At 39.0% G+C, this 72,089-nt stretch overlaps 3 protein-coding genes across 3 annotated transcripts; all 3 read right to left on the bottom strand.

The window, feature by feature from the left end:
- Positions 1 to 13,523: 13,523 nt before the first annotated feature.
- On the bottom strand, positions 13,524 to 25,412 carry MS4A2 (membrane spanning 4-domains A2; the record flags this gene model as incomplete). Its single annotated transcript, XM_080691774.1, is given in 7 exon segments — positions 13,524 to 13,568; positions 13,574 to 13,621; positions 14,485 to 14,583; positions 15,679 to 15,735; positions 19,225 to 19,359; positions 19,880 to 20,003; positions 25,291 to 25,412. Coding segments are annotated over 7 exon segments (630 nt in total).
- A 3,686-nt stretch (positions 25,413 to 29,098) lies between these two features.
- On the bottom strand, positions 29,099 to 38,745 carry LOC308260445 (membrane-spanning 4-domains subfamily A member 3-like; the record flags this gene model as incomplete). Its single annotated transcript, XM_080691758.1, has 7 exons — positions 29,099 to 29,182; positions 30,123 to 30,224; positions 31,508 to 31,666; positions 36,118 to 36,174; positions 37,039 to 37,176; positions 38,100 to 38,256; positions 38,675 to 38,745. The coding sequence occupies 7 exons, from the start codon at positions 38,743 to 38,745 to the stop codon at positions 29,099 to 29,101; spliced, it is 768 nt and encodes a 255-aa protein (XP_080547884.1).
- Positions 38,746 to 55,214: 16,469 nt separating this feature from the next.
- Positions 55,215 to 61,609, bottom strand: OOSP4B (oocyte secreted protein family member 4B; the record flags this gene model as incomplete). Its single annotated transcript, XM_080691743.1, has 4 exons — positions 55,215 to 55,274; positions 57,193 to 57,337; positions 60,780 to 60,877; positions 61,439 to 61,609. The coding sequence occupies 4 exons, from the start codon at positions 61,607 to 61,609 to the stop codon at positions 55,215 to 55,217; spliced, it is 474 nt and encodes a 157-aa protein (XP_080547869.1).
- Between the last annotated feature and the right edge of the window lie 10,480 nt (positions 61,610 to 72,089).

Here is a 72,089-nt window from a genome sequence, read left to right as displayed (position 1 = left end):
CTGGCCTTTAACATAAACGTTTTTTTTGGTACTGGGGATGGAACCCAGGGGCCTTCTACCTCCAGGTAATACTTTCAGACCTATTTTATCTTTTATTTGGAAATAGGGTCTTTTAAGCCAGCTGAGGCTGGCTTCGAACCTGAGCGATCCTCCTGTTTCAGCCTCCCAAGCATGGGGATTACAAGCATGCACCACCATGCCCGGCCTTTAACATAAATTTAAAAGGAGCAATTCAGAAAAATGAAAAGCAGTTCAAAAACACTTACAAAAATCACATGTTTTGTTTCAGTTTTAGGATTCTCAATCACTTCGACAATTATTATAATGGTTCCAATTCCTGCCATAATAATGCTGAGCACGTTCATGGCCAAGCTGCCTCTGATCTGGAAGAGAAGAGTAAGCATTTTCAGTCCTCTTCCTCCTGTCTTTCCTTCCTTTAGAGAATCCAAGAACATTTACTTTTTTTGTAGAGATTGAAGATATCTTTTTATTAATGATAATGGGGATTGCGCCTATAGGCATTCTATCTCCAAGCTTCACCCAAAACCCATTTTATTTTTTTACTTTTAAGCAGGACCTCTCTAAGTTGCTGAAGGTATTGGCAATTTGCTCAGACTGGTTTTGAACCTGTGATCCTCCTGTCTCAGCCTCCAAAGTACTGGGATTATAGGCATGTGCCACTACACCTGGCTGAGATTGAAGACACCTGTTTAAATAATTTTCTCAACTCTAAGAAGGGGTGTATTGCTGAAGCACTGAATTCTCTACTTACAAAGTAAAACTGGGGATAAGATTTTAAATATTTGGGGTAGGAAAAATAGATGTAGTCTCAGGTTCCTGATAGAAGTATTTTCAGTGACTCCCCTGATAGTCCAGGTGATTCAGAAAACCAGAGGTCATTTCATATCTTTTGCCTTGAGACAGAACCCTTCTGTAAATGAGTATTGTTTCTGGGCTTAGGGAAGACTCACCAGGCCCAATGTCATTTTTCTTTCTGCAGCAATAGACACAGCTCCTGAGATGAAGAACTGAAAACAGAAGGGTCCACTCAGCCCTGGGCTTCTACACTTGTATTTCTAGCAATGGTCCCCACAATCCCAAAGATACTAGGTCAAACAGGCTCTCAAAACAAAACCCCAGGTGAAGGAACTGGTGTTTAAAAGAGAAGTTCAGAAGGGATGGTTGCAGAATTTTATCACTGAGAAAAATTAAGACATTCCAATATACTCACAAATAACGATCCCCATAGAGGATATCCTGTGAAAATGAGTTGATAGGAATACTCGTAAGATTCACCCATAAATAAACAGAAGCCTATACCCCATAGGCACACTTTCATCAGGCCAATCAGGATCTGGGCTACCTGGAGAATAAACAGAGAAGATGCTCTGAGGGCAAAGCTCAAGGGTAACTAGGAAGATAACTACATTATCTTCACACACAAATGCTGGTTACCTCCTGGTTTAAAGAGTCACCAAGATGAAGCCCTAGGAATTCATCCCCTCTTCTCAAGGTTCCGCCTGTCTATACCGTTCTTATAACACTTTTTTTTTCTACTCCCTAGAGAAATGTATTTTCCTTTCATATTAAGTCACCTCTGATTTTCATTAAAAATTAAAAAATGATTTTGTGACATGATGATATTTATAGAGGTCTGTTTGCTACACAGGTGGCCACATCTCAGAATCCATGGGTGGCATCTGTTCTTCTTTGTGAACATGATAATCTCTTGAAATATTAAAGTGCTACACTTGTTACATGAAGTTCACTTACCCCTAGAATCTGGGGCTCCCCCTTCAGGAAGATCTTCAGGTTGTCCTTCTGGTCTACCTGGATGATGGCATCTTTTTGGAGATGATCCATGGCCAAAAATAAGCACTGGAAGCTTCTCCTTCTGACTTCTCAGTGCAGCCTTTAATGGCAATATATATATGTATGCACACACACACACACACACACACACACACACACACACACGAGGACAGACCTACTCTTCAACCCTTTCAACCAGGAAGAAAGATCCTTTAGAGAATGAGTATCTTGGAAAAGCTTGGTGTCATGGTAGATTAAGCTGCCTAAGTTTTATCTACATCCAGGTGCTGTGTAGCCTTGGCCTAAGTCTTTTTGTAACATCTCCTTGTCTCAGTTTTTAAAAGTTGTAAAAAGGGGGATGTTAATGGTTGCTTATAATATGTCTACATGCTTTAAACAAATTGTACATAAAAAATTTAAGAGAATGCCTGACATATCAAAATAAGAAATATTTATTAGCGGATTTATTTATTTATTTATTTATTTGCAGTACTAGGGATGAAACCCAGGGGCATTCTACCTCCAAGCTACACCCCTAGCCCTATATTTATTCTTTATTTTTTGAAACCGGGTCTCACTGAGTTGCAAAAGGCCTCACTAAGTAGCTGAGGCTATTCACAAACTGCGATCCTCCTGTCTCAGCCTCCCAAACACTGGGATTACAAGCATGCGCCACCATCCCCGGTGTATCTTTTATTTTTAATTGACAATTGTGTCTATAAATGGGACACAATGTGAGGTTTTGATTATGAATACATTGGAATTATTATATAGATCTAGTTAATATGACCATAATCTCACATACTAAACATTTCTTTGTAGTGAAAACATTAAAAAACCTACTCCTTTACCAATTTTAAAAAGTATAAAACAATGTTAGTAACTATGATTACTATACTATACAGCAGATCTCAAAAACACACACCTGTAACCCTAGTACTTGGGAAGCTAAGGCAAGAAGATTGCAGGTTCTGGACCAGCCACAGCAACTGAAATAGAAAACTTCAACAACTGAGCAAGACCCCCAGGAATGGGGTGTAGCCTGGAGGAAGAATAGCCCTGGATTCAATCCCCAGTACTACATCATCATCATTAACAACAACAACAACTTCCTCATCATCATTGGACAGGCAATAGAGATCAGCCAGAAAAGTTCCCTCAGGAGATAAAGTCTCATCCTTTCTTTCTCAAACATTATCAGTGAGACCACAGTGTGTTGAAGCTGCCAGCCCAACATGAACATACACGATAACAGGATCCTGAGGATGTGCCATGCTGCAGCCATGCATCTACCTTCCACACAGATGGAAGTACATTCACCTGGAAGCCCTGTCAGGAGCAGGCTGCTCGTCCCACCCTCCATTCCTCTCAACACACACTAGACACTGCAACCAACTTCCTGCATATCATCCATGCATGGAGAGTGCCCAGGTGAGCTACCCATACCCCTACCTTGAGGCGAGGGATTCCTACCTTCCCATTACTCTAGAACGGCACCAGGTGACAGGCCAGGCTCTTCCTTTCAGTGTCCTCCTAGCCATTTCCACTGGTGTCTGGTCTGATCTGAAGAAGGGGCAGTTCCATTCAGCCCTGACTTGTCACCACTGTTTCCTGTGAGTCACAGGACCCAGCCCACCAGAGCGCAGCAGTAATGAGACTTTCACAAACAAACTAGAGCCTTTGTGAGACAATCATGAACCATCACTGAGGCCAGGGGCTAATGGACCGCAGCTTCCTTTGAGATCTTTGCCCAACTTTCTACAGATTAATACTTGTTAGCAAACATCTCCCCCCCAAAAAAAAATCATACATCAATGTCACTGAATATAGTAACCATGTTAATCTTAGTACCCAAACTCTTTCAATAGCCTTTCTCCTCTGATTACTTTCTGCGATTCACCTATGACTTTTTTTTTTTTTTTTTTTTTACTGGAAACAGAACACATGATGTTCTATCATAGCTTTTTTACTAACTTTTCAGATCCATTCTATTTCTGTTTTTAGGTCCCATCAGTTGGTTTGTGAACCCTTCCTAAAATCAAAGGAGATTTACTTTATGGATTTCTGATTAATTAATTTTTAAGTCAAAGAACCAACTGAGTCAGGAGAGTACAAATAAATCAGGACTTTAGAATTTGTTTTGCTTGTTTGTGTGTGGTGGCTTTTTGTTTTTACTGATTCTTAATTTCTTGTTTTTACCAAAGATTATGCTAAGTAAAAACCAGATTTTCCACAATGGTTTTCAATGCTCTGTTTTCTACATTTTTATTTATTTTAAAAGTTTGTTAATTGGAGGACTTTCTTTTAAAACCTGGAGGCAAGATGGACATAATGGCGCATGCCTGTCATGCCAGTACTTGGGAGTTTGAGACAGAAGGTTGGCCAGTTCAAGATCAGCCTCGGCAACTTGGCGAGATCCTATTTCAAAAATTTTAAAAGGGGTTGGGGGTATAGCTCAGAGATAGAATGACCCTGGGTTTCATCCCCTGTACCCCCTCAAAACTGAATACTAAGTGGAAGTCTCAAAATGAAGGTGATCTTTGGATAAATTTGAGAGACTTACATCGACTGAAAAATTCTGAGGAGAATAGAGAAAAAGTAGTATCCTCTCTCATACCACCACTTAAAATTTTTTTTCTGGGAACAGGAATGATCCTTCTCTCTGGCCCAGACTTAGGCTCTGGAATTTAACTCCACTACCCTCCATTTCTCTGATAGAGATCCCAAAAACGTGGGCAGTGGGTAGGTTGGATTCTAATCTGATACTACTGTATATTGTTTCTCAAGAGGCTCCAGCTTTGCACATCATGGGTTCTTTTACTGGACTTCTCTACCCCTCGGCTCACTCTGTCACTATATGTCTTTTGATCACTATCTTCCTGACACAACAAGATACTACTGTCAATACTACCCAAAGCAATCTCCGGATTCCTTGCAATCCATCTTGGATTTAACACTTGCCATATCAAAATCCCAACAGTATGTGTTGTAGAAATGCATCTTAAAATTCACATGAAATCTCAACAGACCTTAAATAGCAAGGTCAATTTTGAAAAAGAAGAAAGGATATCCCCCTTCCATGCTTCTCAACTCCGAATGCTCCTCTGTGAAAAATAGCACAGCTGCTTTAAACCTTTGCCCTTTAACGTGAATAGGATGTGCCATTTCTAATAGAGGAGCCCTGCAGTTCCTGGCATGGGGCACAGGCTAGAACATGGTCCGTTGCAACCTTGCCTCTTCTGTCTGGCCTGCTGCCTGCTAATATCATTGATATTCTGTCTGATAAGCTGCCCACAACTCCTGTGCCTGGGGGCTTCATGCACTCTACAGACCCTCTGTCCCAGACTACACCCAAACACTCACTACACACCCAAGGCACTGGGTGCTGACCACCTGTTCCATCTACACTCTGGAAGATTCTGCATGTTTTGTCCAGCAACTACTGATTTCATCATCACTAAACCAACAAGTTTTTCTTCGGTCAGGTAGTTAAACCATGCTTTCTCCAGGGAAGTCAGCTTATGAAAGGACAGACTCAGCCCCAGGGTGCTATGTGGATTTTCTTTATGTATTAAAACTACTCTTCTACTATTGTTGACGACTCATGTTAAATGTACCCAAGTTAGCCTACTGTTTTTTCTGATCAGACTCAGATTTCTACAGATAGTACCTTGATGAAGTACTTTAAATGGAATCGCCAAGCCAAGTTCCTTCTGCGTAGAGAAAGTAGAAAAAGACACTGATTTCATCTTAACACATCAGTGATTAAATTTCAAATATTTTCAGAATGTGAGCAGAAATACTCACATCCCACACTAAGAATGGAAATGAGAATAAGCAAAAGACTAAATAAGAAATGTAAGATTATGTGTCTTTATCACATTATAACTCAAAAAGGAAGAGAGGCGAGAGAGATAATGTTGTTTATCAGAGTTGTTCCTCTTTTGAAATAATCTGCAAAGCCAATTTTATCATTAGCAACACTATCATCAAGGAACATATGGAATCAATGTTTAAGAAGAATAATGATCTTATGTCTAGTAAGCATGTCTATTTTCCAAGAATGAAAAGTTAGACCAGTAATTATTATGCATAAGACTATAAATGCACAAATATAGTTGGACATTTTCACAAAACATGGAAGAAAGACTATCTTGGAATTACAGCTTCTGGTGTTTTCTTCCACACATACTGTCCCCTCAATGCCAGTGAGGAAAAGCCATCTCCAAGGACAGGCTACTGTTTCCATCCTATTGCATTCTAAATTTCCCTCCTCTGGGTAAAAGGGAATATAATTTAACCCATGGAGAGATAGAAGGGAATGGATATATGTTAACCCCAGGCATTAAACAAGGTCATCTTAAATTTATATGCTGGATTTTTTTTCTTGAAACTAGGTAGAGACTTATCATTTCATACTCTACCTTGAGTTAAAGGGAATAGAAATATTTACATCCTACACTAAGAATGGAAATGGAAATAAGCAAAAGACTAAATAAACAACATAAGATTTTGTGCCTTTATCACATTATAACTCAAAAAAGAAGAGAGGCAAAAAAGAGACTTGGTCAGTATTTCCCAGACTTGTTTTTACTAGGGTTTGGGATGCAATTTATATTTTGCAATGATATGAACTAGAATAAGGTTTGGCCGAAGAAAGAAAAGCAAAACTACATATATACAAATATGTATTCCTGGAAAGTCAGAAGTGTATGTGAATTTCAGCAAGTGTAAAGTTTTACTGAAAGCTCCTTTTTTTTCTATTGGTCATTTGTCTTAGTGTTTAAAAGCAGCTAAGGCCACTAGTGGTGATTTCTGCAATTTTTGGTCATGGGCAGGAACAACAACAAACTGTATTTTTTATTTTTTAATTACTTTTGATTTTAAAGTCACTGTTTTTTCCTTGATGCTATCTTCTTTCCATATATGAGATTTAGGTGTGAGTTTCCTTTAACTTCATGTATTACTATTTATTATTATTATTATTATTATTATTACTGTTGTTATTTATTTTTGTGTGAATTTTTTGTTTTTACCCTGATATATTTTATAATTCTGGTACATTCTTGGCTTATCCCTTCAAATATCATCTTTGTGATATTCTTTTCTCATTTTTTAGTTAGAATTAAAAGCATGCTAAACCTACCCACTAAAACTTCTATATCTCTTTTATACTCTGTCTCTCCTCCATATTCTCTTATGGTGGTGGTTATTATTGTGGTTAATTCTCTGTATTTTCCTCTGACCTATCTTTCAGTTCACTGATTTTTAATCTTTAACATGTTTACACTGCTATTAAGCACTTTCATTAAATTCTTAACATATTTAAATTAGGATAAGCTGTAATAGGCTTAAAAACATACCATATATTATTTACCATGAGCAATATAATATATCATATATTGTGAGAGGTCATCTAATTTCTGCCATATGAAAATGTGGAAACTACATGATTTAATCAATAAGATGCAATAATCTGTATTGTATTTTTAATTCCCAAATTCCTTTTTTGTTCCGCTCTATATCATCCAACATGAGTTTGAGTTCTATCTCTGAAAATATATAAGCATAGTTATTTAATTGAATACCTGATAATCAATATGTAAACTTATTTTTCTTGTTACTGAAGGTTGAACCCAGAGGCATTCTACCTCTGAGCCACACATCCTGAGCCCTGTTTTTGTTGCTGCTGTTTTGTTTTTAATTTTGAAAAAGGGTCTCGCTAAGTTGCTGAGTAATCTTTATGGATCTGTTTCATTTGTCTGTTTTTCTGCTGAAAGAATCTTGTATACTTAATGGGAGTACTTTTTGTGGTGTTTAATACTATATTAAAAAAAAAAAAACAGACTTAGTCGGGCGTGGTGGCGCACGCTTGTAATCCCCGCACTTGGGAGATAGGAGACAGGGGGATCGCGCAGGTTCGAAGTCAGGTGCGCTGGCTTAAGAGACCCTGTTTCCAAATAAAAAAGCATAAAATAGGGCTGGGAGTGTATCCCGGAGGTAGAAGGGCTTCCAGGAACCCCAGTACCACCAAAACAAAAAACAAAACAAAACAAAACAAAAGACTTATAGGGACAGTAGATGTTATCTCAATGATGTTACCTTATGTTATCTCAATGATGTTATCTTCTTCATAAATAATTTATTTTCCCATGTTTGTTACATTAATTTATTGTTATCTTTCATACGATAGCCATTTTACCTAAGTTCATATAAAGGGCTTACCCCCAAATGAATAAGACTTATCCCAAAATTAGTTTACTTCGGATTAAATTTGACTTTTTGTTTATATGTCTAGTCCAAAGCAGATGGTCTGTTTTCAAGTTTCCACCTTTGAAAGTGCCTAACATAACACTGTTCTCTTTATATCATACTGAAAATTTTAAAATAGCAACTATTCCAGGAGCCTGCTTTCACTCAAGTTTCATAAATCTTCCAAATAATGACATTGGCATTTATAGTTCCAAGAATCAATAAAACATTATTTGAGTTACTATTTCCTATCACGTAACAGTATTACCTGTCTTCCGTTCATGTTTGGAGAAAACCTCACTGTTCACTTTGACACCACAAAGGCTGCCTCTCAGGGTCTGTGTTTTAAAATCCAATTCTTCATATTGGCTTTTGTATCAATCAAAAGTCAAATTCTTGAGAGTGACGCATTTCCAACTTGAACCAGTTTAACAAAAGTGAGACATATTGGTTCCTCTGTTTGAGAAGCCACATGAAATAGATAAATAGATGTAGGAGATGACTAGATGGAAAACCTTCAGTACAGCCAACAGGAATCTCTTTCATCTTCTTTCCTGTTACTAATTAAACAATAACCACCACACACACACACACACACACACACACACACACACACACATATATATATATATATATATATATATATATATATAGAGAGAGAGAGAGAGAGAGAGAGAGAGAGAGAGTTCCCAAGGAAAAACAATAATGCCAATCATAGTATACACAAAAAAAGTTAACTGAGTGTTTCTTTCTATTTTGAAATTACACAAACAGAAATCTGGGGAACATGTGCAGAAATGGATATTTAGAGTGTGAGATAATGCTGAAAGGAACATATATTTGGATCAGGTTGAGTGTGTGTGTGTGTGTGTGTGTGTGTGTGTGTGTGTAATACTAGGGATTGAACCCAAAGTCATTCTACCTCTGAGCTACACCCCAAGCCCTATTTTATTTTTATTTTTAAACAGAGTCTCACTAAGTTGCTGAGGGCCTCACTAAGTTAAGGCTGACCTCAAACCTGAAATTCTCCTGTCTCAACCTCTCAAGTCCTTGGATTACAGGTATGTGCCACTATGCCTGGAAGATCAGGCTGGATGTATTGATGCAGGCCCTCCAAACAGAAATTATTCATTAAAGGTTGCATCTTGGAGAGTGTGGATGAAGAGATGGTCCACCATGAGCAAGTCAAAGATGCATGATCCTGCTTTGGTTAACATAAAGGAAGGGATTTAAGAGCTTAGGGGTTCCAAGTCTTACACCAAACCCCTACCTCAGGATATCAGGTCTTTGGCCTCAAACAAAATTGCACCTCAGCTTCCTTGGATCTGGGGATTTATTTTTATTTTTATTTTTTTATTTTTTGGTGGTACTGGGGTTTCTGGGAACCTTTCTACCTCCGGGCTACACTCCCAGACACCTATTTTTTATATTTTTATTTGGAAACAGGGTCTCCTAAGCCAGAGAGGCTGGCTTCGAACTTGCGCTATCCTCCTGTCTCCGCCTCCCAAGCGCGGGGATTACAAGCGTGCGCCACCACGCCCAGCTGATCTGGGGATTTAGAACTTGAATGGAACTACACTGCTGGCAGTCCAGAGTCTCTGTTTGTAGACAGCTTTCCGTGGGATTCTTCAGCTTCTTAATCATGTGAGTAAATTCCCCCTGATTATTATTTAATCCCCTCTTATCTATTATTTATCTATCATCTATCTATCATCCATCTGTCTATCATCTATCATCTACCTATCATCTTCTACTGTTTTCTTTCTCTCTGGAGAACACTGACTAATTCAAGTCTACAAAGAGAAAATACTTTCCCAAGTTCACATAGCACAGCAAATAAATTAGCATAGAACTAACTAGTAAACTGTGACATATGTTCCAGTGAAAGGCTCCATTTAAAAGAAAAAGCCCTAGCAGCCAGCTAATAGTTAAAGCAGGCAGCTAATAGTTAAATAGAAAAGTATATTTTACTGCAGCTCACAGCTTAGAAATGTAAAATGTGCGATAAGCCCACCCCATCTTATCTATACTGTCTGGGCCAGAGCGCCTTGACCTGGGAACTTACTGACTGCACCTGATCTTATCTAATTCTTGATTACAAAATGTAATTTTCAAATGATTCTGTAATTTTCTGTAAACGCATGCAATTTGGCCCAAACCCCTTTTCCCCCCCTTAACTAGTGGTTTTTCTCTATAAATACCCTCAATTTCAGTTGCTCGGGGCCGAACTCCTATACGAGTCGGCCCCAGTGCACTGGCTCCTTAATAAATCCTTATCTTTTGCTCATTACATCAAGGACGTAGTCTCTCGTGGTTCTTGGCGTCGCTTATCCCGAGGTTGATTGAGGGTCTCCCCTCGGCGGGGGTCTTACACCAGTTTTTTTTTTCAACTTTATCCCACCATCTGTTAATAAGAGATGGCTGGTGATAGTTCCTACAGTCTGTTTTCTGTCTCTGAAGTTGTTTATAGATTGTCTTATTTGAAGGAGCATTGATAAAGAGGACTCCAGAAACTCTTCCTTGTCCTTGGCATCATTAAAATGATGCTGAATTCTTCATAATCCTTAATCAATCTCTCAACTTCATATGCAAACACAGACACAATACATCAAGGTAGATAGTTCCAATTTATTTCCCAAGTGGTAGTTGTTGAGGATATGTAAGGAGATAACAAGTACACTAATAATTAATTATACTTCGTTGCATCAGGAGAGAGTGATAGAACTGAGCCACACTGCTGGAAGTTCAGGGTCTCCAGTGGAGCAAGAAATTAAGGCAGATAAACAGATATTTCAGGTGGTCTTGGTGGAGAAGATGACCTTTACAATGAATTTTAGGAAAATAACTTGGGGCGATGAACATGTCAAGAGCATGCCAGCTGTGTGCCCTGTGTATGCCCAAGGTAGATGTGTAATAAAAGATAGAAAGGGATGATTAACTTCCCCAAACCAATTTTTCAGTCTCCCCCAGACTCTTTCTACTTAGGCCTAAGACATGAACTACTTTTTCTTTTTTAAATTAATGAAATTTTATTTATTTTTTAATTGGTGCATTGTAGTCATACATCTTAATGGGATAAAAGACTTGTGGAGACATACATGCACACATCAACCAATTATCCCTTAACCGGTCCCCACCACATTCCCTCCCCATCCCTCCTACCCATGCTTGGCTTAGTGATTGACTTTGATATGTTTATTTAAGTACATCATGTGCTTTAGAGAGTTTCCCTCTTCCCCTCCCATCCCCTCAGTTAGGTCACCTTATTTGCTCCTCTACTTTTTCCTTCCTTTAAAAATAACAACCACAAAATTATTTTTCTTTGTTTCATTTTTCATTGTTTTTTCTGTTTATAATCTCTTATTGCTCACATAGATCTTTTCTCTTTCTCGCTCTCTCTCTTTCTCTCTCTGAATTTCTTTGCAAGTGTTTTAGTCATCCATCATCACAGTAGCCCTGCATGAATGTGTCTGTATCTTTTGCATTCCACCACTATTATTATTTTCTCTTCCCAAATCCATGCATTACCTGGAGTCTGTTTATCACCATAAATTTTCCTTTGGCCCAAGATAGCATGTATTGTTTCTGATTATTTCCTCTGATTATGCAGATTATTTCTGTATTGTCTCTAGTTATTTCCTCCTTGTTTAACCTGTCTCTACTTTAGGCTACCTGCTGTCCATGGTTTTGTAATGCTCTTTTCTTTCTTTCTTCCTTTCTTTTCCTTTCTTTCTTTCTTTCTTCCTTTCTTTCTTTCTCTCTTTCTTTTTCTTTTCTTTTCTACTAATTCTTTTCCTCTAAATGTTATCCTCACTTTTCCCTCCCTTGCAACCTTCTATGTCAAAATCATTTTCTTAGAAAGTTAACCTGAATTGTATAATAATGATCTCTTTTTACAATTTTATTGGTGCATTATAATTGTACGTGACAATGAGACTGTGACACGTTCGTATATGCACATTTCATTACTCTCTGTTTCTCTCCTTGAGTCTCCCCTTTCCCTCCTCTCTCTCTCTTCCCTCCCCAACCTTCTCCACTACTCTACTGATTTATTTGCTATTTTCATAACGTCCCTCTGATTTTCTATTTTCTCTCTAGCTTCCACATATGAGAGAAAAGACGTGGCCCTTGATTTTCAGAGTCCGGCTGATCTCACTTAGCACGAAGCTCTCCATTTCCACTCACTATTCACACTAAACCCCCACCAGCCAGTTGCATTTTTTCTAAAACTGTACTGGAAGCCATCAGAGTTCTCCAATTGCATTTCCCTTTGCCTCTTCAAAAAAAATAAATAAATAAAATAGAGCTTAATTTAGGTCTGTTTGTATTCCTCCTCCTCCATCATTCACATTCCTGATTTTTGGCTCATATAATGTATTATCCAAATGACCTCTTATTTAACTTTTAACTTCATCCTTTAATTTGACTTGTTTACAAGAAATATATGTTTTTATTTTTTTGGTACTGATGATAGAAACCCAGGGGCATTCTACTTCTGAGCTATATATACCTCTGCTCTTTTTATTTTTTATTTTGAAACAGCGTCTCCCTAAGTTGCTGAGAATTTAAGTTGCTGAGGCTGGCCTTAAACCTGTGACCCTCCTGTCTCAGCCTCTAAAGTACTTGGACCACAGGTGTGTACCACCATGTCTAGCTTCTACCTATTTTTCTTGGTAGGCTTTTTCAACTCAAGTCTTAGTTGTTTACCGTTTTATAAAAAAATATTATATTAAATGGTTTCTATACTTATAGTTTCTCTGTTTTTTATTTTTTATTTTTATGTGAATCATATTGAAAATGGCTATTTTTGCCTGTTTATCTCACCAGATACTGGGTAATTTAATAAAACTCCCCACTACTTGTTCACCAATCTTCAAACATTATTGAACAATACGGTGTCAGTGAATATACTGGTGATTCGGGCAATATAGCGATTTTTATAAAATTGTGTGTCTTAGCAAAAGTATATTATCATTGAGGAAGTCTAATATATTTATATATAGAAAATTATATATCATGTAATGTTATGTCTGTGGTAGTGAGAGTATGGGTGAGTGGGTGCATATCCTGCACCACTGTGGCTATTGGGAACCATAAAATAACTAAGTATTACCAAACTGTCAGGTTAGCTCCACTCTCAGCCAGTCTCCACCTTGCTTTGTCTATTTGCACAGTTACAGACATATAGTAAAAGCTCACTTATTCCATTTTGGATTTTCAGAGGGATAGCTTTGAGATCATAACACAAAACAAAAAAAATAGGAGCCTATTATAATTAAGAATAGAGGCTGTGTTTAGGGATCATAAATAATTAAAACAAATACTGCCATCTGGAGAATAAATCCAAAGTAAAAATAACAGACTATGGATAAAACAGAAAGGTTGCTTATAGCCTCTTACACAAAGATTTTGGCTTTTTGTACTCTACTGTAAATAAAAATGCTCTGTACATGTGAATTTTAGGAATCAACAGGAGAAGTCATTTCTCTCTTGTCTTCCAACTCTTGTAAATTGGTGAATAAATGTTTAATTCTTCATAAAGATGATCATCTGGAACCTGAAAAGGAAAAAATCATTTTTGTATCAATCACCAAGAATTTCCCATTTCTAGGAGGCTTGTTCAAGAGGCTAATCTCCTCTCCTTTTGGTATTTCTGAATCTTACTCTGTCTCGTTACACTCTAGTTATTTTCTCCATCTCCAGAAAAGTAAACCAGATCCATTGGCCATAGGGGCCCATAAGAAATCCTGTTAGTCGGTGACAAGGTGGGAGAGTATTGTGTGTCTGAATATTCTGGTACATCTGCTATCATATTTATTTTTGGAGGAAAGTAGTCAAATAAGGTGTCCAGACTGGAATGCATCATGAAAGTGGACATGCAGAGAAAGAGTGTTTCATCTCTCAGATCTGATCACTTGGGCCTCTAGTACAGATGATTCTCACTGATGATGTAATGGCCAGATGAGTTGTGAAAATGAGGTTGTATCCATGAACTACAAAGTAAAGAAACTGTGAAGCTTTGCAGCAGCACAAAGGGAAAAGTCAAAACAAAAAGAAAAAGAGTTTAGGTGAGCAGAAGGAAGGATGTACTTCTGAGTCAAAAAATAAAGCCAAATACCCAGGTGGTTCCATCACCCACTGCCTGATGTTCCATCACACACACTCACGTGCAACACACTTCAAAGCATCCACAATTTAAAATTATAAGGATCCTCGTTTTCTAATCCTCAAAGGAATATAAGCTTTTTTATTTCTGAGTATAAAATGAGATTTAAAACAGGAGATTTGGAAGCCAAATTCATGAAACTTGGAGAAATAATTCAGAGGGGAAACGTTCCAGATATTCTAGGCCGTATTTTGAAGGACTAAAGCTCAAATCCTTTAGCCTACCCTTTAGGATTTCATTGGGCTTCGTCCTACCTTATTTCTCTTGTACTCTTCTCCAAGCCTGTAAACCATGAGTGTCACAGCACTACAAAACCCCAACATGGTGAGAAGCAGCATCACTGATACAATTTCCTGTGGAACAAAAAGTAGGAAGACAGACACGGGACAGGTGACTCAAGTCTGCACTCCCTTGTACCATCCCCTCTTTTTCCTCTTCCTCCACATGATCAATCCATATAAAGTAGCACATACATGGGGAAAACAGGGGATGGTTGGTTACATGGGACAGATAAGTTTAATCTTGAGAAATTTGGCCAGGAGTGTAGCATGAGGTGTGGGCAGTCAGTATCTCCTTTGACTGCAGGAACACTCTATTATGATATGGGACTCCCCCCAAGAAGAATTATGTTCATGGAAAAGGAAAAGAGGGCTTTGTACTTAGACCAGGACCCAGAATTATAGTCTTTTCACAATAAACACATACAGTGCTAAGATGAATGGATTACAAAGCTGTGGGATATGTACACAGTGGAATTTTACTCAGCCATAAAAAGGCACAATTGCAGCATCTACAGGGAAATGGATGGATCTTGAGGACAGTTTGCTAAGTGAGATTAGTCAGTCACAAAAATTAAAGAATCGGATGCTTTCCCTAATATGCGAAAGCTAAGGTAAAAGGGGTCATAGGAGGAACTCCAGGTGAAAAAGGAGATCCTATAGAGGAGCAAATAAGGCAACCTAACTGTGGGGATGGGAGGTGGGGAGAGGGAAACTCTTTAAAGCACACAATGTACTTATTTATATCGAAGTCAACCACTAAGCCAAGCATGGGAAGAAGGGATGGGGAGGGAGTGGGGTGGGGACTGGGTGGGGGCTGGCTGGATGATGTGTGCATTTATGACTACACAAGTTTTTCCCCATTATGATGTATAAATACAATGCACCAACAAAAAATTGTAAAAAAAATTTAAAACTACTAAAAAAATCATAAAAATTATAAAGAGGATTAAAGTGTGTAGCTTGAAGGTAGAATGTCCCTAGATTAAATTTTCTACACCACAAAATAATAATAATAATATAATAATAATAATAATAATAATAATAATAATAGTATAAAATCACATCCCACACTCGCTAAAATACGGCAATAAAGAGATGTTCCACTCAAAGCTCCTAAATTTTTTTCTTTCCTTTTCAAGGATTAACAAAGACAGAACCACAACTCACCAGATACATTGCATTTTTCCTTTCAGATATAATTGACAAAAATCCAGAAACAGCAAACTGTCCAAAAGGGAAGGAAAAAATAGTGAGTTTCTAATCCCTTTCCCCCGTTCTCCAAATATAAAGTATATTTTTGTACTCAATAAAACTATCTATTAATGTCCCACATGAGACCAGTATTTCTTGATTCCTATAAAGTACACTTCAAAATTAAATGCATAGCCAGCTGTGGCAGTACACGCCTATAATCCCAGTACTTGGGGGGCTGAGACAGGAGGATTGCAGGTGCCAGACCAGCCTCAGAAATCTAGCAAGACTCTCAATAACCTAGCAAAACCCTGTTCCAGAATAAAAATAGAAAGGCTGGAGGTTTAACTCAGTAGTAGGATGCCCCTGAGTTCAATATCCAGTACCACAAAAAAATGAAAATTAAATGTGTATATGAGTCCTGTTAGAGTCTTGATAAAATGTAGATTCTTATTCATTAAACCCTAGATGGGACAATGCTGCTCACAGTTTAATGTTATTATTGGTTTATGTGTATGTGTCCTCTGTGTTACCCTGCAAATTCCCTGAGGCAAGAAACATGTGCCCATGGCATGTATATCTACAGACAAAGACACATCATAGAGTCAAAGAGTGATTATGAAAATGTACATGAGGAAGCCCGGTGTGGTGGCACATGCTTGTAACCCTGATACGTGGGAGACTGAGATAGAAAGATTGCAGGCTTGAGGCCAGTCTCAGCAACTTTGCGAGGCCCTCTGCAACTTAGTGAGACTCTGCTTCAAACTAAAAAAATAAAATAGGGCTAGAACACCCTTGGGCTCAACCCCCAGCACCAAAATAATAATAATAATAATAATAATAATAATAATAATAATAACAACAACAACAACAACAACAATAATAATAAAGTAAAATAAGGCTGGGGATATATTTTGGAGGTAGAATGCCCTGGGTTCAATCCCCAATGGTGGAAAGAAGGAAGGAAGGAAGGAAGGAAGGAAGGAAGGAAGGAGGAAGGAATTAGTAAAAATATAAATCGATTAAACAAATTCAAAACAATCTCTCAAAAATTCAGATTGATATTGAAAGATGATTCATATTTTTACTTTTTATTTTATTTATTTATTTATTTATTTATTTATTTATTTATTTATTTTGGTGGTACTGGGGTTCCTGGAAGCCCTTCTACCTCCGGGCTACACTCCCAGACCTATTTTTACATTTTTATTTGGAAACAGGGTCTCCTAAGCCAACGCGCACGGCTGGCTTCGAACCTGCGCGATCCTCCTGTCTCTGCCTCCCAAGCGCGGGGATTACAAGCGTGCGCCACCACGCCCGGCTTATTTTTTATTTTAATTTTGTTTCTTATGTAAGGCTTTACATGGAAATGTTTTGTAGTTTGGTTTCATCATTAAGATCTAGTACTTGGCAGCCATTGTTTCGATAATATTGTTTAGTACTATCTGCTTACATATTAACAACAAAACCTTTTGGAAGACCTAAAAGCTGTAATATTGAATACATTTCGGAGGCATTTTGAGCATCAAGGTAAGTGCTGTGGCAAGATCTGTGTAGACTTAGATGCCCCCGGCTTATTTCAAGAAGAAAAATTGTAAGTGCCAGTTCTATACACTCTCAAAGTATGAATTCACATGTTTTCCTAGCCCTTTGGGTCACTGACTGGGACATTGGTTGTGACAGTAATAACTGGCAGCATGGCATAGTTGCAGTACACCTTACAATAATTAAGCAAACTTTTTATTCTAAAAGGGAATAATAAAAATTCAGACTGTATATGGATTGAGAGACAATAAGCTAAATGTTTCAAATGAAAACATAGTAGAGAGAAAACATGGTGGAGGTTTAATGAGATTTTTGAACAAGGGGTATGAGATTCTTGAACAAGTACAACACATTTAGCAGGTGTCTAGTCAAGAGGATAACTTTTAGTGATCGCATATATCTTTGTGAATAAAGCGCTAATAGATAATTGCACAGTGGTTATGTGGAATGAAGGAAGATGGATGTTAAAGAAAACACAATGAATGGTTTCATTTATGTAAAGCTTTAGAAAATTAGATCCATTTACAGTGATCGAAAGGAGATCCATAGTTGCTTAGAGATAGGACAGCAAACCCGGGGAGGCAAGAAGGGGCTTCAGCAAAGCAGAAGAAAACTTTTTGAGATGATAAATACACTCAGTATACTGATGTATTGCCATTTTTATGTGTGGGCACATATGAGTCAAAACTCATCAAATTTTATACCTTAAATATGTGTGATATTCTGCATGCCAGTTATACCTCAGTTGGGCTGTGTGTCCTGTGATCTCACCCTGTCACCTGTTTTCTAGAGAGTACAGTATTAAAAAGGTGGTGTACACTTAAATATCAGTGTTTGGGAAGCTGAGAAGGAAGGATCTCACATTTGATGCCAGCCTCAAATTATGTTCAGAAGTAGAACATCACCAGCAGGAAAAGGGATGAATCTGGAAGACATTATGTTAAGTGAGATTAGCCAGTCTCGGAAAGTCAAGAGTCATATATGTTTTCCGTCATATATGGACGCTAGGGAGAAATTGGGATGTAAGAGGGATTCCAGATAAAGGAGGAGAAATTCCAGTGGAATGAGAGAGGGAATCTTGGGCAGGGAGGTGGGGGTGGAGAGAGATGTGATGAAGGGAACACTTTAACTGATGCCATGTAAATATATTAAATTGCCAATGCCAATCTCAATATCATGTACGGGGAGGGAGAGGAAGCGGGACAGGAGCCAGGGGGGAAGCACACCAAGAGCTGTGTGTGTATACGTCCTCATCACTCTGAACCTCATTGTGATTATAGTGCATCAATAAAGGTATTTAAAAAAAAAAGAATACCATAAGAAAGCACCCCAAAGTGTTTCTTGAGCATGGTATAATTTCACTAAATTCCCTCTAACCTTGTTCTCCTCAACTCAGTTTCTTTTCCCTTTCTCCATAAAGATAACTTTTTAAATGACAGGTTTTTATCATATACCCTTACTGATGAATAGCACTAGGGATATTTTCCTGAAATTGAATTCTGGAAGTTCAGATTCAATTTCTATAAGCTAAAAGTCTCTTGAGAGTCATTTGGTTTGTATTAGTCTCAAGTTTCTCATCCGATGAAAGCATGTGAAATGCTTAACTCACAGTTGACCGTGGTAAGAATGTTGTAAGAGTCATTTATTGTTACTAATGAGCACAAATACAAAAATGCTTTATATGTAAGTAATCATGTTATTTTAATTTTATAGATACACAATTGGTCAGACATAATAAGTAAAAGGAAAATCTATCCCAGTACTTGAGGAAGCTGAGACAGGAGAATCACAGAACCAAAGCCAGTCTCGGCAATTTAGTAAGACTCTCAGCAACCTAGCAAAATCCATTTCAAAATATAATAGGGCTGGGGGTAGAACTAGGGGGTAGAATGTCCCTGGGTTCAATCTCAGTATCACACACACAAAGAAAAGCCATATTCAATGTTATTTCAAAAATAATTATAGAGATATACTCACAAATATTGCTCCCCAGAATGGGTAGCCTACTTTAAATGATGAAAATATGTCTTCATCAAAGTCTGAAATATCAAATACAGAGCAGACAACTGTCCCAAAACAAAGGCACATCAAACCAATCAGAATTTGTGTTACCTATAAAAAAACATGAATTTCATGAAGTTAGAAGATTTTTTTCCAGTTGTCTCGATTTCCTTCTAATTGAGACCAACTATGAGAAATTGCTTTAGTACCTTAGATCATTCTAAGAAATAACTCAAAGGCAAGGTTTTTCAGTAACCCCATGGCCACTATAAGAACTGAGTTGATACAAGCATGACCTAATACAGGAATGGCCAACACAGATCTCATATTTATGGTCATTTATTTATGTAGTCATGGTGGACATCACAATTGTTTTTTTTTCTGCCTAAGACAGATGTTATAAATCTTTAACTCTTATAGGTCATGCCTGTCCTGGTGATTTAAATTCTCCACAAGAAAATGCTTCTCTCTTCCCCAAAGGGCCCAACTACTACCAGCCCTTCATCTAACCAGGATTTTTAGGAGACCTTTTACATCTCATGAACCCAAGTGCAGAAAGAGTGGCTGTAACCAAATACCCTTTCCTAGAGCCAACCTTCAGTCTAGTGAAGGCTGAAGGAGAGTCACTTACCCCCAGGAATTCCAGCTCTTTTTCAAAAAATGTCAGCCATGTCTGTGGTGCTGGGGGTGAGGCAGACTTCGCCAGCAGAGCGCCGTCCAGAGGAGACACTTCCAAGAGCTCAATTTCAGGTGCACTATAAAATTTAACCAAAATTCAGTCATAAGGAAATTCTCTCTCTGTGCAAAGTTTCTGACAGAAAGGAAAATTTTGTTTGTTTAGTTTCCAAAACAATTGTATAGTTAAAATCTTCATTGTAATGATTAAGAGAGTAAGGCTCAGAGAATGAAGTCACTGGCAAAGAAAATCTGAACGCTGTCCAAGTGATCCGATGGAAAAAATTAGAAGAAAAACCCTGCCAGAGTGTTCTTATCTTTAATCCACAGTTACCATCGAGTTTTTTCCTGTTATTTTGATTGGTAAAACACAAAATAAATAATTATTTTTACTTTGCATTTCACAGTCTTTTTAACATAGAAATGATTCTGAATATATTTTCTCAATGGCACATGACTTCATGTGCACAGAGGACAGTAAAGAACTGGCTTTAAGGGGCTGCTTGGATCTCAATGCCTTTATTAATCTTCAGAATAGAGACAAGTGTGGTGGCTCACGCCTATCACTCTAGTACTTGGGAGGCTGAGACAGAAGGATCTCAGGCTCAAGGCCAGGTTCAGAAACTTAGCTTCTGCTCCAGAATATGTCAGATACAGAGGCAAGAGGTCTGTATGATTAGTACATATTCTCCCATCTCACACCCCAAACACCAGCTATTAGAAAACGTATTAGTCCCAATTTATAAGGCAAGTGAAACTCTCCTTCTCCACTAGTGAAAGAGATTGTTGCAAAAGTACAACTAATAGCTTCTTCATACTCAATATGTTATTTAAACTACATGAGCGATGAGCCCACACACAAATCCATGTATTGGTGTCTATCCACCCAGCACTGTGATTTCTTTCCCTGAGCAGTGATAAGAAATAGAAAAGAAAATAGCCTCTGCTTACCCAGGGGGCCCTTGCAGGTTTGGGAGAGCAAGCTCAGCTCTGCTTATATTTTCTGAGTCCATTTTTTTCCTGAACGAGGCTACCCAGGAATGAAGAATACCGTTACGTTGAGACTTGGTGGACTGCCTGTCGCAATGCTCTCTCAGTAGCCAGTTGCAATGGCTTGACTCAACACACAGCTATTTATTTTCAGACTTGAACCATTTGTCAAACAGATAAGATTCCCAGCTGATAAAAAAAAAAAACAACCAGGTTGTTCCTGTCAGAATGAACAGCAAAATTGACAACACTACAAAATAGGGAGTAGTGTAAAAGGAGGGATTGAGGTGATACCGGCCTGTAGAATGAGTGTGGTAGTATTCCCTTTGTTAAGTGGAATTCTACCCAGCCATGAAGAACAAATTACATCATTTGAAGGAAGATGGGTAGAACTACAGAATGTCATACTAAGTGAGATTAGAATAGAATCTTGCTCCTACAAGATGATCGTTCAAAAAATGAATGCATAGTTTCTAATTTAGAAAAAAAAATACGACAGCAGGAATCTGACATTGAAGAAATATGGGCCCATTTAAAAAGAGCTAACCTAAGAATAATTGGAATAGAGGAGGGAAAAGAAGGTGAAACCAAAGGGATCAACAATCTCTTCAAAGAAGTAATAGCAGAAAATTTTCCAAACATAGAGCAAGAGGTCGATACACAGGTCCAGGAAACTTTAGAACTCCCTTTAGACAGGATCAGAGAAGAGAATCCCCACGCCGCATAATTGTCAAAATGACCAATGTGGAAGCCAAGCAGAGAATCTTAAAGGCAACAAAAACAAAGGGCCAACTGACATTCAGAGGCAAACCAATTAGAATCACCCCAGACTTCCCAAACCAAGTCATGAAAGCCAGAAGGACTTGGAGTAACATATTCCAAACTCTGAAAGAAAACAACTTCCAGCCAAAAATTTCCTACCCAGCAAAACTTTCTACCAAATTAGATGGGGAAATAAGAAGCTTCCATGACAAACAGAAACTGAAGGAATTTATGTCTTCAAAACCAGCACTAGAGAAAATACTCAAAGAGATTAACTACAAAGAAGAAATAGGTAACACACACCAGAACCAGAGAAACAAGATTTTCCATCCAACAGACAAATGAGATTGGCTATCTTTGGAGATTCATTATTTATGTTAGTCTTTTACCTATTTCTAAAGGGTATTGTTTGCTTTTATTGTTAATTTTGGGGATTTCTAGTTGGAATATTAATATACCTTCAGATATAGCATTTGGAAATATTTTATCCCATTCTATCAGTAACTTTTAACTCTGTCTACATTGTCTTTGGATATACAATATTTTTTTTTTATTTTCTAGGGAGTTTGTTTACCCTTCTGTTGCCTGTGCCATTGAAATCATATCCAAGAAATCACTACCAATTTCAATGTTATGAGGTTTTATGACCCAGATTTTCTTCTAAAAGTTTATAGTCTTAAGATTTATATTTAGGTCTTTTATCTATTTTGAGTTAATATTTGTATATATTATTAGGTAAGGGTCCAATTTATTCTTCTTCATGTAATTATTATTTTTCAACAATATTTAGTTAAAAGATTATTATTTCCTCCACCAAATGTTCATGGAAACCTTGTCAAAAATAACTTGACAATATATGGAAGAATTTATCTCTAGGCTTTTATTTAACTCCAATGGTTTATATATCTGCCTTTAGAACAGTACTACACTGTTTCAATTATTGTAGCTTTATAAGGTTTGAAATCAGAAAATATACATCTTCTAGCTTTGTTCTTTTTCGAGGTTGTTTTCTGTATCTAGAGTCCATATTCCATATTAGGATAGATTTTCTCTGAAAAATAAATAAATAAATGTATGATAGTTTCACCTAAAAAAAAGAAAAAGAAAAAAATATTCTCTGGTAAGAAAGAAAGCAAAAAGAAATATTGAAATGTTATCGTTAGGTCATAAAAAGCTTGGTATCAGACAAATGAAACTGTTATGTGAGATTATCATTGTTAATTTTAGATAAATTGCTATAATACTAGATGTCAACCACTAAGCCAAGCATGGGAAGGAGGGATGGGGAGAGAACGGGGTGGGGATCGGGTAGGGGCTAACTGGGCGATGTGTGCATGTATGTCTACAAAAGTTTTTTTTAATACCATTATGATGTATGAATACAGTGCACCAATATAAAAATAAATAAAAATAAAAAACTTAGCTACAAAAAAAATGCTTGCCAAAACCAAAAGTAGAGAGAGCAAAAATCAAAAATCAAAAGAGCAGCTTCACCCTCCATTGAGTCTGTGTGCTATTTCTCCGCAGTACTTCGCTGACTCCTCACCCCACCGCTTGCGGATCCCCGACTCCTGCTAGGGCTGGACCCCAGCAGGGTACCATCTTTCCCCTGTGTCTTCAGGAACCAGTGGACCTAACAACTCTATTACTTGAATTAAGAAATAAACCTTACCCACTTCATCCACAAAATGACTTAGTGCTGCATGTCAGGCACTGTCCCTCTCGCTGAGCGGGCACAAAGGGGCCCTGATCCCAGCCCACAATGTGACAGAGAAGAACAAAGATAAATTATATGATACTACCCAATATGTCAGAGGCTAGAGGCTGTCAGAACACAGAGGGGAGTCTAACAGCTTTGCCTGATAAGGGGGCTGTAGAGTTCAGGGAAGAAATAACCAGAGAATGTCACATCTGAGCCCAGGCTTACAACGATGGCCTCAGGAATTTCATGTGTTTGCCTCACCTCAGTGAAACTACCCACTTCTTCTGGGAAAGGCCCCACAATTATGGTTGTCTTTGATGTTTTCTAGGAGTACCTGATATTTCATTATGTGTAGCAAATCACCCAAAATCAGGTTCTATGTGTGGCCACAAACAAATTTAGGATGGCCCTTGATATTTGGACATGATGCTACTTTGGGGGTTCTCAGGAGAACCTTGCAAAATGCAAGTGTGAAGCTGACGGGCCCCTTATGCCCTCCCAGATGCTCTCATCCGCCCCTTCATCTCGCCCCTTTCTGAGAGGCTTGTCACCTTCTGTGCCTACACCTTGGTTTTCTGGACCCATGTTCTTTCACTTTTCCCCACAGTGAATATTGAAACATCTGACAAAATACCTTTGGGGGAGAGAGTGGGTGTCAGTGTCTAGTGCACTGGAGACCTAAGGGTAAAGCCGATTCACGGGACACAGGGGATGCAGGTTTCATGTACACTGCATGTTTTATTGAGAGAGCAATCAGACTTTTATAGAGGAAACTTCTATGGGATCCATAGACAAATTAACTATTTTAGACATTACAAGGTTATCTTAAAGCAACAATGGATGTGTGTGAGTAAAGCCAAAGGACGAGTCTCAGAGCAACTTTTGTTTTACAATTAGAAGCAAAGAACACCTGTGACTGCTCAGAACATCTCAAGCTGTTTATCATACCAATAAGTTTTCTGAGAGATGTCTATGCTGGGAAGGACATTCAGAGAGAGGGCCGGAGCTGCTTCCGACCTTGAAGGCAACTTGGCAAGACTCATGGCTCACTGATTAGAGGGAGTGTGCTCGCCTCCCAGCCTGGCATTCCAAGCTGCTTCTCAGGAGCCAGAGTTGCTTTATTAACCCTTCAGGCAGGAGCCTGCATCTCAGTACTCTCACAAGTGGGGACAAGGTAGGATTATCAAGATGAGATTTAACCATACCTCTGCCTGGAAGGAAGCGATAATAGAGCTGCCATTCCTCACCACTGCAGTGTCTTCCTCCTCTGGCCCAGCCTTGCACTGCCTTTCCACACACTCTTTCTCTGCTTCCTCTTTTGGCAAGCAAAACTTCTTCTTCCCTCAGTTAGGTAGAGCCTAGATTTATTTCCCCAAACTCCAATGGAATTTGCTTCCAGATCCCACAGGAACTATTGTCTCCAGTTAGAGGTTCAATTTGCTTAAAATAAATATGCACTAATTTGCATGTTGCAAATTGTAAGTTATGCTATCTAAATATTTGGCAAAACCCATTTTGACTATCTTCGATGTAATTCCAAGACTTTTGACAACTTACTGCCTGGTTTTTGAAAGCATCATTTTACCTTACTAAACCTTTGACTGTATTAATTTTTTTTTAACCAATACTTTATTTCACATGGCTAATCCTGGGGAATAACGGGTCACCTATTTTTCTCCTAGAGTCACCTGTCTCCATTCAAGTATGTCTCTGGACAATTCCCTAAGCATCCCACACAGCAATCAAAATAGGATTTCCCATTGTCCTGTCTTGTGTTGGATTCTCCATCCCCTTGTTTCTACTTTTTCTCTATTTTTCAAAATATACTCTTATTGGTACATTCTAATTATACATCGTAGTGAGAATCAGTGTGGTACAAATCAGTGTGATATGCATATCCCTCCAGATTTCACCAAACCCCTCGGCCCTGCCCTTCCTTCTCACACATGTTAGTATGGTTGGCGGCAACACCATCATATATGGACCCAACATTATTGGAACTGTTTCTTTCCTTGTCCTCCTTTTCCCCTCCCATCTCGCTCCCCAGTCCTTCTGCTGTTCTACTGGTTTTTCTCCTCATTTATCTGAAGTCCCTTTTGCTGCCTATGTTTTCTCTAGCTTCCACATATGAGAGAAAACATATAACCCTTAACTTTTTTTTTTTTTGCAGTACTAGAGATGGAACCCAGGGGCATTCTACCTTGAGCTACACCCCCAACCCTATTTTTAATTCTTTATTTGGAAACAGGGTCTCACTGAGTTGCAGAGGGCCTCACTAAGTAGCTGAGGCTGTCCATGAACCGCGATCCTCCTGTCTCAGCCTCCCACATGCTGGGATTACAAGTGTGCACCACCTCGACCGGCTAATCCTTAACTTTCTGAAACTGACAGATCTTACTTGGCATAATATTATCTACTTCCATCCATTTTCCTGCGAATGAGATAATTCTATTCTTTTTTTATGGCTGGGTAACACTCCACTGTGTGTCTATACCACATTGTCTCTGGACAATGATAAATACTCTTTGATTAGTTGAAAAGGGGCAACAAGACATGGCTTTATTCTCCACCATGGACTAGTCTGCCTGTGTCTTGATGGGAAGCCGCTGAGCTGGTTCATGTTTGCATGACAGAAGTGAGCTTTGCAGCCACTTCCTGCAGCTTTGGGAAGAACATTCTGGTACTTTAGTAATGCCTTTGTAATGAATACCTTGAAGACTAGATTGAAATATTGCCTATAAGATTGTTCTTAAAAGACTCGCTCCACTTTTGTGTGCTGAAAATTGATGCTGGGTGGTGTGTAGGATACTGTAAGGCCATGAGTTAGCTGTCATGTGATTAGATTAATAAATGTATACTGGTAGTTGAATTGAGGAAAGAAATAGAGATCATCATAATTATACCTTTATTTTCAAAACAGAACCCTTCTTGATTCAAACTTCATTTGCCCACCAATTCTGTACAACCCCATCTTGTCCCTTAGACCTCCCATGAACAAGAGCCCTCAATGCCTGTTTTTCCTAGAATACATTCAGTTGCTTTATCAGAAAGGTTAATTACACACTAGGGAAAAGAAAAACTTAACAGTGCACATGGAAAACATAATTTGCTCATAATATAAAAAGATCTGGAAATGAATAGAAAATGAACAAAATCTTGCAGAAAGCAGAAGACATATGAGATGTTAATCAACAGAAAAAGGAAATTAAATACTCAATAAATAGCCGGGCGTGGTGGCGCACGCTTGTAATCCGTTCGAAGCCAGCCGCGCTGGCTTAAGAGACCCTGTTTCCAAAAATAAAAAAATAAAAAAAATAGGTCTGGGAGTGTGGCCCGGAGGTAGGAGGGCTTCCAGTACCACACACACAAAAAAAATACTCAATAAATGAGGAAGAACATGTTCAGTCTTAATACTTTTCAGGGAATACACGTTAATGTAAAATTATACATCATTTTACTCTGATCTATGCAGAAATCTATGAGAAAAATCAAATCCAGTGCTAGAAAAAAACTAGAAATATTTCACATCTTACTAGTGAAAAGATTTGCTTCAATATTTTAAAAAATCTATTTTATAAGCTGGGCGTGGTGGCGCACGCTTGTAATCCCTGCGCTTGGGAGGCTGAGACAGGAGGATCGCACAGGTTCGAAGCCAGCCTCAGCTACTTAGTGAGGCTCTCGGCAACTTAGTGAGGCCCTGTTTCCTAATAAAATATAAAATAGGTCTGGGAGTATAGCCCGGAGGTAGAAAAGCCTCTGGGTTCCACCCCCAGTACCACCAAAAATATCTATCTTATAATAATAAATTAAAATATAAATATATGTTTGTTGAACATTTGCATGTCAAAAATTTTATTTCAGAAATTTTATCTCAGAAATAAAGCATTAACTGTGGAGTTTATAAGCATATAATTCAGCATTGCTTATTTTACAAAGCAACCGTAATAAAACAAAAAATAAACAATATAATCATATGTGATTAATACATATAATGAGCTTGGCACATGACACCCAGCACGTACTCCTCAAATGGGCTTGGGATGAATTAAAATTCACTAAATATATATTATAGGACTAGACAAGCAAAATTAGCAGAGGAGAGTACAGATGAATTAATGCTCATATAATTATCAAGGATCCAATAGTAGTTCATGGGAATTAACTTATGGACATTTGTAGATGACTCAATTTGATATCAAAACATAGAAGATTAATTTCTAAACTGAAAATATTTAAACACTTCAGCACCAGGGTAACAAATAATAAGTTATATCTTATACTGCCACCTCAAAAATAAATTATCATCGAGATTGTCAGAGCGTCTAGGAGGATTCACATTGGGCATGTGAGCGTTTCTGTCTTGTGTCTCTTTGACCACAGTCCCACTAGCTTTAACATTAGCAGCAAGGTCAACAAGAGCAGCATTTTCAAGGAGTGGTAAGGTTATTTTATATTTGTTTCGTTTTTACTTAATTTGCATAACAACTGATAAGACAGTTGATACTATCACATCACCTATTTACAGCTGAAGGAAAATAGGTCAGAGAGATTAATCAACTTGCCCAGATTCAGAGAGGTAACAGGTGACAGTGCCAGAATTTGAAATCCACATCTGTCAGGGTCCAAAGCCTTTATTCTCTACTTCTCTGCTTTACAGTTTCTCCTGGTCCTTTGGAGAATAAACATTGACCTTGCTCTCAAAGTCACTAACCTAAACCACCATTTGCATATATGGGCATAGGAGAATCCCAGAACTGATAAAAGAAAAGTCTCTTCTGAGACTTAAGTCCCCCATCTCAAATATTGTTAAGAATGTATCTTAATAATGATGATTTTTAACTCCATAGTTTTTTTTAATACTGATGTCAGCTAAAGATAAAAGACATTTTTATGTTGGAAAAAATCTAACTCATCTTCTTTCCCACCAGGTTGTTGAAATTTGATTTTAGGTATAACATATAAGATAGACATTATACTACCTTCCTTCCTTAAATTTCATAAAGAAATGGTTTGGAAAAAAAAGAAGAGAGAAAACTAATTTCTAAGAACCATTTTGGAATAGTTGTGGGGAGCCATTAAGGCTTTCCCCTAAATTAAAATCTCTGACTCAGCTGACTGTCCTTTGCCCAGAGTCAACAAGGTTTGGGAAGAAGATCAGATGGTGATGGCGTGAGGGTACTGATTGGCCTATCTGTAGGGTGTGTGCTTTGGATTGGTCTTTATGGTATTCTGGTGGTGGTAGAACGAGGATATTGATTGACCTGTGACTGTATAAATACCTCTGGAAAAACAAACCCAGTGTCGGCGCAATAGAGAATACTGACCCAGGCGTCATCGACCAGTAGGAAATACTGACCCAAGAACAGGGGTCGGCCAGTAGAGATAGTAAGCTGGTGGCTCCCCCACGTTAAAATCAATTAAATATTTTGAGAATCAAATTCTTAGAGATAAATTCTTCATCCTCACGCCTCTCTTCAGAACCTGTACTTTTGCTGGCTGGCTGCGGCCAATAGTGATCATAGAATTTACAAATCCAAGAATGCCATGAAGAAATATATTTACTTATCCATAACCAGAACACACTGTTGGTATTTATAGTTAGGACAGAAAGGATTGGGTCAAATGTGAAGTTTCTCACGATTGCTGCCATGATTGAAGGGCTGAGTTTTATCGGCTCACGTGCACCAGAGTTCTTGGACGAAGCTCTGACTCCTTGCAGAGTCAATGCTGAGCACTGATGCTCTCCTCATCACCTTCATCAGGAGGCATTCCTGACTCCACTAAATTGGGAGATGAAATAATTGCCTGGAAAACAAAATGACATTAATCTCCAACAACAGAATCATCATTTCCTTCCCTTCCCATAAAGTAGTAGCAAGACTAGTTCACGCTTGCTTGATTTTCACTTAACCAACCTCATATCAACTAATAAGATCGTTGATACTGTTGTGTCTATTTTATAGTTGAGGGGACAGGGATCAGAGCGAGGAATCATGACCATCATGACCATCCCCAATATTGCCATTTGCTAATTACTACTGTGCTACGCACTGTGTCAGGATTTACGGTGTATTTGCTGTAGGCAGAGTCCTCACAGCAAACTTAGAAGAGAATGAGGCGGGCGTGGTGGCACATGCTTGTAATCCCAGCATTCGGGAGGCTGAGAGAGGAGGATCCAGGTTTGTGGCCAGCCTCAGCTACTTAGTGAGGCCCTCTGCAACTCAGTGAGACCCTGTTTCAAAATAAATAATAAAAAAATTGGGCTAGGGGTGTAGCTCAGAGGTAGAATGACTTTGGTTCCATTCCCAGTATTGCAAGAGAGAGAGAGAGAGAGAGAGAGGGAGAGAGGGAGAGGGAGAGAGAGAGGAGAGAAGAGAGAGGAGAGAATGGAAACATTGTTTTTATTTTAGAGTTAGGATACCTAAAATCTAGAATAAAGGCATAATTTTCCTGGGTAATACAACTAGAAAATGACAAGTTACAAGAAAATCATTAAAATTAATTCCAGCTGCATAAAAAAGCATTCTTGTGTATGTTAAATCAACTATTTCCTCTTGCATCTTCACATTTGAATTCATATCTAGCCTTCATTCCATCTCAAGCCATTGATGTGATCTCTAACCCAGGGACTTTATGAATCATTGACACTTTCAAATTTCTTTCCAATTCTGAGAGTCAGGAAAACTTTAACCCAAGAAAGCAGTTCATAGACCAGGTGAGTCATTAGTCATTTAAAGAAACCCACCTCTCTTGGATCAGTGACGGTTGCTCTGCACCACATGATTGAGATAGAGATAGTTATGCCCAGGTCCAGCAAAGTAAGGATCAGCATGAGAGACACCAGGCCCTAGGGAGGTGGAAACATCCAAAGGAATGGAATGTCATCAGCAAACCGGACTACAGCCTCTCCCTCCCCCAAATGGAGCAAAGGGGGCCTCAGTGGGATTGAAGACACAGATGTACAAACTCTGTGGATGGGATACAACCTCAGTTCAACAGGATGGGAACATTTTTTTTTAATCATACACAAGTAAGTGATTCTAAATCAAACCATGTGAACTATTCCTGGGGGAGAGAAACCACAGAGGCAAAATTCTGGCACTAGCACTTGTCAATTTGAGTAGTAAACTAAGTGAGTAGATAGTTTAAGAAAATGGGTAAAAGTGATTCCTCCTCCAATTGGTCAATAGTACCTCATAGTGGTTTGGGCATTTGCATTATTCCTAGAAACTAACACATGAGGCTGGCATAAACACACAGTGAGACTGCTGATGTGCTGGCGATCCTTTTACTCTCACCGGGACACTGAGAGGAGGGACACACGCCAGGTCTGTGTGACATATGTCTACACTACTCTGAATCTCATTAGGATGTATAATTATAATATGTATAAAAGCATATTTTAAAAAATTCTCTAGAGTTAAAATACCACTAAATGCACAAAAAGATCAAACTTGTGTGTATATATATATATATATATATGCACTTAGATAATTAAAAATTTAATAAAAGAGATGAAGACATAGTCCTCTGTGAGATTATCAGAAAACAGGAGAATCAGAAATGAGTAAATAATAATTCATATATCATTTGGCTCAAATTGATGAATTTGAAAGAAAATATTAATTTCTAAGCTGACCTCAAAAGAGGTAGAATACCTAAACACAAGCAAAAATAATTTTAAAGGCTATTCAAGAGCTTCCCTTTCAAAGTACCATACTCAAATAAGCTCAAAAAGGAATTCACTCAATACTCCAAGTCATATTTTGAACAATCCAAAGTGCAGAAAAAGTTGTGAGTCCCCCAAGTTTTTTACCAAAGATATATGGGATAAATATTTTAAGAATTTCATTTCTGTGGGGAATGTAATAGTAGTAGTAACCATCATATAATACCATGTTTTGTGTACTGTTTTCACTATCTATCAAGTATTAACTTGTTTAATTCTTCTAACTCTATGAGATGAATACTATTTATTATTATCCTCATCTCAAAGATGAGAAAATTAAAACACTGAGAGCTAATAGGTAACAAAGAAAAAAAATCAACATAGCATGATATATTATTTTTCAATACATTTTAAGTTATTTGAAGTATTTTATAACTAAGCATATTTTAAATAAAACATACATTTGAGGAGGAACCCAGATAAGTGCATAAATCCGGTGCCTGTGATGACCCACAGCTCTTGAGGGACTGGCTGTTAACTGCCAGATGTGTTGAGAGAAAAGCAATCCCAACAAAAGAAACTGTAGTGCTAGCAATGTTCATCCCAAGACTGTTTTGCATCTAAAATGGAAGAAGAATTTGCCAGTGATCGGTGTGACATATTGTTTATCTCCTGCGGCAATTCATTTAAGCAAATATTGATTGAATGATGTTTACACACACAACAATATTCTTTTTTTAACTGGAGTTCCTGGAAGCCCTTCTACCTCCAGGCTACACTCCCAGACCTATTTTATATTTTTATTTGGAAACAGGGTCTCTTAAGCCAGCGCGGCTGGCTTCGAACCTGCGCGATCCTCTTGTCTCCGCCTCCCAAGCGCGGGGATTACAATCGTGCGCCACCACGCCCGGCCACACACAACAATATTCTAAGTGCGGGGCAAACTTGAATGAACATCACCTCCCCCAACACTCATTGAGCTTCTAAGGATGAAGACAAATAAAGCAATGAGCATACCAATATGTAAATAATGAGTACTTTGAAATAATTAAGTGTTTTCTTTGTTCCAACACGATGGTATAAGAAGAACCTGAAACTCGAGAGAAAGGAGTAAAGTTTGTGATATTAAAATAGGAATAGCACGTGGAGAGAGGAATAAATAATTTAGTGTTTCCCCCTGATAGCCCAGAGCATCTCTGGGGAAATGTCCCTGCAGTGGAAAAAGTCAGTATAATGTCCTGAGTACCGAGTGTTCTGTGGAAACAAAGGTGCCATGGTAGTTGAAGGCAAAGAGAAAAGATGAGGAAGTGAGTTGGATTTGGTGGTGCACACTTGTACGTACAGTTCTTAAGAGGCTGAGACAGGAGGATCATGGTTCGAGGCAAGCCACAGTGGCTGAGCAAAACCCTAAGCAACTTAGCAAGATACTGTTTCAAAATATAAAATAAAATATGGCTGAGGATGTAACCCAGAGATGGAATGACTCTAAGTTCAATCCCCAATACCACACATACACACAAAAAAAATTAGGAAATAAACACAGAAGATTAACAGAGAGACAAATATGTCAGGCTCTGTAGGTCATGAAATAATCTATCTCTGAAAAAAATACAAAGTGAATGGAGAATTCTGAGCAAAGGGATGATATGCTTATATTTATAATTGATCATTCTGTCTTGATTGAGTATGGTAAAAAGATATTCAAGAATAGAAGAAGGGAATGCAATTAGGAGAGCAGATTAGGTGTATTTTTATCACTAGAAAGATCAGAAAGCATCAAACATGGATATACTTGTTGATGGAGCCAACAGGACTTGCCAACAAATTGGGTCCAGGATTGTGAAAGAAAAATCATGGATATTGCCAGGTTTGAGATCTGGTAGTCTGGAAGGATGGAGTTCCCATCAGCTGAAAGGAGAAAGATTGTATGTAGAGAAGTTTTGAGGAGGAAGATTAGGAGTCGAGTTTTGGACCTTTTATACATCTAAGTAGAAGCCAGTAGACATGCCAATCTTGTACTCAGGAGAAAGATGTAGAGTGGAAATATTTGTTTGAGGGTTGTGGGCACAGAGATGTTATTTGAAGCCACGAGAATGGAGGAGGTCATCAGAGGAGTAGTATAGACTGAGAAGAGCAGGTGGCAAGGAATTGATCGTGGGGCACCCCAGCATTAGAAGGTCAGAGGCATGACAAGGACCAGGGAAGGAGACTGAGAAGGAGAAAGCAAGAGATGGGAGGAAATGAGCGAGTCAAGGTGTGCAGGAGTCCAAGTGAGGAGATAACTGAAAGGAAGAGTGCGTGAGCAGCTGGGCTACATGCTACATAGGTTAAGTCAGATGAGGACCAAGGCTGACTCTTGTTTTAGCAAGGTGGGAGCTTCCAATAATCTTAAGGACAGCGGTTTACAGAGGTGTGGTGGGGAAGAAATATACAGTCCTATTAAGGTGTTTAATTGAAACTGGTCAGATAAGAACTGGAGACAGATAAGTCCTTCAAAGGAGTTTAGCTACAAAAGAATATATATGTAATATAATTAATATGTATCCATTTTCTCTGATAGCTATAGATATATATTAATTATATAGTATATTAATATATATTAATTGTATATATATTGTATGGATATATATCTCCATAGCTATCAGAGAAAATTAATGCCAAGATGATGATAATAGATGATGATAGATAAATGATAAAGGAAGAACAGATGAAGCATTCCTGGTTGCTTATATGCTGATTAAATAGCCAAATTATAAAACCAACCTAGGCACCCATCAACAGAAGAATGGATAAAGAAAATTTTGTATATATACCCAATAAATGTTACTCAGCCATAAAGAAAAAATTATGTCATTTGCAGAAAAAATAGATGAAGCTAGAAAATATTATAGCTAAGTGAGATCACCCAGTCTCAGAAAGTCAAGGGTCATGTGTTTTCTCTCACAGGTCAAAGCTAAAGAGAAAACAGGAATCAAAAGGGACTTCAGATAAATGAGGAGAGAAATCAATAGGATAATGGAAGGGGAAGAGAGAAGGGAGGTGGAGAGAAGAAAGGATTGAGAAAAAAAGGGTTCAAATAATGCTATGTTCATACATGAAGATACCACTACCATCTTGTTAAAATGGATGGGAAAGGAAGAAAGAGTGGGGCAGAGGGTTTAGGGGGAAAATATACCAGGTGCTGTGTGCATGTTTATAAGCACCACTTTGAACCTTACTCCGATGTATACTTGCACTGCACCTATAAAAGTATTTAAAATGGTAGAAAAAAATTGGATTGATACATATGTTTGAGAGGAAAAAAAGGAACAGAATCATATACTCAGGTGCGGGTATCAGCTTTAAGGAAAATCACAGAGCTCATGTAGGATTAGAGTTTCTAGAATGAAAAATTTATTGGTACAGATGGTCCAAGAAGTGGATGTTGTAGTGAGGGTTTGGAAACTCCAGATGTCTTCAGTTTTCTCAGAATGGGAACAAGTTCATCAACAGAGATTAAGGTTGGGAGAAAAGGGATTGGTGCTTAAAGATTGAATATATTGGTGAAATGGCCATCTAAGGAGGAGGGAAAGTGAACGAGTGGGATAGAAACTGGAGTATAAATTGCCGGGTGACTCAGTGAGGACACATAATAGGGGAGAGAGTAGCACTAGTCATGGAATAGAGTCGTAGTAGTTTAATCAGTGACTAAATGGAATAGAATTTTCCTCTTTCAGTTGTAGACCTCATGGCAGGCGGTCCTACGCTCAAAATAATTAGAACAGGTCAAATTAGATAATGCGTAGAAATCAAGAAGCCTTTTTATAAGCTTCACATTCACCAAATATTCAGAGTAACCATCCCAGCTGTGCAAAATCCACCACCTATTTGATTTTCTGCTAACCTACCATCTGAATGCTTTAGGAAATTAATGTTCTCTAGGTTCTCTGGGGTTAGGAGGAAACCATACCAAGAGACGTTGTGTGCATATATGAACGTATCACTTTGAACCTTACTATGATGCATAATTACATTTCATCAAAAATTATTTTAGTATACTTTTATTGGTGCATTGTAACTATCCATCATAGTGAAGGTAAATGGGATACAAATACACAGACATGCACACAACGCTTGGTGGGATTCCCTCTGGATTCCATCTCAATCCACCACTCATAAAATCCTTTAAGAGGAAAAAATAATCTTTCTGCACAGTGAATGATTCAGTGTCTCAGTTGATTGACCAACTTCAACTCTACTACTGTTAGGGGATCATTTTTTTTCTACTCCTATAGCATAGAAAAGAGGAAGAAGCCCGGCGTGGTGGCGCACGCCTGTAATCCCCACGCTTGGGAGGCGGAGACAGGAGGATCCGCAGGTTCGAAGCCAGCCTCCCTGGCTTAAGAGACCCTGTTTCCAAAAAATAAAGTATCAAATAGGTCTGGGAGTGTAGCCCGGAAGCAGAAGGGCTTCTAGGAACCCCAGTACCACCAGAAGAAGAAGAAGAAGAAGAAGAAGAAGAAGAAGAAGAAGAAGAAGAAGAAGAAGAAGAAGGAGGAGGAGGAGGAGGAGGAGGAGGAGGAGGAGGAGGAGGAGGGAGGGGAGGGGAAGAAGAAGAAGGAGAAGGAGAAGGAGAAGGAGAAGGAGAAGGAGAAGGAGAAGGAGAAGGAGAAGGAGAAGAAGGAGAGAAGGCAGCGGGGGCAGGCTCAGGGGACACTGGCACTGAAGGACGGCCAGAGGCCCTGGGGCCGCAGCAGAGGTTGAGAAGGCAAGTCAGGGAGGTCAGAGGAAACGAAGAAGGAGGAGGAGGAGGAGGAGGAGGAGGAGGAGGAGGTGGTGGTGGTGGTCAGGGAGGTCAGAGGAAACCAAGAAGAAGAAGAAGGAGGAGGAGGAGGAGAAGGAGGAGGAGGAGGAGGAGGAGGAGGAGGGGAAGGGGAAGGGGAAGGGGAAGAAGGAGAAGGAGAAGGGGAAGAGGAAGAGGAAGAGGAAGAGGAAGAGGAAGAGGAAGAGGAAGAAGAAGAAGAAGAAGAAGAAGAAGAAGAAGAAGAAGAGGAAGAAGAAGAAGAAGAAAGAAAGGAGGAAGTGCACTTACCAGCATTCTTGTGGGTTTTCTTCCTGCTGCAACTGACAAGGATCCTGAACTAATAAACTTTTTGAAAAAAAAAGGAAGTAAAACAAATAAATATTAAGTCTCAACCGTTTTCTTCTTGGGACTCCCTGGATTAGCAAATATCTAGCGATAGTTATACAAACCTAAGAGCCATGCTCCAGAACACAAATTTACACGTGATATTGCTCATTATTTTATATGACTAAAATTTCAAAGTAGTTCAAGTTTTATGAAAATTTGTAATCTTTGCATTTTGTTTAATGTCCAGCTCTTAACAAGTTTATGTATGTGTGGATACTTTTAAAACATATATACATACAGTTAACAAAATATTATTATAGTTATTTTTCTATTAAATATAATATGGATTTATATGTGCGTGTCTATATATTATAGTTCTTCTTCTTCTTCTTCTCCTTCTTCTTCTTCTTCTTCTTCTTCTTCTTCTTCTTCTTCTTCTTCTTCTTCTTCTCTCTCTCTCTCTCTCTCTCTCTCTCTCTCTCTCTCTCTCTCTCTCTCTCTCTCTCTCTCTCTCGTGGTACTGGGGTTTCTGGAAACCCTTCTACCTCCGGGCTACACTCCCAGGCCTATTTTATACTTTTTATTTGGAAACAGAGTCTCTCGTGGCTGGCTTCAAACCTGCGCGATCCTCCTGTCTCCGCCTCCCAAGCGCGGGGATTTTACAAGAGTGCGCCATCACGCCTGGCGCAGTTCTCATATTTCTGTTCAAGATTCAGATAAATGTTTGATTTATTGAACAAGAAATTCCAAAATATTGCTTTACAAATCTAAGTATCTTTATCTATGTACTCTCTAATATTTATATTCTTTTTCTAGCCAATACATTTCTAACAATAGGTTATCTAAGGAATGCGTTATGACCAGGGGAACACGAATACTCACAAACACAGCGCCCCATAGCGGATACCCTGTGTATAGCGTGAAGAAAAAGAAGAGCCTGAAGAGGCGGAATGAGTATAGTAATGAACCCAGGAAAACACCCAATGCCAGCATCATTGCTCCATTGAGGATCTGGAGAGCCTGTGAGAAGGAGAAAAAGAAAAGAAAAGCATCATACCATTTAACTTCCTGTCATTACATTGCTTGAAATGGCTGAAATGTGCAGCATACATTAACTGGGCAGGAACTCATCCTAGTAAGTTTTTGTTCCTCTCTATTGGTATCAATTCCAGTGTCAAGCCTTCATCTCCAGCCCTCCTCCATCTTCCAGTCATTCTCATAAAATTTTTTCAAACAAAGAAGCAGCGGTGCAAAGAAAAAATGCTTGATAAGATGGAATCCATTTGCATTCCCGGTATGCTTTGGAGTTATAAGGAAGATAAATGTTAAGCAGTATTATATTCTACTCAGTCTTTTTCTCAATGCAGTATTTTAATTTAAAATATAGAATGTGACCAAGCATGGCCACACACTCATAATGGTGCTGCACACTTGTAACCCCAATTCTTGGGAAGCTGAGGCAGGAGGATCATGGGTTCAAGGACAACTTCAGCAATTTATCAGACTCTCAGCAACCTAGGGAGAGCCTGTTTCAAAACAAAACATTAAAAAGAGTCTGGGATGTAACTTAGAGGTAAAATGCCCCTGAGCGGTTCAATCCTAGTATCACATACTATGTATATATGTATGTGTATATATATATATATATATATATATATATATATATATATGTGTGTATTGTATGTACATATATATTTATACATACTTCACAAAGCTCAGCCTCCTCATAAGGGTAATCAGAAGTCACAAAGAAAAAATGACGGGCTTTGGAATCCATCTGTCATGAGACTTGTCTATGATATGTCCCAATCTTTTCTTTAAATAATTACTGACTTGGTGATGAATAACTCAGAAATTCCTTCTTCTGGGCAGACACAAATTTTCCTGCATGATATTTATTTTTTCTTCCCCTTTAAACTAATTTTAAGTGAAGAGTGACTTACCCCAAGGGCATAGAGTACTCCCTTCTGATAATCTTGTAATCCATCCATGGGCTGGTACACAGAATTATCCATCCCCTCTGGCTTCTTCTGGCTCTCCGGGGCGCTAATTCCTGAGGCCTTCAACAGCTCTGGATTCTCAACTTCTTGGGAGAGCTGTCTTTGGTAATAAATTCAAAGGCTTGGCATTTTCCCTTTTGCCAGTAGCTAAAAAATATTTTTCAGTGTAATAAAAGAGCTCATTTCTGTCTATGCCTTAAATGCCTTTCCACCAATGGGGCTTGAAAGCGGACTAATAGAATTTATACAACTTTATTCTACTTTACCCTGCTCAGGACCATTCCTCTTCTCTGGAAACACATTTCCCTTTGTTCTACCTACATAATTTCTGTTTTACTACCACACTGAATCTCAGCCCTCATTCTTTAGGATGTCTTTTTTTTGTGTGTGTGTCCTGACCAAGTCTGACTAAGGCATTCAGATATCCTCATTTAGTGACTCTCAGAATTCCTGCAACTTCCTTCTCAGATATTGATCAGTTTGGGCTTCAGTTTCCAGAATACCTGCCTGTACCTCACTGCTTTCTGGTCACCGAGACTCCGGTGTCCCGCTCAGTGGCTTTCACGTCGTTGGCACTCAGATAATACATACTTCATAAATAAATAAGCTTCCCTTCTATCCTGATGTAGCCATGATATTAGAAATACGTTTGCAAACACTGGATCTTGCATCCTAAGAAACCCCAGAGCAGCTCTGGACAAAACAAATCTATTCTAACCACATCATCCCATTTGACTTTTCCTAAAAAATGAGGAAGAAATTTTGGCCTCCAGGTAAAAGAAGTCACATTCTGTAACTTTTGGTTAATTTATTATTTAAAAAAAAAACCAGAGCAATGTAAGTTCACCTATCTAGCTCTTAGTATGTAGCAGAAGTTGTTGCAAGTACTTTGTTCAAGTTAACTAATTTAGTTTTCATGCCATCTGTATAAATGGGCCCTACTATTATGACCCGTTCCATTTTAAACAGGGGAAGAAGTTGAGGAACAGAGAGGCTAATTTAGTTCCCCAACACCACCAGGCAGAAATTGGAGGGTCTGGGGATCAGAACCTGGTCATCTGGCTCTCGTTTTCATTATATTCTTACTGTACCTCTGAGTATATATATATATGCTACCACCCACTCACCAGCACCTGAACACACCTCTGCAGTGTCCACCCCTTACTGTCAGAGCTAGCAGCTGAGCTCAGGGGTGGCTGCTTGGGCTTAATATACCTAAGGAGTGTGTGTGTGTGTGTGTGTGTGTGTGTGTGTGTGTCCAGGTCTATTTTTCCTAGGACATAGCTTCTGTACATGTAACTTTCTGTATGTGTCAGTAATGGTGGAGATGGGACCTTGGGAGCATTCTACCTCTGAGCAACATCCTCAGCCCTATTTTACTTTTCCTTTTGAAAGTGTCTCACTAAGTCTCTGAAGCTGGCCTTGAACCTGAGGTCCTCCTGTCTCAGCCTTCCAAGTATTGGGATTATAGACACGTACCGTCACGCCTGGCTCTAACTTTGTTGTTGTTGTTCTTATCAGGACATGACACCAGGGCAATATTTACATTCCAAGAAGATGAATCCACCCGAGAGCTAACTGTTTCCTAATCTCTATGAAACAATCAAATAAAACCGTTCACAGACATCCCTAAAGGACTCACTGGGGGACACCAAAAGGAAAACAGAGTATCTACACAGAAGGAACCCTTCGGCTTACCTCGGGGGCTTCAGGCTTCGCTCACTTTCTTTCCCCCCACATCCATCTTGCAGCAGAGCGGGAGAGGGGCAGTAATGACCCCAGCAGTGCCTGCTCAGGAGCGAGGTACCTCTGCTTCCTCTGGCTTGAAGACCTCCCCCACTGGAAGTGTGTGGCTGGCTGCCTGTGTGGTGTGCTAATCACACGGGCCCTAGAGGCCTCTCTGACCATCCTCTTCCCGGGGCTCAGCGATCAGTAGGAAACTGGTCTCTGGAGTAACTGTCCCCAGGCTTCAGGATGTTGCCTAACACATTGTTGGGACAAGAAACACGAGCAGAAGTTACAAGTAAGTCAGTGGGAAGGAGTTGAGGACTAAAGAAAGAGCAGAGCAGGCTGTGTAGTAAGAAACGATAAATCCAGACTGTAAGAGTGGTGTTGGGAGGAGGGACAGTGGTCACCAAGGCACTCAATTTCTATACTGTGCCCACAAAGGTGCAGTGTACTCTACATGCCCGATCACATTCAGGTTTCACAGGCATCAAGAGGTTAATTGCTTTGTCTGATATCAGATTAATAAAGCTAATTGTAGTTTAATGCATCAAATGGTGATGATATATAAGGCACCGTTTAAATGCTTTACATTTATTATTAATTCCTGCCCTCCTCGCACGAACCCAAGACCTAGGTACTACTATGAACTCAATGTGATGGAAGATAAAACTATGGCATAGAAGTGTTAGCCATCCTTCTTCACATTTAACAAGCTATCTGAGTAAATGTTCTGCTGCTATAACAGAATACCATTGACTGGGTAACTTATAAATAGTTGGGTTTCTTTGGCTCCCAGCTCTAGAGGCTAGGAAGTCTGAGGCCATGGCACAGTGTCTGGCAAAGATCATAGGGCGGTGGCTAGGCCCTTGCTTGGCTGTGAACATTTCCTCTCTTGTTGACTTACTCAGCTCGGGAGCTGTTCCAAGGCCTCCCTTTCAGCTACTGCCCTCTGATCGTTGGTAAGAACTGTCATTTGAAATCTTTGCACAGTACCTACCTCCTTACCTCCCTGTGGTCACTTGGCTCTGCTTTTTCTACCACATATCTCAGGACATTTATTCATTTATAATGATTGCATAATTTGCCATCTTAGGCCACTTTTGAAACTAGGCTAGATTGTTAGAGTCTCACTGGGATGAAGGCACAGTCCACAGGAAAGAGAAAGAGGTCCAGGTACTATGACTGAAGGACAGCCGGTGATGGGGTTATGAATATGAGGTGGCCAGGAGTCCAACAGCACAGGAGCTCCACAGCCAGGCCGGCCCTTGAACCTGGAGCGAAGGACAGGGACAGACAGATGACACAGAAAGTCCAAGCCGAATTCATAAGATAACAGTACACAGGATGGTAGGAAAAGGCACGACACTCCCCCTTCCACCCCATGGTAGCCAGAGTCATCGCAAATGGATTCCTGAAGAGGAAAGTCAAGGCAAGAAACTGCCCCAAAGGAAAGAAAGGAAGAAACACAAGAAAAGAAAGTCCTGGATCTCTCCTGCAAGCACGCCCTAAATTTAGAGCTGTAGAAGAGAAAGCTTGAGGCAGAAGCTTAAGACTCTAATTATCTCCTTGGTAAATTTAGGATTATAGTATCCTCCTCCACCTTAGGAAAGGGGAGACAGTGGGCTGGGGTCGGGGAAGCTGGATGGGGCCCTGGGCATGCATGAGTGATCACTCTAAACTTCATTATGGTGTTGGGTTGCAGTAAACCAATAAAAATATTTTAAAAAAGAAAACATCATGAGAATATTTAGGAGAAACAGGCTTCAAGAGAATATTTAGATTTCAATGTTTACTGTGTACAACACACTGTTTTGTTATATGTGTATATCGTGATATAATGATCACAAACTGGGTAACTAACCTCTCCTTCCCTTCACAGTTTTTGATTTGGGAGTGTGATAAATGTGTCAAGTTCAGAGCTTATTATTTTATAACTTTGTACATTATTAATACAATGCTTTGAAATAATTCTTAAAGAACATTTATGATCTACTCTTCTAACAAATTTCGAGTATACAGTATAATATAGTTGGCTATAGTCACCACTCTACATGTAAGATTCTCAGGATACACTCCTTGTACCTCAGGAAAGCTGGGGCAGGGACGGTGGGGAAGACAAAATAAATAAATGCATTAAAGCGTGAATGTTTTCAAAAGCAAGTTAAAAGGAAGAAAGAAAAATCATAGTGCTTTCTTCCATCTGTATGAAAATTCCTCCTAATTACAGAGGAAAATGATTGAGGAGAAATACCATAACATCCACGTTCAAAACTCAAGTAGTAAATATTATTGCGTTTGTTTCTAGTCTATTGTTACTGAATATTACTTGAATTGTTTTACTTCATACACACTCATACCAATGTGTGCACATACTAAATAAAATTATTCTTTTGAGCCAGTCTCTTTATATATATAGTAAGTATATAAACTCTTGTTGAAAAAAATCAATCCCTTAACATCTAAGATCTTTGACTTTGGAATTTATTCAATTCATTGCTTACTAATTTATAACTGTTTTTTAAGTCACTGCCAGACTTTGTATTGTTAAAAGTTACTGGAGAGCTAGGAGGAAGAAGAGAAGGAAACTAAATTGAGTTTTAATTGAACCATATGAAATTAACACTTTTATATATCAAAATTAAGATTTTCAAATGTTTTAAACCAATATATATGGATATAATAAAAATAACTGAATCTGTGATACTTAAGAAAGGTAGAAGAGTTTGTGAAATGAAGAACACAACTGGATTTGTTCTGGCACCATCCTTAACTGTTCCTAGGAATTTAAGGCAATCTGCTTTCCCCTTCTGAGCCTACCTGGTATTGCCCACTCAGTAAAGGGGCAAGAAGCTGGGCGGGTTGGCACACACCTGTAATTCTAGTACTTAGGGGGCTGAAGCAGGAGGGTCGCAGGTTTTAGGCCAGTCTCAGCATCTTAGCAAGACCCTGTTTCAAAAATAAAAAGTTACCCAGGCATGGTGGTGCACTCTTGTAATCCCCGTGCTTAGGAGGCGGAGACAGGAGGATCGCACAGGTTCGAAGCCAGCCTCAGCTACTGAGTGAGGCTCTCAGCAACTTAGTGAGACCCTGTTTCCAAATAAAGTATAAAATAGGTCTGGGAGTATAGCCCGGAGGTAGAAAAGCCCCTGGGTTCCACCCCCAGTATCACAAAATAAAGAAGGAAGGAAGGAAGGAAGGAAGGAAGGAAGGAAGGACGGACGGACTGGAGTTGTAGCTTGAAGGTAAAATGCTCTTGGGTTCAACCCCAGTTCCAAATATAAATACATTAGTAAAGTGGCTTATGGTTTTAGGGCCGTATTTGAACGCCCAGCCCTGTTACTATTCACCTTGCATCACCAGACTATTAAAGGAAAAAATGCATGACCTCACTCTGAGTCATTCCGCTGACCCTTAGCAACCATTCACCTACTCCATGCCCCCCCAAATGCCTTCACACACAACAATTTCAGTTGCAGGTTCAAGAAAGAGACTCTCTAGCCATTGCTAAATCTTAAGTTTTATTGAAAGTTGTGGAACTCCTTTAATAGCCATTGTTTTCTAAGAAACCATAGCTTAAGAGTAGGAGCAGCAAGGTGTGGTGGCTCACGTATAGAGAGCACAGAGACAGACTAAGGGCCACGTGATCCAATACACACCAGATGTTTGAGTCAGGAAAATCTCATATGTTTTGCTTTTACCATTTTATTTTTGTTGATTTATTTTGGTACTGGAGGTTGGACCCAGAAGCACACTACCTCTGAGCTACAGCCACAACCCTATTTTTTTTTTAAATTTAAAAACAGGTTCTTGCTAAGTTGCTGAGAATCTCACTAAGTTGCTGAGCCTGGCCTTGAACCTGCAATCCTCCTGTCTCAGCCTCCCAAGTCCTGGGATTAAAGACATGTTCCACCACACCTGGCTCAGGGCTTTTACAGGAATCAGATATTTAAGGAGAAATTTATATCAACTATTTTTCCTATTAAAGTCATTGTTTTCTAACAAAGTTTATTATATCAATTTTCCATTTCTCCTTCTGTGGGCAGAGTCAGTCAGAATGGGGGAGTTAGTTTGTATATAACTTAGTAACCCTAACTCTTCTGGTGTTGTCGTGAAGTCAGTAATAAAAGGAGAGGAATCCAATTTTATTTCATCATCAGTAGAAACTGGTGTAAGCCACACTGATTTCCTAAAAAAAAAAAAAAAAAAAAAAAAAAAGAGAAACAAAAGAAATGTTGGAACACTTGACTTCAGGTCTTTCAGAATCTAAACTTGGGGCTAAGTTATTTTCATCATAGTTTAGCACCACGGTCACTTTCCCTAAGGTGATTTAAGAATACGGCACAGGATCAGTATACTGGGCCTTCTGGGAAGTGGTGGGTTCTTGGTAAAAGATTTGAGTAGATATGTTGACAGAAAAGTTAATTCCAGAGCCAGACATGGTGGTACATGCTCATAATCCCAGTACTTGGGGCTGAGACAGGAGGATCTCAGGTTCAAGACTAGCCTCTGCTACTTAGTGAGGCCTTCTGCCACTTAGTGACACCCTGTTCCAAAATAAAGAATATAAAAAATAGTACTGTAGGTGTAACTATGGGGTAGAATGTCCCTGGGTTCAATCCCCAGTACCACCAAAAAAAAAAAAATTCTAGATCAGATGCTGGATAGAAAGATAAATTGTCTCCAATGAGTTGTAATGCTTGAGTTAATAAAGGACCAAAGTGCTCAAGAAAACAGACTTGGCCAACTGTAAAAACAGCAAGTAAAAGCCACTAAGAGCTTCAAGGACCCAGAGTAGCCTGAGTGAGCGCCTGTGTGTGAATGAGTGTGTGGGGCAAGGCCTGATCATATCCCCTTGTCTGATGAGTCTTCATTTTGTTTCCTAAGAAAGGTAAGCAGCAAACAATATAGTGATCATGTCAAAATAGGGATTTCCATCTATCACTACCAATCTGATAGCCAGTGAAGAGGCTCTGAGTAGAACTTTACTCTAAGCACTTAGTGTACCATAGAAATGAATATATATACACATATATAGGGATGCATATATGTACATACTTAGACATACATATATGCATGTCTATAGAAATATGTGTATATATAATAGACTGAATGAAGACAGTCTAAATAACAAACATGTTATATATATTTGTATACAACAGACTGAATTAAGGTTTGATTTCTATTTGAGGCTCAGCTACTTCCCAGAGTATCATTAAAGCCTTTATCCCCATTTTTGCTTTATAACAATAAGCTAAAGTTGAGTATTAACAGCATTCATGTATTTAATGCTACAGAATGTACACTTAAAGATGGTTTGAACAGTAAATTTCACTTTATGTATATTTTACCACAATAAATTCTAATTGTGTCCCCCAAAGTACTCCAATTATGTTAAACTACTATGCTAAGCTCAGAGCAAGTATTTGCTCTGAGCTCTAGATTCTTTTTTTGATGTCAACTACTTTCATGTATCAAAAGGTTATAATTTTTTCTGTGATTTCAAGATTTATAACACTCGATGTCAATATTTTGGTGAAATAGTATAAAGTGCACCAGGATGCTATCTCATTTAGTCTCAAAGTTCATGTGAGTTTAAAATATTTTTATAAATGCTACTTTGAGGGAAATAAGGCTACATGACATATATACACATGTTAACACCAGAGATGTTTAAATCAAATTTGGAAGGTCTTGAATGGGATATTAATTAAAACACTAACTCTTGAAAGTTGCATATAAAACAATTTGAATTAAATCTCAGTATTATAAAAACAAATAATCCCAAGTAGGGCAATATAACTGAATAGACACTTCTCAAAAGAAGAAATACAAATAGTCAATAAATACATGAAAAATGTTCAGTGTCATTAGCAATCAAAGAAAAGCAAATCAAAGGGACCATGCTATTCCACCTCACTCCAGTTAGCATGGAATCATCAAGAATACATCAATAATAAATGCTGGCGAGGATGTGGAGAAAGAAGAACCCTTATGCTATTAGTGGGATTGCAAATTACTATGGCTGTTATGGAGATAAGTGCGGAGATTCCTCTGAAGACTGGAAATGAAACTACCATTCGACCCAGCTACGCCACTCCTTGGTATCTTTCCAAAGGAATTGAAGTCAGAATATTATAGTGAAACATGTGTATCTATGTTCATAACCATGATTTTTAAGTGTTTATGTACATAGCATATATCAGTGAAAATGAGGTATTTTATTTTTACTTAATTCATATATAACTAATCAATGTATAGAAAAATTTAACATTTACAATCTCTCTTTAAAATATTTGGCCCTTAAAATTGTATTTCTATAGTATCCCATGTATATTTCTTTTCTAATACATACTTAGGAATAAAAGGTGTTGTTCTCTAATTGATTTGTTGATTTATAACTTGCAAGTATCTTCTCCAATTGTGACTTCTTTTCACTTTTGTGTGTGTGTGGGAGGGGTACTGGGAGTGGAACCCAGGAACATTCTACCTTCAAGCTACACTCCTAGCCCATTTTTTATTCTTTATTTTGAAACAGGGTCTCACTAAGTTGCAGAGGGCCTCACTAAGTAGCTAAGGCTGGCCGTAAACCTGCGCTCCCCCATCTTAGCTTCCCAAGTACTGGGATTACAAGTGTACACCACCACGCCCAGCTTATCATTTCACTTTTTAAAACATGGCCTTTGAGCCTTGGTTAACTTGGTTACCAAGGTAACTAAGGCAACTTAGTAACTTGGTTACCAAGATAACTTGAATGAGGAGATATTTATAATTTTCTTTGTGTGTGTATGTGTGTGTGATATTCTAAAACTCTTAATGCTACCTCCAAGAAATAAACTTTACTACAGTTTATTCTAGAAGGTTTTTAATAAAATATACTAATGGTGAATCATCGTATAGTTTCTCTATCTCTGCAGAAGCTTCTGGTAAGAAAAGATGCAGTTTAAGCATGTCAGAGGCGTGTGTGGTGTGTGGGGGGGAGACTCACCTGGAGGCCAGACACTCCAGTGGGAACGTCTTAGAATCAGAGCTACTATCCCTCGGAATAAAATACAGCTCGGTTTTCACAAGGAGAGTGTCCTCTGAGACCACCTAGGAGAGCGCACAGTTTACGTAGAAGTTGTTTCTAGCAACAGAGGAAGCATACACACCTGTGAACCTCGGGCCGAAAATGTTAAAGATCTCAGAAAAGGCCACTGTCGCTCTTGGGTACAAATGAAGGCCTGACGTCTCCCTAGGACGGCAGAGGCGGGTTCTCTCGTAGGGACTGGAAGTGCCTTCAGGTAGGGGAATCGTAATCGTGATACCGAGGAGCAAACTTAAACTGCCGCTTAGAGCTAGATTTATGGATTATGAATGAAAAGGGTTTCAATGACTGTCTTTTAAAAAGATGATTTAGCCGGGCGTGGTGGCGCACACTTGTAATCCCCGCACTTGGGAGGCGGAGACAGGAGGATCGCGCAGGTTCAAGGCCAGCCGCGCTGGCGTAAGAGACCCTGTTTCAAAAATATAAAATAGGTCTGGGAGTGTAGCCCGGAGGTAGAAGGGCTTCCAGGAACCCCAGTACCACCAAAAAAAAAAAAAAAAAAAAAAAAAAAAAGATGATTTAGAAGTCAAATAACAGAGCAGTTTAAAGCACACGTTTTGGAAGGTAATCGTTTGGCATCTTCTACCAGCCAGCTGAGCGTCCCTGGGTAAATTGATAAGGCACCTCTGAAACACCAGCTTCCTGATTTCTAAAACAGAGATAATAGGTTGCTCAGAGGTGACTAATTTAATTGATTATTGACCTAAAATATTAGTGTAGGATGAGTACAAATTGTTTAAACCGGGCAATCTACAAGAAGAGAATATTCCAGAATGTAAAAAGCATTTAATATTTGTTCTTGGCCAAATAGCCATTTGAGTCCAGTGAGAATCCACTCCCCATAGCCACATACATCTTCCTGAAGCGTGGGATTTTCAGGCGACCTAACACTGAATAACTAAATACACGATGGCTTGCCGAAATCAATGGCCTCGTACATTAGGAGCACAGAGTGAACTTTAAAACTGTCTGCTAAATGTTAGTGGGACAGAGTAGTCTGAAGAGGACTTACAGTCCATCTGTAATATTCAGTGAGGACAAGTGAGGAATTTTGCTGTCATCTCTCTATAAACTACAACAACCGGGAGCAAAAATAGTTAAAAGGGGGAGGGAGGACAGTAAGTCAGGTATAATGGCACACACCTCTAATTCCAGTACTTTGAGAGGCCGAGAAATGAAGGCTGCAGGTTAAAGGCAAGGCTTAGCAACTTAGTAAGACCCTATTTTAAAATAAAATAAGGCTGGGTTGTAGCTCAATGGTAGAACAGCCCTGGTGCAATTCCCTATAACACACACACACACACACACACACACAGAGTAATTTTAACATTAGGTATAAAGACAAAAATAGCATTTTTATTTTAAAAAATTCACTGTTCTTACTTTTGTCCTGATGCCACAGTCATGAACAGGGTATATGAAATCATATGCATATGTTTGTATCTTGGTCACAGGGCAGCCCAGTCCCAGAAATAATTCTTCAGCGAATATATACAGATTGCTTTTGGAATCACATGGGCTAACTGAGACCATCACCCAGTCCATAGAACAATTTATTTTTACTGTGGAAAGAACCAGATGAGAAAATGTTAGAGGTGTGTCTAAGAAAGAGCTCAAAGAACATTTAAGTGTGTACTTTGTAATGATTAAGAGGCATGTCTTTCTCTGGCAAGCACAGCCAGGGCTTAAAGAATAGGAAGCTGGGACAGGAGGAGCGCAGGTTCAGGGCCAACCTCAACAATTTAGTGAGACTTTCAGCAAGATCCAGTTTCCAAACAAAAAAAAAAAAAATTAAAAAGATCTGGGAGAGATCTCAGAGGCATGATGCCTTTATGTTCAACCCCCAGCATTCTCCCTATACACACACACATACACACACAAATAGCCTATGAAAAGTTTTTGTATTACCATCATTTTCCAAAATATCTGCCTAATTAGGCCCCAAATAACTTTATTACTTTTATAAATAAGACTTTATCTTATAAGGAAATAAAACCCTGCAAGAATAAGGAAAAACATAATAGCCCCTTGCTTTCTTTAGAAACTGGATTCCCTAAAGGGTGACTGATCTAATGATACATAGAAGGATGAGAAACTGCAATGCCTTAGGAGTGATGTATTCCCAGGACACTTTGTGGAGAGGGAGAAGGAAAAAGGGCGGTGCAGGTGGAGAGGAATCCATATCTAGAGCAGCCAGAACTAGAAACATTCTCAGCCAGAAGAGGGAAGAGTGCAAAGAAAGAAAATTGACTGCCTCAGATAGAAGCCCATGCTTATCGTCTGCACTGAAATCTTCAGAAATCCAAGAACAGCCACATTTTCAGTGGATTCACTTGGAAGAGTGGAGTCTTCCCAGCATGAAAAATAGATTAGATTAAGGAGCAAGTGGTGGCAGAGACCTCCAGCAGCATTGGTGCCTCAAAGTCCTTACAGCCTTTATAGATAAACCATCATCAAGGAGATAAGAAAAGGCAGGTGTCGTACATCACAGATGGTAACCTCCAAATCACACCTCCTTGTGTGTGTGAGATACTGTTCTAACATCACCTAAGCAAGATGATCAGGAAGTCTCAACATCTGAAAGATGGATTCCAAAAGAGAAGAGGATACAAACGTCCAAGAAGACCGTGCTTCTGACTCCACTACTCCTGTTCATCCTGATTCCGTAGTTAAGTTTCAGCTTGACATCCTGTGGTATCTCAAACAGCTGAACAATTATTTGAGATAAAGCCTCAGGACACACAGCTGCAGATCCATTACCTGAGGGATCATTTCCCTTGCCCACACTAGAAGCAGGGCCTGAGCACCCTTCTCACCCCACCTCCCACAGCCAGGACGTACCCGTCTCTACGTGTGTGCTGTCAATTTCAGTAGTTCACTGCTATCTGATGAGCTGCACTAAGCTAGCCATTCTAAACAATTCATCTTAAAATGGAAAGATTTGGGAGGCTGAGAGAGAAGGAGCACAGTCTCAATTGCTTAGTGAGGCCCTTCACAACTTAGTGAGACCCTATTTCTAAATAAAAATTAAAAAAAAAATAGAGCCAGGTGTGATGGTGCATGCTTGCAATCCCGGCATTTTGGGAGGCTGAGACAGGAGGATCACTGTTTGTGGTCAGCCTCAGCTACTTAGTGAGGCCCTTTCAAACTCAGTGAGATTCTGTTTCAAAATAAAGAATAAAAAAAATAGGGCTGGGAGTGTAGCTCAGAGGTAGAATGCCCCTGGGTTTCATCCCCAGTACCACAAAAAAAAAAAAAATTTTAAATAGGGCTGAAGGTGTAACTCAAAGATAGAATCCCCCAGATTCAAACCCTAGCACCAAAATATATATATATATATATATATATATATATATATATATATATAAAGTGTAAATATACAGGAGTTACATTTGGTTGTTGTTCATAAAAAGCTTCCAGGCCTAATGAATAAAAACTTCATATACTGATTCCAAAATGACCACGTTTCAAGGAAATAGATATCTCTACTTTATTTAGTTAAAAAAAAAAACACAAAAAACACAAAAAAGCAACACTTAAATACTGCCTTAAAGTAGATGACATTTAGTTTGGTCTTAAAGCTGAAACGCAGTTGAATTCCAAGTAAAGTAGAAAAGATACCTTGGAATCTCCTCAAAGAACACAAGCTTAGCAGGGCGTGGTGGCGCACACTTGTAATCCCAGAAAGGATCACAATTCCAGGACAGCCTCAGCTACTTAGCGAGGCCCTTCGCAACTCAGCGAGACCCTGTTTCAAAAATTTAAAATAGACCAAAAAATAGGCTGGGGGTGTAGTTCGGAGGTACAATACCCCTAGATTTCATCCCTAGTACCGAGAGAGAGAGAGAGAGAGAGAGAGAGAGAGAGAGAGAGAGAGAGAGAGAGAGAGAGGAGAGAGGGGGGGAAGGAGGGAGGGGGAGAGAGAGAGAGAGAGAGAGAGAAAGAGAGAAAGAGAGAGAGAGAGGAGAGAGGGGGGGAGGGAGGGAGGGGGAGAGAGAGAGAGAGAAAGAGAGAAGAGAAAGAGAGAAAGAGAGAAAGAGAGAAAGAGAGAGAGAGAGAGAGAGAGAGAGAGAGAGAGAGAGAGAGAGAGAGAGAGAGAAAGAGCACAAGCTTGATTTAGCTTTATCCCGTTAGTTATGTAGAGCCCTTAATAAATTTGACACGAGTGAAAAGCAGAATAACTTTTTTTTTTTTTTTTTTTTTGGTGGTACTGGGGTTCCTGGAAACCCTTCTACCTCTGGGCTACACTCCCAGAACTATTTTATATTTTTATTTGGAAATAGGGTCTCTTAAGCCAGCGCGTGCGGCTGGCTTCGAACCTGCGCGATCCTCCTGTCTCAGCCTCCCAAGCGCAGGGATTGCAAGCGTACGCCACCATGCCCGACGAAAAACAGAATATTTTTAAAATGTGTCCTCAGTATATTGACACAAGTCCAGATGCCCTCAGTCTTTCTCTTCCAGAAGATAAGAAAATTGGATGCTCTCCCTAATATCCAGAAGCTAGGGAGAAAAAGGGTCATAGGAGGAACTCTAGGCGAAGAAGGAGAAACCATAGACCAGCAAATAAGGTGACCTGAGGGGGCTGGGAGGGAGGAAGAGGGAAGTTTTCTAATGTACATGATGTACAAACATCAGTCAATCACTAAGCCCAACATGAGAAGGAGGGATGGGGAGGGAATGGGGTGGGAATTGGGGAAGGGCTAGATGAGTGATGTGTGTCCCCACCATCTTGTACCCAATTAAGATGTATGACTACAATGCACCAATAAAATACAATGAAATCTCTGCGGGGAGGGGAGTGCCCGCGTGGGAAGCAGTCATTACAATAATCCCTCCAAGGAAGTCTTCTCTAGATGGTCATTTACCATGGATGTTCTCAGCACGGGGCCACATCAAGACGGCAAGGAAAGCCACAACCTCTAATGCCTCAGAGACCTTCATCTGGGCAGCCCTCCCGCACAGTGCCACTCGGGAATGGGGAGTGGGGCCGGCATAAATGGCTTCATTTGGCATCCCAAGCTCAGCTGCCATCAATTTCATCCTCATTTGGGTGGCTCCTGAGGAACGTTTAGGTAGTGTCAACTACCTAAAGACACAGGCTCTCCTGATCACATTGATGTTGTAGGAGGCATATGGAGGGGGGGACTTTGTTTTTGGAGTACTGGGGATGGAACCCAGGAATTCTACCTCTGAGCTACACCCCCGGCCCTACTTTTTATTCGTTATTTTGAAACAAGGTCTCACTGAGTTGCAGAGGGCCTCACTAAGTAGCCGATGCTGGCCGTGAACTGCGATCCTCCTGTCTCAGCCTCCCAAATTCTGGGATCACAAGTGTGCGCCACCACACCTGGCTGAAAAGCATCATTTAATAATGATTTGCAAGGACTATTAAAATCATCTGAGAGGCTGGCATGGTATACAATAGTTCCACTAAATAGAAAGCTGTAGGAAACTGCCTTACTAGATAATGTTCAGATGTCTTAAGTTCCTATTGAATATCCAAACAGCCAGCTAGGAATAGTGGCACACACTTGTAATCCCAGTATTTGGGAGACTGAGACAGGAGGATCACAGGTTCAAGGACAGCTTCAGCATGTAGTGAAACGCATCAATCTAGTGAGACCCTGTTTCCAAATAAAAATAAAAATAGGGCTGAGGCTCAATCCCCACTGGCCCCTCAAAAAATAAATAGCCTAAATCATATCTATTTGAAATAAAAAGATACTCTTTCTTCATTGGTATGGATTTGTCAGGAATAATCGTAGAAAGGATAAAGAGACTTGGTGAGGAACTTAGATCTCTAGGAGAGATGGGCCCATAGGCAAACCAATTTTCATGGTATCAGAAAACCCAAAAATCCAACTCTGTTGATAATTCCTAAATTAATATTTCAGTTACTTCAGTAATTTCAAACCATATAATTATTTTATGACAAGATAACATTTTGTACATATAACTATATGTGTAATGAACATATATTCATTCATTTGTTTTATCCTTTGGGCCTTGTAGAACCATCATTGTAGAAGAAAATTCATTGATGACTGACCTGGATGAAAGGCCGGATAATATTTTTTTAAAACAAAAAAGGCCAATATCATCATCATATGGAAATATTGAGTCTGGAAGCAGAAATATTAAGACCCAGATAAATATTTTTTTTATATTCTACAAGAGTCAGTCATGACATGAATGTGACTGTGTAGTTTAAGAAACTTAGAAATCAAAGGCTAACAGTAAATGAAATTAAGTCTGAATTGAGTGCCTACTATTGTTTTGAATCATATCTGAATTATATTTTCAGCCATACAATCTTTCAACTGAGTAGTCATTGCTCCATATCTGTGGGTTCTGCATCTGTGAATTCAACCTACTGTGGAACTGAAATATTTGAAAGACTTAAAGACTTGCAGATGTACTCAACACGTACAGGTTCTTTTAGTGTCACTTTCTAAACAATATTACAACTACTTATGTAACATTTTTATGGCATTAGGTGTTATATGTAACCTAGAGATGATAAAGCATGCTGAAGGAGAGGTGTAGGTTGTATACAAGTACACCATTTTATACAAGAGACTTGAGCAGCCACAGAAAATGGTATCTGCAAGGGGTCCTGGAATAACCTCTCCACGGATTCTGAGGGACAACTGGCCAAACACATGGCTTCCTTGTGTTATATAATAAAGTCCATTTCCAACACCACATTCTCATAAGCAGATGTGATAATCCAGATGATTGATTGATATCAATCAAGATGAGTGAATTCTGGAGGTTGGTTGCACAACATTGTGAATGTTTATGCATTGTGAATGTACTAGCCACTGCTGAACTGCACACTTAAAATGGTTAAGGTGGCAACTTTTATTATAACAAAAATAATAGACTATTACAAATGTACAAAAGACAAAACTAAGTTTTTAAGAGATAGGGAAAACTAAAGGTGGAGATTTGGAATGGGAAATGAAACATAGAAGCATAATCCATATATACATATTATATATATTACATATATTATAGTAAGTGTTCTATTAAATAGCTGAAGGGACACTGACATGTGTTTTAATTTCTTATTGGTGCGTTGTAGTCGTACATCTTAATGGGGTGTAAGATGGTAGAGGCATACATGCACTATCACCCAGTTATCCCTTATCCAATTCCAGTTCCCATAATGTGTTTTCTGACAGGCTGGTTCCTAAACTCTGAGAACCAAGGCTGGCCTTGAGCACAGCTTGAAATATCCCAAGGACAGAACTTAGTGAAACTTGGAGCCTCGCCCCATGACTCAAAGTTCTGCCTGGCAGAAAAACTGCAGGTGTCCTTGTAGATTATCATGTGAAACTTATCTTAGGTCCTCTTCCCCCAGGATTTTCCCATGAAGTTACTTTTATCTCTACACAGAAAGACTTCTTTGTTGTAATAACGGTCAGACCTCTAATTGCTTATATAATAGCTATATTATCAATAAAGTTAAAGTGGAAAGCAGCCTTCTCCTTGCCCGTGTGCGAGTTTCTAATCAAACATCACCCATCTCCAAGAGATGGACATGAGTGTACCAGACAGTTAGAGCAGCCGTGTGGATACGTTGTTCAGGAAAATGGATAGCTGAGTCTATATTTCAGAGGGAAGTCCAAGCTGAGGATGTAACTTGAATTCACCAGCAAACAGATGTCAGTTAAAGAAATTATATTGAATGACCTGTCAAAGAAGGTGACAGACAAGAAGAGCCATCCAATGACTGAGTCCTATAAACCCCATTTAGTTGGAAGAGAGAGAAGATAAAGACAGTGGTCACTGAGGAGGGATGGTACATCATGGAAGTTAGATTTGGGAAGCTTTTCTAAGAATCAATTGTGTCCAGTATTGCCAGAAAGATAAAGACTGAGAACCAATTATTAAACTTACCAACATGGAATTCATGGATAATCTTGGCCAAAGTTTTATTAAAGTGAGTTTAATAGATCCAAAAGAAATCATAGTTATCTTACTTGAGCACAAATAAGTGCCTAAACTCTTTGTTTTGAAGGGAAACTTATTTAATAAAGAAAAATAAAGATGCCAATAACCTACCCAGAAATATACCAACCCAAATGAAAACTATTACCATTAAAACTAAGTTATAATGCCAATTTTACTTTTAATTAACTCATTCAAAATGTTTAGATATCAGAATCCATTTAAGCGGGTATCATATGTTGCTCCTCATTCTAGGTCCCAGTTAAGTGTGTGCCGCTTGCTCCTGTATCTCAGGGAGGAGAGGGAATTATACAGGCATTGTTGGCCTTGGGATATTTGAATACGTGTTCCTGCAGGATACAGGGGAAAATGCAATTAGAAGTTGCTTACATATAACTCTTACCTAATAACTTACTCAGAAAACTCATGGATGCTCAGCTGGAAGCAATATAAAGAATCAGATTTATACCTTTCAATGTAATCTACTTTATTACCCAACTATATCACCTACATAAACTAAATAATGCTATTTAAAGAAAATAGCACCTGAGTATTGGCTAAACCACTTTTTCTGAGACTCATGACATTAAGTATTTATACCGTACATCTTGAATTTGATTTTAAGTGACTCTCAGATCCCTAGAACAAAGATAATTTCCTTGTAAAATGCCAATTTCAAAGCCATTGTTTCCATACACAAGTTTTGTGACATTTTTTAAAAACAACTCAGAAAAAGATCTTCATTAAGAAAGGTATTTCTGCCGGGCGTGGTGGCGCACGCTTGTAATCCCCGCGTTTGGGAGGCGGAGACAGGAGGATCGCGCTGGTTCGGAGCCAGCCTCGCTGGCTTAAGAGACTCTGTTTCCACATAAAAATGTTAAAAAATAGGTCTGGGAGTGTAGCCCGTGGGAGTGTATACCGGAGGTAGAAGGGCTTCCAGGAACCCCAGTACCACCAAAAAAAAAAAAAAAAAAAAAAAAAAAAAGAGAAAGAAAGGTATTTCTCTGAAGGCATTTTTAGGAAAAGAATTAATATAGAAAATTCCTTTATGTTTTCAAGTCAAGCTGACCTGTTTCCCTACCACTGTTACTTATGTTATCTTATATTTATACATGAATATCTTTTTTTTTTTTTTTGGTGGGGTTCCTGGAAGCCCTTCTACCTCCGGGCTACACTCCCAGACCTATTTTTCTACATTTTTATTTGGAAACAGGGTCTCATAAGCCAACGCGCACGGCTGGCTTCGAACCTGCGCGATCCTCCTGTCTCTGCCTCCCAAGCGTGGGGATTACAAGCGTGCACCACCACGCCCGGCCTATACATGAATATCTTTATACTTGTATTTGTCAATACTCAAAAAATTAGTATGAAATTGGAGACCTGGCCTGGGCTCTCTATAATAACTTTTACTTTATCAAATATGAAAACTAAGCAATTTAGTATGTGATAAAAGCCAAGGACATTGATCAGTATGGAACCTATTCGTGTTTGTATCTATGTAATAAAAGAGAGGTGACTGCATTCAAATACAGTATAGAAAAGACATTCAGGTCAACAGGGTTCACTTTAAGACTTGAGAAATTTAAATACACAGTATTCAAGTAGGGATTTACGTTATTTTCTTCTTTGAAATGACATTTAATGAGTTTTTTTTTTTAATCTGTGCTAGTCTTGGTTCACTTTATTTTTTTTAATTTTATTTTTGGTGCATTATATTCATACAACTTATTGGGGTAAAAAACTTGTGTATACAAACATGTACTCATCACTGATTTAACCCCTACCCAAATCCCACCCCATTCCCTCCCCGTCCCTCCCTCCCTTGCTTGGCTTAGTGATTGACTTCGATGTGTTTAAGTACATTGTGTGTTTTAGAGATTTTCCTCTTCCCCCCTCCTTTCTCCTCCTTTAGGTTGTCTTGTTTGCTCCTCTTTTCTCCCTAACTCTCACATATTAGGGAAGGCATCTGTTTCTTATTTTTTGTGACTGACTAATCTCACTTAGCATAATGTCCTCCAGTTCCATCCATTTCCCTGAAAATGAAGTAATTGAGTTTTTTTTTTTTTTTTGATGGCTGAGAAAATTCCATTGTGTACATATCCCACAGTTTTGTAATCCATTCATCTGTTGATGGACACCTTGGCTGGTTCCATAGTTTGGCTATGGTGAATTGTGCAGCTATGAACATAGATACACATGCATTAGTTTGGTAGTTTGGTTTCTTTCTACTGTTAACCATGAAATGGTGGATGAGCTAAACAGTCTCACCTCATTGTAGCCACTAAGCCTCTGTTCACAGCTTTCACTCTGCAGGGAAGCCCATAACTGTTCTTTTGTTTCTCCGTCTCTCTCTCCTAAGGAGCTGGCCTCATAGCCATCTGTTCCAAAAGGCATCAGAGATGTGAATCTGAGCCTAAGAATGAAGCAAATGGGGGAGGGGGTGTTCTACATCACAAATACCTTTGTGGGAAAAGCATATTAGTCAAGTTTATGTCAGCATTAATAAAATACTTACAGTAACCGACTTGGTGGGGAGGAGCTCATTCTTGATTTCAAAATTGAGAATTTAGGCTCTGGCTCAAGACTGAAGCCCAATGTCCCATTTCTCGAGAACTCTAAAGAACAGGTTTGCAGAGGTTCTAGGTAATATTTGGTATCCATCAAAGAGTGTCAGATCGTGACATGTATTATCTTGCCATTTGGCAAATCATATAATAACCATGTGTCCTGGTGCCTTCATCAATGAGGAATGAAGTTGTAGTTCATGGTTTACAGAATTAAGGTTAAAGGAGATGTTTTTAGAAAGCTGTCCTTGCAGTACCGGGGACATGGGAAGTGTTCAGTGGTGTTCCTTCTCTCCCGTCACCTTCTCATTACCCACCCCTCAAATCACCTTACGTTTATCTCCATCTCTACTATCCCATGATAAAAAGACAACTGGTATCAAAAGGTATATACAATGGAGTTTTGCTCAGCCATCAAGTAGAGCATCATACTGAGATCAGCCATACTCAAAGTCAAGGGTCACGGGTTTTCTCCCCTCTGTGGAAGCCAGAGAGAAAAATAGGAAAGAAACAGGACATCATGAAGAGAAGAGACCATTAAAGTGCAAAGGAAACAGGGAAGAAAGAAGGGAGAGAAAGGGTAGATACGGGGAAGGAAACAGACCAGTGTTGTGTGTAAATGTAAATGTATTATTATGAATCTCACTATGATATACAATTACAATACATCAATAAATGTTAATTTAGAAATACAGAACGTAGCCGGGCATGGTGGCAGCATGCTTGTAATCCCAGCATTCGGGAGGCAGAGACTGGAGGATGGCAGTTCGCAGACAGCCTCAGCTACTTAGCGAGACCCCTTGCAACTCAGTGAGACTCTGTTTCAAAAAATATACAGACTAAAAAAATAGGACCAGGAGTGTAGCTTGGAGGTAGAATGCCCCTGGGTTCCATCCCCAATACTGAAAAAAAAAAGAACTTGGTAAAATGTTATTTCAATTTCAGGGACACTTCAAGAAAAATTTAAGTGTTTATGATCAACCATTAGCTACTGCCTAGCTAACGATTAGGTTTATTCTGACGTAGCAACACAGTCCCATAGTATTTTCTATGATAAATGGAGTGCTCTAATTTAAATGGAGCACTCTAATTTAAATGCAGTGCTCTAATTTAAATGGAGCGCTCTAATTTAGATGCAGTGCTCTAGTTCTGCACTGACTTATGATGTTACCCCTAGTCACATGCTGTCATTGAACACTTGAAAAATAACTACTGCAACTAAAGAATTTTTAGTTGTATTTAATTTAAATGTAAATGTGACTACTGGCTACATCACAGGTTGAGAGATGACTCGAGGTGTGAAGAACATGGGATTAAAAAAATAATAACACTGATTTCAAGTTAGTCCTTTCCTGGTGCCCTAATTTTTGCCTGCTATTTTCTACCTATCAGGAAATAGGATAAAATGAAAATTTATGTGAAAATATCCTGAATAGCTAAAAATGATATTTCTGAGTTTTAAATTGACTTAGTCAGGAGCATAATCCTGAAAAAAAAATCAAGTAGATTTACAGGATTTAAAGACAATTCAGAGAATCCACATATATATGGTCATGAATTTAACAGAAGAGTCAATGAAATCCAAGAGAAAACAGAAAGTTGTTAAAATTCAAGGGTGTTGTGTTAATAGAATATCCATAAAGAAAGAGAAGAAACTTGACCTGCATTATAACATATATAAAAGTTAAGTTCAGATGATTATAGATGTAAATAAATCTAAAGCCATAGAAATTTAAGAAAATAAAAGACCTGGTAGAATGCAAGAATTTTAAAACCAAACTAAGTAATAGCCATAAAATGAAGAACCTATCAATTAAAGTTCAAAATTAAAGATTTCTAATCAAAAAACACAATTAAGATAATAATTTCAGAACTGGAGTAAAATATTCACAAAATATCTAGCAAGGGCCTGGTATTCAAGACATGTGATGAACAACTCAATAAGATAGATGATATAATAAAAATGGACAAAAGACAGTTTATAAGACAGAAAAATGGCCAATGAGCACTAAATAGTCATCATGGAAATACAAATTAAACCTGAGATACTTGAATCTGAAGTCTAACAACATCACCACCTGGTAAAACCCACTGAGCTCTCCTATCAGGCCGTAACAGTGTTAGTATGAACACAACACCTAATTTAGGAAGATGTTCACCGTGTCTTACAAAACTAAGCAGACCCTTTTTTCCCCATGATCAAGCCTTTCTACTCCTAAGTGTTCACACAAGGAAAAGCATAAACCTGCAGAGTCTTGCAAAAAAAGATGGTCATGGCAGATTTATTTATAAATGCCAAAGGCCAAGAAGCACAAGTCTTCATTAAAATAACACACAATAGAATACCACTCAGCAGTGTAAAAGAACAAGTTACTGAAATAAACAATGGGAATGAATCTCAAACATCATGCTGGATGAGAGAAGCCAGATGCAGAAGGGTTTGTGGAGCAGTGAGATGTACCAAAGAGTTAACTTTCTGCAGTAGTCAGTTTTATATGTGTTGATAGGGTTTTGTGTTAAACATATAACTAAGTTTAATAAACAAATTCTTATACTCTTGTAATTTATATTAACTGTATGCACATTTTTTCTTGAAGAAATAACCTTGAAGCTGGGCATGGTGGTGCACACCTGTAATCCCAATACTTGGGAGGCTGACGCAGAAAGATAACAGGTTTGAGACCAGCCTCAGCAATGTAGCAAGACTCAGCAACCTAGAGAGACCCAGTACCACACCAAAAAAAAAAAAAAGAAAGAAATTATATCATATTATATACATGGAGTTCTAAGAGAAAAATACATTGATGCTTTCAAATGAAAACTCATCAAAAAACTGATGGAAAGCTGGGCGTGGCGACACACACTTGTAATCCCAGCATTCAGGAGGCTGAGACCAGAGGATCGTGGTCCGTGGACACCCTCAGCTACTTAGTGAGGCCCTCTGCAACTTAGTGAGATCCTGTTTCAAAATGAAGATTAAAAACAGGGCAGGGGGTGTAGCTCGGAGGTCAAATACCCCTTGGTTCCATTCCCAAAGCCTCAAAAAAAAAAAAAAAACATGATGGATAGGGAAGTGTGATAAAGTTTAGCAAAATGGTAGACTCTGAGTGATAGCTACCTGAGGATCCACTATAAAATCCTTTAGACTCTTTGGTACATTTGAAATTTTTCCTTAGTAAGAATTAGGGAATTTTAGAAATTTTAGTTTTAATAGCTGTATTCCCTACAGAAACATCAAGTAAAGGATAAATTTTAAAATGTGGGGGGGGGGGGACAACTGGCTACACATACCTTTTTACAAAGCAAACCACCTGGAATTTTGGGGCAACATCCGTCGTTGGTCTGTAATGAATCTCAGAAAATATGAAAACATCATAGCCTTGGAACACCTGAAAATGAACAGGAGTTTTAATTCTAGAAGGATTACGTTATTTGGGCGAGTTGATCATTTAAAGAGAATCTGTAACTTCCAGAAAAGCCTGAAAATATAGCATTTCACGTTAATGTAATGGAAGCGAAACAGTGAGACATGTTTTATAAGATTAAAACACTTTATAATACTTTAATATGAAGAAACATTTTGTCCTTTTTGTCTCTATCACCATAACCATATGGAAGGATGATACAAGTTTTGTCTCTGGACAAAAATAGTTTTAAGATATTGTCCCTTTCCACAATGTGCTGCACATAGGAATAAAGAAAATCAGTAAAACCTGGCAGCAGGTGGGAGTAGGAAAATTGAGAAAGCATACGTCATAGTCTTGAACCTTCACAAAACACCTCATCTGAAGTATTATCTTTCCATAGACAAGCTCCTGGCCCCTGGGTAAAAATGGGTCATGCAAGAGCTATACCTATGTTCAACATTTTTAAAGAAGAAACCGTTGATACCATGTAGTCCTGATGACAAATGCAGAATTCATTTTAGGTGAAATCGTCACGGCACTTACAAATTTATTGATCCCGCAGTCAAGGACAGGGTAAGAAAACTCGTAGTTAAATGAGAGTGTCTTGGTCACCGAACAGTTGTTTCCCAGGTGTATGTCATCAACTCTAACTTCCGTGTCATTATTAAAAGGCTTTTTTTTAATTCTGGCTATCAACCAATCATCGGTACACATCGAAGTCACTGCTAAAAAAAAAAATCATGAATGTTATGCTATCACATATTTACCTTGAGATGTAACCATGCAACCTAACAAAATTATAATGCAAATACAGTGCTGGCAGCTTTAAAAGTGAAATTCAGGGTAGGAATGAAACAAACCTGCCATCATTGTACCATGTAATAGCAGGATTATGGTACACTCATGATTATGGTACACTACTCATGATCCATGATAAAATGGGAATCATAAACTGGGAGTGGTGGCACACACCTGTAAGCCCAGTACTGGAGAGGCTGAGACAGGAGGATCACAGGTTAGAGAATAGCCTCACCACTTAGTGAGACCATTTCAAAATTTTAAAAAGTGAAAGTAAAAACAGGACTGGAGCCGGGTGTGGTGGTGCACACTTGTAATCCCAGTATTTGGGAGGCTGAGAGAGTGATCAGGGTTTGTGGACAGCCTCAGTTACTTAGTGAGGCCCTTTTCAACTCTGAGACCCTATTTCAAAATAAAGAATAAAAAATAGGGCTGGGGGTGTAGCTCTAAGGTAGAATGCCCCTGGGTTCCATCTCTAGTACCACTAAAAAAAAAAAAAAAAAAATAGGACTGGGGGGGTGTGTCTCAGAGGTAGAAAGCACCAAAAAAATTAGGAATCATAAATATCAATCCTCTTTTTTTAGTCAGACTAAAAATTAAGGAGCCGTAAAGTAGATAACCCAACAATGGTCATATTTATCTTTAAAAGAAAACCATTCAGAAGCCAGCTGACTCTCCTTCATGAGAGAATGTTACACTACAAGTGTTTTCCTATTTGTGTCTCTCAAGTTTCCTGTCCTCACGTTAAATAAAGTTGTGCTATTTCTATTCCAGTTCCTAGGTCATATCGACATACACACACACACACACACACACGTTATTAAGAAGATTATAACAGGTAATTTCTCATTTCCCAGATGAAAAATGAAATGCTCAAACCATTTAATAACTGAAGAAGAATTTCCAGTCTAGTACTTAATGTTAATAACACCAAGTCAGATCAACGTTCTTGGCCATTGCTAGTATCTAGACAGCACCTTCTCTACTCACCAAATATCTCTATCTCCAAAGGATGTATAGGGTTGAAAAAAGTGAGAATTATAAAAAAATGAATTCCTGACTCCATTTCCCCAGTTAATTATTGTCTTCATAGAGAATTCTCTGGACTCCATTAAGAAGGCTAGCTACTGAGCAAATTAGCTGAGGCCCTATTCATCAGAATGTAGCTAATGGACCGACGACATGTCACTCGAGTACTCATTACAGAATCCTAGGTCTCCTCCGTAACTTATGGAATCACTTTACACTAACAAGCCGGAGCTACAAGATACCCACTGAACATAACAGAAGCAGATAAAAAGGTGGAAAGAGAAATAGGTGGGAGGTGAGACTTCTTTCCCATGGCACATTCATTCTCCTTTCACATCATACTTTCCAGAGCAAAGACTCAAGGCTTCGTGTGCACCAACCATTATGGTAGACCAGAACTAGAGATACTCTTAAAGAACTGGGTTCCGACTCATTTTACGCCCTCATTTCCCTAGGCTAATCTAACTCAATTTTCAATCCCACCCTCAACCACATACCCTGATGTTTTTGTCTCATGGAATGGGATAGAGAAGTCAGAACCACATAGCAAGAAGCATTCTGAGCACAAACCTCTAAAAACAAATCAAAACTCAAAACAAATCAAACTCAAGTGTGCCAGGCAGGGCTGAGAGAATAACAGATGAACCTGGCCCAGAGAGGCCAAGACTGAGATCAGCGTTTAGAGGGAGCCGAAGCTGGATGTTGAGTATCTCCAATAGTCCTTATTCCCTCCGAGATCACTGGAGGGAGGAAGTCATTATCTTCAGTTGGTAGAAGGCAAGACAAGAAACAGCTGTGGTTTCAGCCATTTCTGACACTAGTTTTGCGTAGAAAGGGATCTCACCAATTCATTCCTTAAAGCGCTTCTAAATAGAAGAAGTAACACTCTAAAGGTCGGGTTTCTGCCTCTGCCCTGCTGATGTTAGAGGCTGGATTCTCCTGTTGTTGGCTGTACGCTGCAGAAGGAATAGGAGCTTTCTTGACCACTATCTACTAGATACTAGTGGGAACCCCAGTTTCAACAAACCAAAAGGCCTCCGGACATAGCCAGGTTTTTCCCAGGAAGGTAAAATTGTCCTCGTGGAGAGCCAGTGTTCTTATGAGAAGGCAAAAGAGAAGCAGCAATGAGACACAGGGGGAGGCCACAGGCTGCCTCCTGAAAAGGCTTCGCGCCAGCAGGGGTACAGCTGACATGAGATTAGTGTGCAGAGCAGACCAGACACATCCTCTCCACCACCCCACAGCAACAGACTAGAGTGTGTGCACTCCAAGGGCTCGCTCATCCTCTCAGATAAAAGGTGCACTGGCATCCCTAGGAACTGTTGGCTGGTGGTCAAGATTAGACCCATGCTCTTTAAGTAACTGAGCTCAGCCTACACAGCTAACAAATACCAGAATAGGGGGTCATTTTTTTCCCCTGGAAGCTTACTTAATGTATGAAGGAAAGAATTCTAACCTATCCAAATTCTGCAGTTAACTGCTAGTATAATTTTCATCCTATCTATCAAGCATTACGTGCAGGTGAAAAGAACCTACATCTTCCCTTCCCAGAAACCCAAATATCTCTGGCTAAGGCAGCCCTTTCTTTGCCTTGTTCTCTCAAGTTATATGAACCCCCATCATATAAGAAACACAGTACTAGTTATTAGGAAAGGTATAATGATACATGATAAAGTAAACCTGGAGAACTCTCAAATTGGTTTGTAAGAAAGTTTTAAAACCCAGGCATGTTGGCACAGGTCTATAATCCCAGTACTTGGGAGGCTGAGACAGGAGGATCATGATATGAGGCCAATCTTAGCAACTTAGCAAGACCCTGATTCAAATACACACACACACACACACACACACACACACACACACACACACACACACATGCACACACACAGAGTATAAAAGGGCTGGGGATCTAGCTCAGAGGTAAAATGACCATGAGTTCAATCCCAAGTAACAAAACAAAATTAAATAACTTGAGCACAGCTTAAACACTAACTTTTTATTAACTGAATCTAACTGGAAACAGACAGTTCTACCTGCTGGCTTATAATTGGAGATGAACAAAAGAAAAAAATAAAAACAGCTCTCTACACACCAGTGTTTTAGTGAACAAACATCACTTTAAACCACCATCCTCCAAAGACGTTTGTTATTATACCTGGCTCAAGTCCAGAAGAATTCCAGAACAACAGGGAAAGGAGGAAGGACCCTCCTAAGAGCACACAAGCCTTCATCATGTCAGATCCCGAGACGCACCAGCCACACACACAGGAAACGGGCAGGAGCTGGGCTCTTTGAGTGTTTATAAACCGAGGCCGCGCTCAGCTGTCTGCACTTACCCTGCAGTTGGGAAGCACAGGAAGCCCTTTAGCATCCTTCTTCCAAGAAGATCTCAGCTGTGAGGTGGTTAGGTGTAAAATAAATAGGGCTGAGGGTGTAACTCAGAGGTACAATGCCCCTGAGTCTAATCCCCAGTACCAAAAATAAATTTTAAAAATTATGGTGAACGCCGGGCGTGGTGGCGCACGCTTGTAATCCCCGCGTTTGGGAGGCGGAGACAGGAGGACCGCGCAGGTTCGAAGCCAGCCTAGCTGGCTTAAGAGACCCTGTTTCCAAATTTAAAAAAGTATAAAAATCGGTCTGGAAGCATAGCCCGGAGGTAGAAGGGTTTCCAGGAACCCCAGTACCACACACACACACACACACACACACAAAATATGGTACACAGATATGTTTGTGTGTAATAGTCTGTATAACTCCAAGTATATGATGTACCTAGGTAATGCCCTACATACCTATATGACTCTTGTTAAGTAAATTATAAGAAACAAGACTTTTGGGACTTAACAAGGCGCAAGAGGTGTCGCACAGCTGACATTTCTGATCGAAACTCTCATTCTCTCATGGTGGCTTAATTCCGGAACTACTAGTGATGTTGAACACCTTTCCACTTCATAATTTTTGTGAAATCACATTTACTATTTGGATAATCTCTCTTGTGAAATCATTTCCGATTTCTTATTTAGTTGTCATATATATAATTATTAGCTTATAAGGTCCACCTATTCTAGATATGACTCTTTGGGTTTCTGTATACTATGGAAAGTGGCATGAGAGTTTCCATCCTTCTTTTTTCTTTTTCTTTTTTTTTCTTTTTTCTTCCTTTTTTTTTTTGTGTGTGTGTGTGACATGTAGTACTGGGATTGAACCAGGGACATTCTACCTCTGAGACAAGAGGGTTACAGGTTTGAAGCCAGCCTCAGCAACTTAGTGGGTCCCTCAGCATCTTAATCAGACCCTGTTCCAAACTTAAAATAAGGCTGGGGGTATCGCTCAGAGGTAGAGTACCCTGGGTTTAATCCACAGAACCACCAAAAAATAAAAAAGATATAATCTTTCTTTACAAACTTTTGCAGTTTTTATTGTGATTGGACTTAATCTACTGTCCACAAGTCTCCCAAATCGTGAACATACTACAGTTTCTCTACATTTTTTTAGGTCTTGTTTCATGTCCAAGAGTAAAGCTTTATAATCAGCCCTTTGTAAAGTTTTTGTGAAACTTATTGCTGGGTAGTTAATAATTTTATGCTATTACAATTTCTTGATGTTTTCTAACTATTAAGCCTGACATTTGATGAATATTTTAGATAACCTTCATTAAAATTAGGTAATTTTTATAATAGTTTGCTCTATCACCAGTGAATATTAAATTTTATTAATTTTTTGTGGCACTGGGATTGAACCCAGAGGAAATCTATCTCTGAGCTAAACCTCCAGCTCTATTTATTCTTTTCTGAAACAGGGTCCCTTTAAGTTGTGGAGGGCCTCACTAAGTAGCTGAGGCTGGCTGTGAACCTGAGATCCTACTGTCTCAGCCTCCCAAGTACTGAGAGTACAAGGTATGCCACCACACCCAGCATCAAATATTTTTACTGTACTTAGTATCTATTAATCTGTTAATGTGATTACATGCCTTGATTCATTTTTCTAATTTTTTTTTCTTTTGTGGTATTGGGGATAGAACCCAGGGGCATTCTACCTCTGAGCTACACCCCCAGCCCTATGTTTTATTCTTTTTTTTTTTTTGAAAGAGTCTCACTAAGTTGTGGAGGGCCTCACTAAGTAGCTAAGGCCTCTGATCTCAGCCTCCCAAGTACTGCGATTACAAGCATGTGCCACCATCATTTTTCTATTAAACCTCAGTTTTGCCAGGCGTGGTGGCGCACACTTGTAATCCCTGCGCTTGGGAAGCAGAGACAGGAGGATCGCGCAGGTTCGAAGCCAGCCTGGCTGGCTTAAGAGACCCTGTTTCCAAATAAAAATATAAAATGGGTCTGGGAGTGTAGCCTGGAGGTAGAAGGGCTTCCAGGAACCCCAGTACCACCAAATAAATAAATAAATAAATAAACCTCAGTTTCACTCTCAACACAAATGTCTAATGATCGATCAACTGAGATCATTAGACATTTTAATAGATTTCTGGGATTACTTTTTGTTATGTGTGTGGTACTAGGGATTGAACCCAGGGACAGTCTACCTCAGAGCTACATCCCCAGCCCTATTTTATTATTTTAATTTGAAACAGAGTCTCACTAAGTTGATGTGAGTCTCACTACTTGCTGAGGCTGTCCTTGAACTTGTGATCCTCCTGTTTCAGACTCCCAAGTACTGGGATTACAAGCGTGCGCCCCCATGCCCTGCTGACCCTCTTTAAATGGTTGTTTGGCACTATACCTTTTAGTCCTTCTTTCTAATGTATATTGTACATTAGAAAGAATTTCTTTGGTTGTGTCTCATAGATTTAGATAACTTTGTTGTCATTTTCATTCAAAATATTTTCTTAATATGATTCTGGTCTTTTATCTGCTGTTTGTTGATAGATCTTACTCAATTTTCTTAATGCCGATTTCTAATATATATTCATCATTTTATTATTGAGTTCCAAATTAATTTTCATCTGCCAGAAAACATACTGTATATGGTTTCAATTTTTTTAAGCAAGACTTCTTTTAAATGTTAGAATATCATTAATTTTTAGCCGGGCGTGGTGGTGCACGCTTGTAATCCCCGTGCTTGGGAAGCGGAGACAGGAGGATCGCGCTGGTTTGAAGCCAGCCTGGCTGGCTTAAGAGACCCTGTTTCCAAATAAAAATATAAAAAATAGGTTTGGGAGTGTAGCCCGGACGTAGAAAGGTTTCCAGGAACCCCAGTATCACAAAAAAAGAATATCATTAATTTTTATTAATTTTTATAAGAATAAAAAATATATACTCTGTACCAAGGATATGTGAGCCTATAGATGTCATTAGTTTCATTTTGTTAAGAAAAATGGCAAGAATCCCAAAGGTTTGTGAACACGTATTAATTACTGTAAGAGGTATAACACTTCTTGTCTTTTGCTCTTTAAGTGAGGTTTATAATATTTTCTGAATTTCTATACCTCTTAATTTTTTATTAACATGTTAATTGTACATATTAGCGAGTTCAGTGTGATATTTCCACACATGCATATGGCAAGCGCTGATCAAACCAAAGGCTACTTCTTACATGGGAGTCTCTACAAGCACCCTCAGGTTTGATCATTTGCCAGGAGGACTATTTATTACAGCAAAGGGCACGAAACAAAATCAGCAAAGGGAAAAGGTATGTGAGCTGATCCAAAGGAAACCAAGAGCAAACTCCCAAGAGCTGTATTCCGGCACAGGCACAGCGGACGGTCAGTTCCTCTTGTAATGAGCAGTAGCAGTGTGTGAAATTTTGTCAGCCAAGGAAGCTTGCTAGAAACTCAGCGCCAGGAGTTTTTTAATTGGTGGCTGGTCACGTAGGTACCGTCTGCCTAGCAGGTTACCCACATTCCAGATTCCCCAAAAGAAAGTGTCCAGCATAAACCATATTGTTTATACAAACAGTTTAGGCCAGTGAGCTACTCTTATCAGTTAGGGTTCTGAGAAGCCTCTTCAAATCCAGGCTTCCAGATATCAGCCAAGGACCATCCTGCAAGCGGGTCTTTTAAAGAACAGCGACCTTAGGCCTGCTATTTTAAAACCTTTTCTGCATACTTATGATTTTTATTTTTATTTTTGTGGTCCTGGGGGTGGAACCCAGAGGCTTTCTACTTCCAGGCTATACTCCCAGACCCATTTTATATTTTATTTGGAAACAGGGTCTCACTAAGTTGTTGAGAGCCTCACTAAGCAGCCGAGGCTGGCTTCGAACCTGCGCAATCCTCCTGTCTCAGCCTCCCAAGAGCGGGGATTACAAGCGTGCGCCACCATGCCCGGCTGCATACTTAAGATTCTTAAACATGGTAAATCTCATCTTTTTTTTTTTTGATAACCTATAGGAAGTTAGTACAGGTAATCGAAAAGAAAAATTTTTTTTTGTACTAGGAATGAAACCCAGAGGCATTCTACCTCCGAGCTACACCCCCAGCTCTATTTTTTATTTTTTATCTTGAAACAGGGTCTCACTGAGTTGCAAAGGACCTTACTAAGTAGTAACTGAGGCTGTCCTTGGACCACAACCCTCCTGTCTCAGCCTCCCAAATGCTGGGATTACAAGCCTTGCCACCATGCCCAGCCTGACAAAATTCTTAAGATGTTTCCTTCAAATTCTTGTCTCTGGCTTACTCATTCAAACTTTATGTATTTGGCAAATGTCATTCAGAAATTTAAAATGGGGAGATTCTTCTGAGTTATATGAGTGACCCAATTTAATTATGTGAGCTTTTTATATACCTTTGGGGCACAATGTAATTATACATTATTATAATGAGATTCAAAGTGACACGAACATGCATGCACACAGCACGTGGTGTATTTCCCTCTGTGTACCCACCCCCTTCCGCATCCTCCCTCCCCATACAGGTTAGTGAGATTGCTAGTGAAAACTTGTATGGACGTAACGTTATTTGAGCTGTTCTCTCCCTCAATCCTCATTTTCCCCCATCCCAACCTCCTTCCATTACGCCACTGCTTTCTCCTCACTTGACTGAAATCTGTTTAGTTTCCTATTTTTGTTCTAGTTTCCACACACAAGAGAAAATAAATCTGTGAGTCTTGACAGCAGAGAACTATCTCTGAGTGGAAGCAAAAGAGGGATTGCTCAGAAGGGGATGTCTAAGAGACCAAAGCGGGTGAAGGGTCCATCCTGCCGCTGCAGGCTCTGCGAGGGTTCCTGCAGGAAGAAATGTGAGCAGAGAATTACCCCAGCCACAGCCAGCAAGGCAAAAATAACTTCAGTCCTTTGAATGCATGGAAAGAAATTCTTTTTTTCCCCAGAGACATACACAGAGGTTTCTGTAGGCTGAAGCAAGAGGACTGCAAGTTCAAGGCCAAACTCAGCAACTTAATGTAGACGCTATCTTGACTTTTTGTTTTTTTACAAAAAGGTGGATGAGGGTGTAGCTCAGAGATAAAGTGCCCTGTGTTCAATCCCTGGTATGACCAAAAAAAAAAAAAAAAAAACATGGTATTTATACATCATGAAATATTATTCATTCATAGAGATTAAAATCCTGACATTTGCCACAAAATAGATATAACTAGAAGACGCTATGTCAAGTGAAATAAACTAGAGACAGAAAAACAAATGCCACAGAATCTCACTCATATGTAGAAGTTAAAACAAATCAACCTGAGTGTAAGAGAACGATTCCTAGAGATTGGAGAGAGGGGAAAGTGGGGAAAAAAGAGGCTATATTTGATCCAACACATACCATATTCATGTGCTGAAATATCACTTTGAACCCCACACTAATATATACAATTAATACGTGCCAAACAAAACCAAAACATTTTTAATAGAAAATTCTGATTTTGTATTCTTTCTCATATATCACTAGAAGGAGATAAAATGGGGATTACTGACTATTCATTTGCCACCCAGAGTAGATTAAAATAAATAAGCCTAGTCACACAATACGATTGCCTCCCCCTCTACAATTCCCCATGCTCAAGACTTGAACTTTCTCAAAAAAAAAGCAAATAAACAAAAATGACTCATAAGAATTGCAAAACTTTATTTCATTAAAATTGTCTTTGTTACAAATTTAAAATCTGGGAAAGTCTTTTTCCCTACCCCAAGAGTTCATAAATATGGACATCAGAGTAAGTTTTTCCACTTAAAAAGATATATCAAAACTGGTAAAAGATGCTTTCCAAGCCGTTAGTCTGACTTCGGAGGCAATGAGCTCTTCATTGCCGTAGCTCAGGGATCGGGAAGGTCGCTCCACTGTCCAGAATTCTAGCTTAATTCCCCCACTTAAATGAAAGGAATAAGAGTTTTAACATCCAACAAGGGGGAAAATGTTCCTGTGAGGAAAGAAAACACTGATATAGTCAAACTGATAAGAAACTTACAGAAACTCATGATTGCTAAAGTTCCACAAGGCAGAAACATGGGGAAGAGGGTGTTGATTATAAACCCCAGAAGCCATTATAATATTTCATAATGCAAGTATAACAGATTCAACATGTATCTATATCTATAGAAATATGGATAAAATAAAGAGTAAGATAGAAAACATGTATTATTAGTTAATAAGTGCTTAGTAAATATTCATAAATTTTACATGACCACAGTCTCTCAAGTTTTGAATCAAGAACGTGAGTTGATAAATTACAGAATAAAGATCTGTCTTTCTGGCATCCTAGAGTTTAAAGACTGTAGCCTACTTGAATAATTTTTGTGGCCCTTCTAAGAAGGGTGATCTCTACTGTAGGCATTCCATTCTTTCAGAACAAACGGCTGATTAAGAATTAGTAAACCTATGAGTTCCTTCTCGATGAAAGTTCACAATCCCATTCCATGTTTGTTTTATATACTCTAAACATGCTGGGGTAGAGGGACTGGCCAAGCAAATTGGTAATGGAGCTATCAAGGTTGCGATAGTCAATTGACTGGGCTCACATGAGGAAACGGTTAGAAATGTTGGCGGAGCACACATGCAATCAGCACAAGAACACACGAGTACAGCCATCCTGAAGCACGGTACATGGGTACGCTTTACCATTTTCATAGATGTAAACGTTGTTGGTACAAATTCGGAATGCTCTTACCTAAATCTCACTTCTGGATGGATTCCCAAGAAGTCAGTTTCATAATATATTGAGCATTTCTGCCCCACTGCTCGTATGGCCTCACGGACGTAATCCCGTCTCGGTTTCATCACCCTGAAAATTGGGAAGTGTCTGAACAAGAGGAAACCAAAACAGTTAAGCTCGATCTGTATCAGGCTTCTCCAGGGAGGGAAGGAGTTGAAGGGTAGGAATAGAAAATGAACGTGACAGATGCCTTTGTTTTGAAAGCACACGATGCCAGATTAACTAGTTTGGGTTAAAAAAAAAAACACACACACAGCAGATTGTTA

Source organism: Muscardinus avellanarius (genome assembly GCF_963383645.1).
Source record: "Muscardinus avellanarius genome assembly, chromosome: 1".
Taxonomy (NCBI): domain Eukaryota; kingdom Metazoa; phylum Chordata; class Mammalia; order Rodentia; family Gliridae; genus Muscardinus; species Muscardinus avellanarius.
Note: the sequence above shows the minus strand (reverse complement) of the source record. Positions and strands in the feature narration are given on the sequence as shown.